A 72,089-nucleotide genomic window follows, 5' to 3' on the forward strand; every position below is an offset into this window, starting at 1 on the left:
TCTCTCTCTCTCTCTCTCTCTCTCCTCTCTCTCTCTCTCTCTCTCTCTCTCTCTCTCTCTCTCTCTCTCTCTCTCTCTCTCTCTCTCTCTCTCTCTCTCTCTCTCTCTCTCTCTCTCTCTCTCTCTCTCTCTCTCTCTCTCTCTCTCTCTCTCCTCTCTCTCTCTCTCTCTCTCTCTCTCTCTCTCTCTCTCTCTAACGACTAACCTATCTTGGAAAAAACATATCTTGCATGTCTCTCAAAAAGTGCATTATTCTTTGTACAAGCTTAAGTTTAACAAAAACTCCTTGTCCACTAGGTTAAGGATAAGGCTGGTATTAGCTTTAATTATGCCGCACATTGACTACTGCTGCCTAGTCTATCACGGTTTGACTGGAGAATTGAACACCATATTACAGAGACTTGTGAATTGTTGCATTCGCTTTATATTTGATCTCAAGCGTGACGAACATATTGCTCCGTTCAGGCGACAATTGGGGTGGCTTACAGTTGAAAACAGGAGGTTATACTTTCTTGGCTGTCAAATGTTTCGCATTCTTCGCATGCACTCTCCCTCGTATCTGCGTGACAATTTCGCTTTGCTTGATCCGCTATTGAGGAGATCTGATCGTCGTCTTGATGCATCCCAAACCTTTCATATTCCTTCCCATAGAACTACCACCTATAGAAACTCTTTTCATCTTTCATCTATTTACTTTTGGCATTCTCTTCCAGGCAATATTACCTCTGCTTCCTCAATTGTCTCCTTCAAGGGTCTTCTCAGGGCGTATTTGTTGGCAGGTGAGGTTGCATGATATCGATTGCTGGTGCGGGGCTTTTGATGGCGTTTTCCCTGTTATCGGCTTGTAAGTTGTGCAGCGTCTTATTATTCTTAGTATTAGTTTTAGTTTTATTCTACTTACGTTGTTCCTATTTTTAAGTTGCGTTAGTTCTAGTCCTTTTACAGCGTATACTGTTATAATAAGCTACTGGTTGTGCTCTACACTTAACCGATTTGTGTAAGAGAGAGCATGCACATTTTGCTTTCTTTTTGTATTGTTAATATTTGCCCTATAGTTTTTCTTGGGCATAATAAATTTAATCTATCTATCTATCTCTTTCTCTCTCTCTCTCTCCCTCTCTCTCTCTCGCCCTCTCTCTCTCTCTCTCTCTCTCTCTCTCTCTCTCTCTCTCTCTCTCTCTCTCTCTCTCTCTCTCTCTCTCTCTCTCTCTCTCTCTCTCTCTCTCTCTCCCTCTCTCTCTCTTTCTCTCTCCCTCTCTCTCTCTCTCTCTCCCTCCCTCCCTCCCTCCCTCTCTCTCTCCCTCTCTCTCTCTCTCTCTCTCACTCTCTCTCACTCTCTCTCACAACATTAATAACTTCATATACAATTTTTTAAAATTCGATCAATTAATTCCCGAAAAATTGAAAAAATTTCAGTACCGGCTTTCAAAAAGATCGGTAACGAAAAATTATACACTTTATAGCACTCCCCGGAAAATTCTACCCCTGTTTGATTTATAATTCTTTGAGATTTGGTCAATTATTTCCCGAAAAATTAGAAAAATTAAAGAAATCTGTTTCCAGAAAATAGATAGCGAAAAACTATACACTCTATAGCACTCGCCAAAAAAAAGGTGTTTCGTAGGGGGCAAAACACCTTGTTTTTGACTGTAGAAACAAATCCTGACGTGTAGGGGCAAAACTGAGGTCATATTCGGTTTCAGCAGGCGAAAATACACGGGAATACCATGGTCTAGTCCATGGCGCAGACAACTTTTCTTTTTTTGTGGGCCATAATTGTAAGTAGTGTTACGTCTCTCATTATGACTCGATATATATGCAATCCAAGGGTACACGCAGAAAATTTTTCTCGAAGATACAAGTATACACGAACAAAGTAAATACCATACTAATCTTGCACGGCTAGGATATAATCATAATATGCAAAAGATTTCAAGAAAGTATAGGAATTTTAGAGAGCAAAGAATAAAACTATACGCAGAAGTAAATATTTCTATCAAGTATAGGACTTTTTCTCTCTCTCGAGAGCGCGTTTTACTATATGTAGAACGCACGTCCAGAAAATCCGTTTGTTAATTTAAAGACGGATGATTCAATTATATCTTGTCCGATTATATCTTATTCGATTATAATATATTTTATCCCGAATATGGCTGATGGACAAAGAACAAGACGTCTGTTGCAGTCATGGCAAAAACATAAGTTGCTGTTATAGACTGTGGCGGTCAGCTGTCCGCCACGAGCGAACTTGAGAACGCTGTAGAAACCCTGCCGAGCTGCCCTAGATATAGGGGTCGATGTTGAATCTTAATTACGCGAGAGTATACCGGCGATGCGCCGCGTAGCAGGCGCGAGCCGAACCCTCTCGCCGCGCGAGCCCGCGTTGCCGCTCGCGCCGCGCGCCTTCCGTCGTCCACGATCGTGCGCAATCCGCGGTTACTATCGCATTTCTGTGAAGAACATAGACTCTTGCCAGATACGCAACGAATATTTCTATACAGTTCACAGTAGGTACCACCCTAGATTATATTTTTTCTTATACTGTCTTAAGAAACAACGCGCAATTCAAGCTACAACGTCGAATATACACATATTAGTATGGGACTTTTTTTACTTTTTTCATATTTCCTTGTTAGTATGGCAAATTTATTTACCTTTAGGTTACAAGATGTATCTGATCAAACTATTACTTTTCTATTGTCATATATTAATTTCCGGTTGAATACGCGTATATCCTACCGGTGCGATGCAAATCTAGTAAATTTTATTATGAGTATTCTACATTATTCGAGAAAAATTTTCTGCGTGTAGCTGTTACTCTGAATACTTATGTCTTTTCTAACGAGCCACAATGACAAGATACTCCATAATCGAATTTCCTGGCGCTCAAACCAGAAAATCACACACAACGATACCTGGGGAGGCTTTGGAGTGTGCATCTGCCCAAACGATTGTAAGAAGTTACGTTCTTGACATGAGGTTTGCGGAAAAAGAAGGTCTCGTTTAGATATTAGTGTATGTTAATTTAATGTTAAGACAATGCGCGGAAGATGACCCCAAAAAAGGTCGAAACGTACGTTATGTATTTTTGACTTAGTAATTATTAACTTTGTAAAATAAATTTTAGCGGCTAAATATCTCGCTCGGCTCTTATTGCTTGAATTAACTTAAATTCTCTATTATTTAATGTTTTAAGAGAAAATAAATTGTCCTTATTTATTAACCTATTTAAAAGTTGACTTTAGTTGTAGCGACAAACTCCTTCAAATAAATCATGCATCACATTCACATTGAGATTTTTTGTGATGTGAAAATTTTTTATCGAATAGAAAGTACATTTCTCGATAATACCATGGTTTTTGTCAGTGACATCTGTCGCATAATTTTCAAAATTTTGAAGTAACTCAACATCTTCAAGAATCTGTTTTTGACGAATTACTGTATCTACAAGACACATTCTACAGGAATAATTAGAATTAAAACTTGTATTTAACCCAAATATGGCATAAAGCTCTAAATTATCTCCAAGAATATGCAATATTGCAAAGTTTACCTTTCTTTCTGAGTTTCCAATTTATAGATATACCGTTAGTTGGAAGTTTATTAATCTCATTAATGAGAGTTGCAAAAATCTGCTTATTACCAACTTGTACGTAATCAGTAACGTTATATAATTGTATAAAAAAAAATATTTTCAAACATACTCGCGTACTGCTCGTCGATACCACCTATAGTGCAATATACTCCAAACTTATGTAAACCTCGGTGTGTACCTAATAGATTATTTATTTCTAATTCATCGTAATAAAGGATCAAAGGTAATACATCTGCTCGGGGGGCGGTAAAGCGATCCCCGGATTGCGATTGAACGAGACTCGAAGGACCATCGGGGCTGTGTCTCGGTCCCCGCAACGCGAGTGAGCGATAAAGTACGTGCAGCGAGTAGTATGCAAGCAAAGGCGACTCACCGTTTCGTTGCCCGGTGCCCTCTCGGGTGTGTACTCGAGTCGTCCGTCTCCCGTAGGCTGGCAAACCCTCCGTGATAGCGGGAAGATGTGCGGCAGGCAAGGGTAGAAGCAGGCGGCAGGCAAGAAAGACACGCAGAAGAGGCAGGCAAGCAAAATGCACATAACAGTGGCAAGCAGAGCGAGTCACGGCGCGCGGTGCTCGGTGAATCGGTTCCAGTACAGACTCGATCACTTCCAAAGGTGTGTTGACTCGACGACTTCCGAAACGAGAGAATCGTGTTGATTGGACGACTTCCGAATGGAGTGTGTTGCTTGTACGACTTCCGAAGGGAGAGTGTTGCTTGAACGACTTCCGAAGGGAGAGTGTCTGCTCGCGTCGCGCTCCTGTTGAGAACCGGCGCGAGCGAGTATTTGTTCCAATAATTGGGGATGCCACCCGCGGGCGGGCAGCACGAGTCGGGTGAGTCGCGCGAATATTGACTTAGATCGCGATCCACCAACGTTTCGCGCGAGTCACCAACGCGGGATCTATTTATTGACGGCGCGACTTTACCGTCGAATCACGAACACACGACAAATTACTGTAACGCGAATGATCGCTAATGCTATTGCGGACGAATTAACGATTAACACTAATATGTACAGCTATGTACAGGGGGCGAGCGCCAAACAACATCATTGTCATGCTGTTGTTTAATAGAATGCCAGATTTATTTTGTAATACACTTGTTATTATTTTGTTCTGTTCATTTTCTTTAATATTTGATATTATTTTGTTATATACATCTGGCAACTCTAAAAATGTCTTTAATATTTTTTAAAGAAATACGATGCATATTTTTTAATTTTTTACGAGCATTTATTTATCAGTTTTCATAAGCTTAGAATCAATAAACGCGCCGATACATGTTTCCTGCGGTTATATCAAAGATTTCAATGTTTTAAAATAAAGCATTGTTTGGTATTCCGAGGAATAATGTGCAAATACGTTATTTAAAATATTAAACATAGCACTTAAATCTTGATGAGGACTTAAATTAATAGACTTGTATTTTGCAACAAATAAACTCGAAATTTGTACGCTCTTTTCTGCAAATTCCATAACTGTGATATTGGAAGTATTAATGGCACAAGAAGTAGATAATATTGATTGTGAGGATGGATTATATGTTATCTCTTACATAATAGAAGTTTTATCAATTTTTAAAATATTATTGCTATTATAATATGTAGGTATTGTCTCCAATACTGTTTTTTGAATGAATTCTGGATAAATGTTTAAAGAAACTATAAATATCACTAAAAGTGCGAGGACACATTTTTGCTGGCAATTCTGTTGACAACTTTTGTCGACATAAAAAAAAAGAATGTAGTTTTGTAGAGTGATTTAATTTGCAATGTGCTTTTAAACATGTAGTAGAGTTATACGGTTCAAAGCAAAACGGGCAAGAGTACATTGTGAAAAATTTAACTTTTATTAGTTATAAAATAGAATATAAGAAAATTAATAATTTAGAATAACTATACTAAAGATACTTTTCGAAACTAATAATCGCAGAAATAAAATAAACTTTAAATATTAAATAAAAAAAACTTTACATATGTGCAATGATCACAGTTTATTTTGTGATCGCAAATTTTTGATGCAGAAAAGGTGTTTTTAAATTTTATCTAATTTTTTATATTTTAGGAAATACTGTTTAACGCACTTATTATTTCGGTAATACTGAAGGAGACGGGCTTCCTCTCCGATTTCGATGAAATTAGGCTTATTCGACGCGTTTTTGCATAAAACGACCGAATCTGGCAGAAAAAAGTTTCGCTCTGCCACGCGAAGCGAGATATTAATTATTAAAGTTGACGACTTTCAGGTTATAATTCCTGTCATACCGACGAGATGTAGCGACTACGAACATGCCCTATGGCCATATGCGCATGCTCAGTGGCCGCACGCGCATGCAAAAGTGCGTGAATTTGAAACGTATGCATACTTATAATGCATAAATATAAATATGTACTTTTCATATACCAACTATTCTCTGCTTTAACAAATTATTTCTGCTACAGATATTAAGCGTCGAAGTTAACGAAACAGAAATAATTTGTTAAAGCAGAGAATAGTTGCAGGTATATGAAAAGTACATATTTATATACCAACTATTCATAGAACATATAAATGTGTACGATGAATAAGTACATATAAATATGTAGGGGAGACCGGGGCCTAACCGTCGCCGGGGTTGAACCGTCAAATCAAATATCTCGGAACCTGTATATTGTGCGAACTCGCTATTAACATTGTAAACGCTGCTTATGGTACCCATGTGACCAACGGAGTTTCGGCAGGTTACCTGCCGTGTTATGATTTTTACGAGGGCAAACGTGTTTTCGGAAGGTGAAAGTTACATTTTCTGCGCGTGGAAATTTTGTAATATCTGCAATAATATTTGCTCTCCAAATCTCGAGGTACGTGATTATAAAGAGTAATGCATGCTGAACACGAATCCAGTGTAGTTTTTTCATTATCGTTGATGTCTAATATTTCGTGGGCGATCAAACCTGAAACTTGTGTTTGGGGTTAATCCGTCAGTAAGCAGTCCGGGTGCATTTCCAAGGCATTTCCGGGCATTTCCAGGCTCACTGCATATGGAATATGGATGAGACGGGAATTACAACCGTTCAGACACCGAATAGAGTCATCGGACGTCGAGGAGTGAAACAAGTCGGGCGAGTGACTTCTGCGGAAAGAGGAACCCTCGTAACTATTTTTTGATAACGTTTCGCATAAAAATTTTAAATAAATTTTTATATTTTTCTCTTAAAAAACAATTATTAAGATGTATCCTATCATTTTTCAGGATTAGATGTACGTATATGTATTGAAAATGCAGTGTGACGGTTAAACCCCGGCATTTTTGAGATTTCAATTTTTCCACCGTTGTCGTTTTTGCTCTATACCGGTTAAACAAAGCGACGTAGATAAAAATTTCCTATATAAATTTTGTAGCTAAAGGTTCACTCTTTACAGTGGTATACCACATTTAACTACAATTATTTATTTTCTTGTTAAAAATCGGCACCGAAAAAAAACTGACGGTTAGGCCCCGGTCTCCCCTACTTTTCATATACCAACTATTCTCTGCTTTAACAAATTATTTTTCTTTTGTTAACTTCGACGCTTAATATTTGTAGCAGAAATAATTTGTTAAAGCAGAGAATAGTTGGTATATAAAAAGTATATATTTATATTTATGCATTATAAGTATCCATACGTTTCAAATTCGCGCACTTTTGCATGCACGTGCGGCCACGGAGCATGCGCATGAGGCCAAGGAAAAATAAAAAAGTGTGAATAATTTAATCGCAAATAATTTAATTAATGGTAAAATACATTGTTTGAAGTGCAATAATGAATTAAAAATAAACAGAAGTAACTTTCTATTTCGTTGTCGAAAAGTCTTGTATGAGAAAAGTAAACATAAGAAATATGTAAGGAAACAATGTGACTTCAAAGCAAGTGCAAAAATTAAAACATAGTTTAGCAATTCCAAATTAAGCTTTAAATTGAGTGAGATGGTCCAGCCTCCGAGACATCAGGTACATCGGTGAAAATCTTTGGTGGATATAATTTTGCAATTGCACAGAAAAAACTTTGCAAACGCTCTTCATATTTATGAACGCGTTTGAAAAGATATTCCGCTAAATATCCCGCTAAGTGATGAGTACGCGTACCATAGCGTGGGATATTCGCTCTCACTTCTCTCCAAACGCGTTCGATATGTTGAGTGTGGGCTCCTAAATATAGAACAAATACAAATAAATAATGTTAAGTTTAATGTAGTGTATATGAATGCATATGTTGCAATGTAAATGATTTATAAAGTGCCTGTACTAACCGGTATCTGGGTCGACAAAGTTCACAGAATGATTAACTGTCAAATGTTGGAAACCTTCACTATTCAAACAGTTATAAGATCTCCAACAATCTGACATTATTGTCGTCCCAGGTAAAATCCACTCTTTAATAATTTTAAGGAGTGTTTTCTCTGTGCGATCCGGAACTGCCACAAAAAATACTTTTTTCGATTCACGCTCGTATCCACCAAAGATCCACTTTCCTTCGATTATTCGGCCACAGTTATACTTTCTTTTGCCGATTTTGGCTTCGTCAATTTCAACAATTTTATTGGGTCCTCCAAGTTTTGTTGAATATTTTTCAGCCCAAAAGATGCAAACCTATAGCAATTTCCACATTATACATTTCATAAATATATATTTCATCTTTTTATATATCTCATGTATTTCATGTATCAAATTCTACTTACTTCTCGGCAAAAAGAAATCCAATCAACAACCGAATGATCGGAAAGTTGCAGTTCTGTACATAAAAACTGATGTCGCGGAGGTTTCAACATAATAAAGTACGCAGTTATTCTACATACTGTTTCTAAGCTTAATTTGCAATTACTAAACCATGTGTCAACTTTTGCACTTGCTTTGAAGCCACATTGTCTCTTCACATATTTCTTATGTTTATTTTTCTCGTACAAGGCTTTTTGGCAACGAAATAGAAGATTACTTCTGTCTACTTTTAATTCATTATTGCACTTTGGACAATGTTATTGTGCCATTAATTAATTTATTTGCGATTAAAAAATTTATTAATTCCTCCTTGTTGTGTGTTACAGCCAAAAATTCGTGCAGCTGCATTTTGCCTCGTGAATCGTAATAAAACTGCTGCTTGTCGCGTGTGAGGAAACAAAAGAGAATCAACATTCGAATTATGTTATTTTTCTTACTTACCAATCAGACAGATGTCACGTGACCTATCCTGTCCTTTTCTGTGCGTCTACGGAACATGCGTATGTAGCCGCGGAGAGAGCGGGGCATAGTCACAGTCGCTACATCGCGTCGGTATGACAGGTTTCATAACCTGATAGTCGTCAACTTTAGCAGTTAATATCTCGCTTCGCGGGGCAAAGCGACACTTTTTTCTGCCAGATTCGGTCGTTTTGTGCAAAAACGCGTCGAATAAGCCTAATTTCGTCGAAATCGGAGAGGAAGCCCGTCTCCTTCAGTATTACCATTATTTCTAAAACATATGATGAATTTTTATCGTATTTTGTCGTAAATTTATATAACTCACGTTGAATCAATAGCCATAAGTGATCACTTGCTGCAGGATATTCAGCATTCAGTACATAAAAGATTTTGAAGCAAGTGTCAATTGCTTTAAATGCCGATGTCACGTTGTACAAGACTTTGTCTACTGATACAAAAAACGATGAGATTTCAGCCAGAGTAGGTCCTACGACAATAATATACGGCTGAACTATCAAATTCATCTGATACATCTGATCAATCTGTTTTTGTCGAATATCGCTTATGTCTCCAGCAGTCTAAAATCATGTACATTACATCTTATAAAGATGTACATCCATTATTCTTTAGAATTAAATAAAACTTTAAATCATACAACTTTGATATGCACAACAAGACTTTCTTCAGATTCAATCATCAAAGGTTTTCAATGGCCCTTTTTTGTTCTGATTCGTCCTTTTGGAGGAATCCATGCGCTTTTGGGGGAATCATATAAGATAGCGCACACAATTGTGCAATAGCCTTATAATTAGATTCTATTTCCAAAAACGTAATAGAAATTATATTTAAGTACCCTTATGACTGTATAAAAATAATTGTGTACAATAATATACAAGCATATATCATTGCTTTGATCACTTTCTATTAATTGTAATAGTTCATGCACTCGAAGAATTTTCTTTGTTGCAAGAGGACTTTGAATAATTTGGACAAATTGAGGCCACTGATTAATGGCGTCTTCTGTCGCATTTAATTCCAAATGTTGAAAATCCTGAACTATTAATAACCAGCCCATTGTTGGATGATTTAAAATCGGCCATTTTTCAAATACTTCAGAAAGTGACTTATTCTGGTTATTTTGATTGTCATTCAAACGAATAGTAGTTGTAGCCTTCCAATGGTTTTCAACCACTTTCCATGGTTCTCGATTAGTTTCCAACCATTTGACGCTTGCGTCCAGCATTTCAGTTGTAACTAAAAATAGAATTATAGTTCATATGATATAGTTCAGAAAATATATATTGAAATACTTACTTACCGTTTGTACCGTCCGCCTCCACCTATGGTCAAAAATTCGCTCCTTTGCTAATCGAGTCTTAAAAGTATCAGCGGATGGACCGTAAGGCCGTTCCCTTAAGGAAGTGCCGCCAGATTTAGTTCAAATAATTTTACTCTCAATTCTAATACTTATTCACTTTATTGCGTGTGTCACATTCGGTGGTTCGATGCGGACTGAGTTTCAAAAAGGCCGTTGTCGATCAGTACAGTCCATCATAACAGTGTCTTGTAGGTGTCACCGCTAATAATTAATCTGAGCGCGTAATTTAATTTCTATGAGCTTAAACATTCCGCCCGCCTTGAGATCCTCTCAACAGGCTGTCGTGATGAAGATATTAAATATAAATAATATTAAAAAATTTGCTTGATATGCTCGTCAGGTATAAGACCTTTCGTGTATTACAACTATTCGACCTATTCGACAGGTAACGGCGCAAGATCCTTTACATTTCTTTTATATCAACCGGCGTTAGCCTTTACAGTAACTACTCTAATTATATTATCTTTCCCCGGGTGTACTGCCACTATTCTACCCATTTGCCATTGCAAGGGAGGACTATTGCTATTCTTAATGAGAACCAAAGTTCCTATTTCAATACGTGAGAAATCAGATTTTAACCATTTGGTACGTTGCTGCAATTCGTTAACATATTCTTTACTCCAATGACGCCAAAAATTCTGTTTCATCTTTTGAATATGCTTCCAAACAGATAATCTATTAGTAGGCACATTCTCTAACTCACCCTCGGGAATATCGGATAACGCAGTACCAATTAAAAAATGAGCAGGGGTGAGAGTTAGATTATCGTTCGGATCCAAAGCAAGGTAGCGGTCGCGAGTTAAGTACGGCCTCGATCTCGATTGCGAACGTATTAAATTCTTCAAACGTGAATAAAGTTTCCCCAATTGTCCGACGCATGTGATGTTTGAATCCCTTTACGGCGCGGGCGGCCTCCAATAGCCTACCAAAGTGAGGCGAGCGAGGGGGAATAAATTTCCAGTCAATTCCCTGATCGGCACAGAAACGATGAATTTCGTCATTATGCCCTTATGGAAAAATACACTCAACTTTTGGTGTTAACCGTTAAAAAAACACCATAGAAAAACCCTTAAAGTTGGGTGTGATTTCGGACCGCCAATTGAAGGTTAACCATCATTTGAAGGTTAATCTTCAATTGGCGGTCCGAAATCACACCCAACTTTAAGGGTTTTTCTTTGGATGATGGTTAACCTTCAAGTGATAGTTAACCTTCAATTAATGGTTAATCCTTAAAAATGACGGTATAAATCCTAAAATATGAACCCTCAAATGAAAGTAACAAATATGGCGTCCCAATGAGAATCTCTTAAGGGCTCTGCTCGCTGAACCGGACTCCTCGCCTCGATCCTCCCTCTCGGACGCTAGCTGCCGCAGCTCTCCCTTTCCTGGCGGTGAGCTCTCCCTGGTGATCCGATTCTCGCTCGGTTGGTCTCCAGAACACGCGCCGCAACGATCAATCCGTCAAGAAAGAGGTAACGGACTCGACACGTTCGAAGAAACGCAAGCAAGTGCGGCCATGACACCTAACGAGTGAGGAAGGAGGCGGGGGCTCCTTGAGAGTGGCGACTCGCGCGTAGCGCCATCTAATGTGAAACGATCGGGCGTTATAAAACGCGAAAAGAATTCGAGCGCAATATCTGAACAAATTATTTAATTTTTAATAAGTCCAATTATTAATATTTATTTTCATAATTGAAATTATTTTTTATTTTGATAAATGTAAATACAAATATCTTATTGTATTAATATTTATTATTAATTATTTAATTAGTTGCTTAATTTAACTTCTTGTTTAATAAATGAGCGGATGTAGTACTGAAAATGTATCTATTATATAATATTTTAATTTTCAAAATTGTCAAATTACAAACAGGAACTTTGTTGTGACTTTACAGTTATAAAGTAACTATTTAATGGAAATGGAAGCCTAAAAAAATTAATATTGTAACGCAATTATTATAATGCTCAAATCATAAAATATTTACATTATCCATGTCTGCCAATACAATATAATTTTTTATTTATATTGCATTTTATATAATGGCAATGTTATTATATATTTGACAGGCAAATCAAAACAGCTTCGAATCGATATCAAAATGATGAAATATTGATGTCTTAACAGAAAATACATAATTTACCTGTTTACAGTCTGGCGCGATGAATGTATGTCACAAATAATCTCTTCTTTTAAAAAATGTCATATAGCACAAACATCGAAATAAGCTTCAAATTTCGAGCATTATTTCGATATGATGTAATATCGATGATTTCGACGTCAATTAGACGTCGATTCGATGGGTCATTTCTCGCTAGGTAGGGCCTAAGTCAAATTTTTTAAATGAAAACCCCTTTTTTTATTGTACCATCTTTCTCTATTAAATAATTTGAACAACTTTTGTTTGAAAAATTCTTTTATTTGCCTAATACTTTTTGAGATATTCAAGGAAAACTTGGTAACTTTTTCAATATTTAGCTTATGATATCTTGATAATTGTTTGCCAGAGGAAAAAGTGGTATAGAGGACTTTTTGACTTGATTTTGTCTTAAGAATATGCTGTTGCAATAGCACTCCAATTTTTTTAAATATTTGTAAACACTCCAAGAAGATGCATCAAGAGATGCATACACAAATATTAAAAAAAAATTGGAGTATATTATTGCAACAGCACATTTTTTTGAAATAAAATTAAGTTAAAAAGTCCTCTGTACCACTTTTTTCTCTGGCAAACAATCATCAAGATATCACAAGCTAAATATATATTGAAAAAGTTACCAAGTTTTCCTTGAATATCTCAAAAAGTATTATATATTATATAAAAGTATTATCTAGAAAAATGGTACAATAAAAAATAGGGGTTTTTATTTAAAAAATTTGACTTAGGCCCTATTGGGCTCAATACAGGCCCTGGATCCAAAATCCAATAAGATCGTCTATTGGCCCCCTTCAAACCTTTCAACTTTTATCTGAAACACTTTTCCAATAAACCAAGCCGTCAATTGACACTTAACGAAAATTAACACAATAACATTTAAACGACACCCAACGATAAAGGGATCATGGCGACATTGATTAAATCGACATAGAACATTAAAGGTTAACACTCTGTTAACACCAAACCAACATCCAACGACGAGGATCAATCTCCAACCTACACTAAACATTGAGGCTTAATCCTCAACCTACACTTATCATTGAGAATAAACTCCCAATAAACACTCATTATTGAGGATTAAACCCACAATTTACCTAAACCTTAATGGTCAACACTCAATCTACACCTAAATTTAAGTGTTGACACTTAACTTTGATGACAAACACTAAACTTACGCCCAAATTTGAGTGTTAACTCTCAATGGTGGGTGTTAACCATCAAAGTTGAGTGTACTTTTTCATAAGGGTGTTGTTTCGAATTGAATAGTTTATATAATTGTTTGGTTAATGTCAAGATTAAGGGCGACCTCACTGATTGCAATGACCTTGATATATGTTGTCAAGGTCATGACCCCGAGTAACCTTCAGAAGGTTTTAGCCGTCGCTCGTTATTCATTAAAAAGTTATTAACAAAAAAAGTTTGGAAAAAATAGCAGCTATTTTGAGTATTGGAAGGCATAAATAACTAATATATATGTCGAAATAGTTCACGCATACACTTTCCACGCGAAACGAGGTGCCACATGGGTTCGTGACGCGCTTTACAAGCTCGTTTAAGTACATGCGTGGGCGGGGGGGGCTTCGCCCCCCTGCACCCCCCATTGTGTGAGTAAACCTAGGAGTGTGGGCGGGGGGGCTCCGCACCCCCCGTGCACTGGGCGGTGTGGGTTGGGTTGATGGGTGGGCAGGGGGGGCCTCGCCCCCCGCACCCTCCATGGACACGCCTTCGACGTGCCCGGGTAGGAAATGTATTTCGCTTTAAGCGTGAGCGGGGGGGCTCCGCCCCCCCATGGGGGGGTGCAGGGGGGGCGGCGCCCCCCCGCTCACGCTTAAAGCGAAATACATTTCCTGCCCGGGCACGCCGAGGGCGTGTCCATGGGGGAGGGGGGTGCGGGGGGGGCGAAGCCACCCCCTGCCCACCCATCAACCCAACCCACACCGCCCACTGCACGGGGGGATGCGGGGGGGGCGGAGCCCCCCCCACCCACACTTCTAGGTTTACTCACACAATGGGGGGAAGGGTGCAAGGGGGGCAAAGTCCCCCACGCCCACACATGTACTTTGATATATTATATAGGCCATATTTATGCCTTCCAATACTCAAAATAGCTGCTATATTTTCCAAACTTTTTTTTGTTAATAACTTTTTAACGAATAACGAGCGACGGCTAAAACCTTCTGAAGGTCACTCGGGGTCACCTCGGGGTCATGACCTTAACAACATATATCAAGGTCATTGAAATCGGTGAGGTCGCCCTTAATCTTGACATTTACCAATTGTTTTAATTCGTTGTTTGCCCCCATGAAATTAGTTGCATTATCTGAATAAATTACTCTGGCCTCTCCTCGTCTAGCGAAGAACCGGCGTAAGTTAGCAATAAATGCCTCCGTAGTCAGATCAGAGACAACTTCCAAATGCACCGCCTTAGTAGTTAGGTATATGTAAACCGCAACATAAATCTTAATTTTATTTTTATTGCGAAAGCGTTTTTCCTTTATAAAAAACAGACCACAGTAATCTATACCTGTCGTTTCAAACGGACGCGTGCTCACTAGCCTGTCTTTCGGAAGGCTTCCCATTACATACCTTGGTGTGGACGGCGCAAACAAAAACACTTCATGCACGTACGTACGATATGCTTAGCAACATTTTTACCCCTAAGAGGCCAATACGATTGTCTCACTATATACAATAGTTTGAACGCTACAATGGTAATTTTTAATATGAGCTTCCCTAAATATCAATCTAGTAAAATGATTATCGCTGGGCAGGAGTATCGGATGCTTCTGATTATAATTCAATTTCGCAATTTCTAACCTTCCGCCAACTCGTAATGTTCCTAAGTTATTTATAAATGGACTTAATGGTAATAATCTACTTTTAGAGCTTAAGATTTTACCCTGTTGCAGATCTCGCATTTCCTCTGCAAACGCACTAACCTGCACCAAACGAATCACGCAGTTCGTCGCTTCCTGCAATTCGACAGTCTTTATGTATCCTACGCGTTTCTCCTTACCATGACTGTTGTGTGCAAATCGCAAGCACCACGCCACAACCCTTCGCAATACAGTTTACGATGAAAATCGCTCGATGATGTCCATCGTAATCGTCGTCTTCAGGCTGATAATTGGTTTTTGTTCTGGCATTTCAATATTTTCCACCAAATTGGCAGGCCACGCTTCTTCATCTTCCTTCAACCATTCAGGTCCATTTAACCACAAATTGTTTTGTGCAAATTCCATTGGAAACTGTCCACGAGATAATGCGTCAGCAGGATTCTGTTGAGATGGGACATGCCTCCAAAGAGCCTTTTCTGTGGCAGCCTGTATTTGCGCTACTCTGTTTTCCACAAATGTTTTGAGCCTGTGAGGCGAGGAATATATCCAATGAATTGCAATAATAGAATCACACCAAAAACATTTTTGATTGAATATTCAATTTAGTGCCTTGTCCACGACTACATATAAATGCTAGTAGCAGAGCCGCGCATAACTCCAGCCTGGCTAGAGACACCTTCTTCAGTGGAGCCACTCGTGATTTGGCGCATACTAGTCTCACCATGCAATGACTTGCCCCATCCATAGAGCGCAAATATATGCATGCGCCAAAGGCCTTCTCGCTTGCATCACAAAATCCGTGCAATTGCAGCAGTGCCGGATTAAGGTAGCTTAGGGCCTAAGGCTAAGATTAGAAAGGGCCGAATTACAATTCAATAAAATTAAACGAAGTATAGGCTCTCTAGAATAAATCAAAGGAAATAGGTGAGGCAATCGGAGCCAAGCGCGGTAGTCAATGCGCAGACAAATTGTAATAATAAATAAATATATTAAAAACGAACGTTTCGACACTTTTTTTGTGTCATCCTCGCGCTTGGCTCCGATTGCCTCACCTATTTCCTTTAATTCAATAAAAATTATACTTTATTTGAAACAAATTGAAACAATATTTATGTACACAAATCAGTCATTTATTCATATAAAATAATAAAATACATTTAAGTTATAAAATTGAATACTTGAATATTAAAAATTCTGTTTCTTTGCTTTTGTTGAAGCAAAGTCATTGATAATTATATCAATATCTAGCGCTTAACAATAGTGCTTTCTATGCTGAGTAAAGCTAATGCACACAAATTCTCCTCTGACATTGTAGATCGCAAACAATTTTTTACTCTTTTTAATAGCGAGAAAGAGCGTTCTCCACTGCAGTTTGTGATCATCAAAGATAAATAAATTTTTAATGATGTTTCAACATTTGGAAAGCTTTCGACTACTTTTACCTCTACGATTACTCTAAATAGTCACAAACATAAACTCTCTTCATCTTTTTGCTTTATTTTAGAGTTTTTCACAAACCTAAGAAACTGCATGAATTCCATCGTGAAATCATCTGGAAAGTCAGTACTATATGTCTCACACAATCGTGTTACACCTTCTCTTACATTAGTCTCCGACATCTCACAAGAAAAGTTACTGAAGATACTGAAAACTTGAAAAATACCATCATAATTTTCAATTCGATTCTTTAAAGACACCTTTAATTTATCTATAACGACATTGAATGTATTGATCCTAAATATGTCTTTTGGAGAATAAGTTTCAGCTATAGAATCACTTTCTTTCCTTTTTCTTTTACGGCTTTGCTCCAGTCTATATTCGTTCATTTCAACCATGTTAAATGCTTTTTCTTCATACTCATCATACTTCTCACGCATTTCTTGAAGGACGATTTCAAGCTTTGTAATAAATTAACAGTTGTCGACAAATCTATTTTAAAACTCTGCAGTTGCTTGTTCACTCTATCAAAAGGTTGAAGAATTTCATTCCAAACGTGCAACAATATTCTGGTTTCCAGTAATTTTAGGGAATTAGCCAGGTTTTTCGCAGCTGTTTTGGTTTCTGGTTTTTGAGTAGATTCAGACTCCAGTTTAGTTAAACTTGCAAGGACATGATTGTATCCTATCAAAACAGCTTTAACAGCTTCAGCGTTAGCGCTCCGTCGAGTATCTGACTGCCTCTTAGACATTGAAATTCTCTTGGGCATTTCCTTACTAAGAATCGTCCAGCGATAAGTGGATGCCGAGAAAAATTTGTAGACATTTTGGATATTTCCGAAAAAAGACTTGTAGAACCAAGGGCTTTGGTTGTACTGCAGCATTCTGAAGATTCTAAATCTTCATGTCTTTCAGAATTTTTTTCACTATTGGATGCTACTGTCGATATAAAATAGTTTTTGAGAGAAGGAGTTCTCTGTAATACTTTTTTCTTCTTCGAATCTTTTAGTTTTTTCCAACCTCCTGTATTTTTACTCATTTTATATGTAAATTATATGTAATTTTATTGAACTATAGGGGAGAGTTGCCAAATGCGTGCCGGCCGCCTAAATCGTACCTCATCAATATTTCACGTTATTACTTAATATAAGCAACATTTAGTAACAAAAATATGAAATAAATGAGTAATATAGATAAAAGTTTAACAGATTACATCTTGTTTTGTGCGAGTTAACAACATTTAAAAAATTCAGGTACAACTAATGTAATTTTTTGATCAATTTATATAACTGATAATAATGTAATTATACAATTTTATTATAAATTTTTATATTTTTATAACAGAAGGTTTACTGTAGAATATTTTACATTCGTCGCATATACATATTTGCAATTATTATAAAGATTAAATCAATATTTTTATAAAATCTACCAAGTTTCCTAAATCGTACCATCATAAGATTTCCTGTATCGTGCCGGTACGATCAAGGAACTCGTGCTGTCGTGCTTAACATGACAGTAAAGTCCTTACCTTTTCATTATAGTGATCTATTAATTATTAAGCATTTAATCCTTTTTTTGATAAATTATTAGTATAAAATAGGTATAAGTTAGTGTTTCCTTTCATTAATTTTATATTTTAAATTATTTTTATTCATAAATTTGATACTTTCCAGAAGATATGATTTAAAAGATCCACGGGTACGATTTAGGCGACCGGTTGCTTAAATCGTACCTTTTGCAGTATGTTACAAAAAGACTTATAACGTGTTAAGTGGTACGCATTCGGCAACTCTCCCCTATTATGTTTCATACTTATGCTAAAGTAAAATGTAAAGTATTTAACTTACCCTTTAACAGTATTTAATAAATGTGATGTTAATAATTTAAAAAGAATATGTCGGGAATGCTTTGATAATGTCTTTGTTTGTAAGTAACTTCGTAATATCAAGCGGCTTTGTTCATTTTCTTTTAATATTTCACGGACAGTAGGCCGCTGAAGTCTTCTATACATCTCTGTTCCAACAAAACATTTTTGCCTTTTCGGAGCAGGCGGCTCGATGTTTTCTTCTGATTCGCAAGAAGAGCTCGCGGAATTATTGTGTTCTTGTTATTTACAAAGTTATATACTTGTAATAATAAAAAAATTTCTTATCTAAAAAAACCTATGTATTGTCACGTCTTTTTCACTCCCGGTCGTACCCGGGGCGTGCGACGAATCAAAAGGGGTCCGGGGAGAGAAGGGTGATGGGCCTCTCCGACGACTCCTCGCACGGCTCGGTAATCCGACGCGAAACTTTAATATTGGGCGCCAGACGCGTAGACACGCGTCCACGAAATACTCCAAGACCGCGAAAATCCGGAAACACAAAACGCAAGAGATCCGGCGTGCGAGAGAGCGGCCAGCTCGACTAATGATTGTGGGCGGGGTTGATAAAAGGGCAGCGCAACATTCGGCGGGGTGACGCGTAAATCACACTCACATAGTTAATGAAATTGGAGAACAAGATTTATTATGAAGAGTCGTGTAATTAATGAACAAAAGAAGAATGAAATTATGAAATTCGGACATTAATGGTGTAATTAATAAGCAAAAGAAAGATGAGAATATTGAACTCCGACATTAGAAAATTCTTCCGATTGAAAAATTGAACGCAGTTAGATAACGTAGCATGAAAAATATTAGTCTCGAGCTTGGATGAAATACAGTAAACGGAACAGATTAAATAATACGTCAATTCACAGCAGACGCGCGGAATGCGTCGTGATCAAGAAAATTAAACTTACAACTAACATAGAATATCGGCAAAACGACACAGCCGAATATGAAATAACCGGAATAAACGCGAAATAATAGTATCAATAACACGAAGTATCGCGAAAGAGTAGTGGGCCACGTTCGGAGCGCGTGAACGCCACGTCCAAAACCGCACAGGAATTCTGTCGCCAGATTGTCTTAATCTAACGCCAGGATCTTAATTCTTAGTCTAACGCGAGTATCTTAATTCTTAGTCTAACGCGAGTATCTTAATTCTTAGTCTAACGCGAGTGTCCTAATCTAACGCGAGCGACAATTGTAGCGCAAGCAATGTCCAAGCGCAACACGCTATTGCCAGCAATCCTTTAACGCGAAGAATGAGGGGCAGAGGCCCTCGACATAACGCAAAATACTGTAGCTAACGCGAAAATACGAAATTCTCGCAAGTAACAACGCAAGGTGCTATAACTAACGCGAAAACACGAAATTACCGCGAGCAACGGAGGAACGCAGTAACGAACGCGAATGCCATTCTAACCCTCGTATCCTAACGCAAACACGGGCTGAACGCAATCATTCGCACGCGAAAATCGAACGGGACGCCACAATAAGTCACCGCGAATCATACGTTAACGCAGGGAACGGCCCAACGATTATTTTCTAACGCACTTGACATCCTAACGCCAAAATCCACCGAACGCGAATAACATTCCGACGCGAATAATCTCTGAACGCACTCGTTCCAGCGCGAGAAACGACCAAATGCAATTTATTAATCTAACGTAAATAATATCTCGACGCAAGTACCATCCGAATGTAATTACTCCAACGCGAAAAATTACCGAACGCGAGTGATACTCGGACGCAAGTATCCTAAGGCACGAAATTGCCGAGCACGAAATATTCGAACGCAATTACTGTCGCGTGTGGAATCTAAGTCCCGATCGAACGAATTGCGACGCATAAAGAAACGCGCGGTTGCGAACGCGAAGGTCGCGAGACGAATTCCCGATATCGGAACTCGTCATCGATGCATCGGCCGCGATCTCCAGAGGCGCGCAACTTTTGGTCAAGATCCCGTGGCCACGAGACCATTCCGGTGCCCCTCGCTGTCGTTCTCGATCGCGAAATCTACGCCTGATCGGCGAGTAACGTCGACATTGAATTATTCCCGAGCGAGAGCGCAACCCGGAGGGCGGTGTCGTGGCTTTACATAGCAAATATTACCGAGGCAACCTCACCGTTCTTCCGTTCTCCCTCGAAAGCTCCTCGCCGTCGCCCCAAGGGTCGGGAGACTCGCCGAGAGGATCGTCAAGATACTCGCCAAGAAAATCGCCAAACTAATTTGATATCGCGACTGCTATCTTACGAGGCGTAGGCCGTCGAAGACGATCCAGGAGTGCTCCCGAAATTTCGCTCGATGGCGGAATCGATTGCGCGCCCCACCCCGGGCGTACGCAGTTACGCAGCCGCTCGATGCTAACGCGCGGACCAATTAGGGGCGAGCCCGCAAGCTCGCGACGTATCCTTGCGCAGGGCCGACAATTCCGGCTTCCGCAGGGCGCTTAAGGCTTTTTCGCGCGCACGACGATTTCGCCGGGATCCTTCCCGGTAGCGGACGAGACGCTAATGTCCCCGTGTTTCTCGTTTCGGTCCTGGAATGGTGGCCATCCATCCCGGAGTCCTTTTTGCAGGTGAGGAGGGCAGGCGAAGTTCATTCCGCCCCGGCGTCCCGGGGCCCTGCCTCTACGGGTCCGTCCGTCCCGTATCACGCGCCGCGCGCGTGTCCTTCCGCGCTCCCTTGCGCCCGCTGGCCGGCGAGTCTCGCCGCGGTCCGCTCGCGTCGATCGATATCCTGGCTCGATTCCTCTCGGTCGATTCCGCATTTTACGATCCGCTGCATCTCCTCAGGAACTCCAGTCTCAGCTCGGTGAGGCGCCACGTATCAATACCAAATAACAAAAAAAGGATCAAAATACGGAAACGCAATTATAATTATGCCCCTGGAGATCTCTCGCTCTGACTCTGTGAACCGTCCACGGGCGCAAAACGAATAATTATCGAAAACCCGCGCCTTGTGACGGCGGCGGGGCGCTGCCACGATGCAGCGAAACTGCAACGTCACAGTATATAAGAAAATTTATAATATCTTATACCTACACATACAGAGTGTAAAAAAAGAGTTTGAAACTGGGTAGATAGTACCTACTCATTATACTGACAATGAGTAAAAAATGCTTACTAAACATAGAAAAATAAATTAGTCAATGAAAAATAAAAAATCAAGGATTTCTTCGACCTATGTTTACTAAGCACTTTTTACTCATTTTTACTCAGTATAATAAGTGCTATCTATACCCAGTAAGTTTTGAACCCTTTTTTTAACATCTTGTATACATATAGCTTTGTGAAATACACTTCAATATGTAACAGAAAATTAGTTTGCTTGAGTTAATGACATAATAAATAAAATAGTACAATTATTTTACAGAAAGAATAAATTATGGTGGAAAACAGAAACACACACATTATTTGAGATCTGGAAATGCTCCTTCCATTGTGGTGAGTAACACATCATTTGAGATCTGGAAATGCTTCTTCCATTGTGGTGAGTAACACATCATTTGAGATCTGGAAATGCTCCTTCTATTGTGGTGAGTAACACATCATTTGAGATCTGGAAATGCTCCTTCCATTTCATTGTGAAGCGCATCATCAAACCAATATTTGGAATCGGTTCTTTTATTAAATCTTGTGTTAGATTTTTCAATAATATGTGATATCAATTGCTTGTTCTGTATTATATATACTAAAAAATAATTAATTGTAAAAAAACATTTGTTTTAATAAAAAACTATACTAAATAAAAACATAATATAAAATAATTCATATACATATTCAGGGTGTTGAAAAAAGGGTGTAAGACTTGTTTTGTGTATCGGCGTAGATGTTATTCACATCGACTCCGTCGTTTCGTATAATGTTCATTTATTTTATTTCAATACAAGGTTTTCACTTAGCGTTATTGTAACTCGCGTCTTTATCTGTGCACTGCCGAAGCAAGTACGCGCTTTTATTTCACGTTCCACGCTCGGAACCACATAAAACCGGGATAACGCCTCAGGACTGTTGTCCTGGATCACCGGTCTGACGACAACACTCTGTGTCTAAAAACGGGCTTAAATTACTAATTTTACTTCGATTTGTTAGACTCTTGTTTTTGAGTCTTTTGATTTCGTCGGGAAAATGAGCGTTTTGAAGAATCTTTAGAATCCGTATTTCGGCTTCGTTAATTTCGCTAGCGCATAGCGAGCCAGTGTATTTGTTAGTCGGTGTAAATCGAAGGCAATACGCAACGATTCTGCGTAATTTAGAATAAGAGGAGTACCTTTCGAGTATTCCAGTGTCGATAGATGTTGTTATCAAACACGTATTCCCTTTCAACTCGGGTATTTCGATGGTTCGCGTGTTTTCGATAAGCCATTCATTTTCGTCTTTAATTAGCCACGAGGGTCCTACAGGCCACGATTGATTTTGTAAAAAAGTATGGGGTAACTGACTCCTTGAAATCGCGTCGGCCGGATTATCTTCTGTCCGGACGTGTCGCCATTCGATGGAGCTACTTATTTCTTGAATTTCGGTGACCCGATTTGCTACATAATTTTTCAGCAAATGAGGCGATGTTGCTCCATCTATTTTGCATGTTCATAAGTGACAAACCCGATTTATATACTAACATTAAAGGAAAATTACCGTGTGCGCACTGCAGCAAAAGAGCTTTGTGGGCGCTCTTAATTTTTAGTTGCAGAGCAGTGTAAGAACTCGTTTGGTCCGCGTTCAAGCCGTGAGAGCTTTTTTTCGTATTATTTATAGTTCAAACTTACCTCTCATATAAATTTCAAAGTGAATAATATTCGACATCACCCTCGTGAAATATTACATTGTTTACAACCTGTAAGAACAATTTTGTCCCGCTTGCCAGGTGTAAGAAACGTTTTTTCATAAATTATCTATTAAAAACTAACTAGCAAACAAGTTTCAAGGTGAATAAGATTTGACAAGGACACTTTCGAAAGTTACATGTTCGTTATAATTTTCTGCATCTATGTCCCGCCGAACGACCTCACCAATATTATGTACCTTTCTTACTCGATTAAAACAACTAATTCTATTAATATGGCGGTGAATAAGATCTGACACAAATTTTGTCGCGGGCTCCCGGTCTATGAGTCGAGCCTGTTTCGTGTCAGACGAAATTGTGGCGACACGACCGTCGTTAGACTGGCGAATGTTTACCATCCGTATCGCATATGTTTCTGTATGTCCTATGTGTGCGTCCGAGTTGTCCGTCTCTTATGCAACATATTTATATGTGCATGTGTTTCTAAGCGTTCATACGCATGTCGTGCACGACTTTAGTGGATGATACGTAACAAGACTTACAAGATAGATAGTATTCATAATACTGTTACATCCAACCCCAGGATTTGAATGAGAAAAACTGGGAAGCGAAGGAAAGGCTAACCAGAGGGGTAGGGGTAAGGAAGGACGCAACCAGATACTCTGATGCTCGCAGGTACACGCTCTGAAGCGCGTGGCGCGAGCCGAACGCACTTTCAATGGCTCAGGAAGGGTCAACGTCCGTAGGGACGCTAGGACGCCTTCCGTGAGCGGTGCGATCGTCGGTCCTCTTTTAAATCAGGGAATTTAATCCCTTTAACTTAGGATCGGACCTCGTGCGATTTCGAGAGGGAGATGGTACTGAGGGTGAGGTCTTAATTTAATGAATAAATGGAGATGTCTTTAACATAAGTATTTATATTTATTTGACATAAAAAAAATGTTATTTGGTATAAAAGTAATAATTATAAACTAGGCGTTAGTGTAAGATGTGTATATGTATATATTAAAACAAAGGAGACTTTATGTAAACGGTTATTGTACATTATGTGGATTCTGGACGATTTGCGTAGGTACTTTTAATAAAATTTTCTATCGCGGAGAAACGCGCGGTAATCTCATCAATATCTGACGCAGGTGGATTTTCGGTGGTTAAATCGATGACAGGTGTAGGCGCAGTCAAGTCGATTACTTGCGGCGCGGGTAAATTGCTATTCTCTGTCGTCAGAGCAGAGTGTAGTGTGTTAAGCCGGCGTAGTTCGGCCAGGGCGCGCTCGGAGATGAATCTCCCGGAGAGGACGGATGTTATTACCGGAAAACGATTCTGCCGGTTTTGATGTTGCAGAATGCGTTCTCTCCGCTTCCTGCCTGCTCTATATTTCCATACCATCTATATAGGGAAAGGCTTTTTAATTACTCCGAGCGGATAATTGCTAAAGCAACTAGGCGGGAGAATAACTTTAAGGAGGAACAGCGGATTGATGGGAGGTCCTGAGCGAGTAGCGCTAAGAAAAAGGATTCTTAATTATTTTGAGCGAGTGACGCTAAAGCAATTGAACGGGAGTATTGAGAGGTCCTGAGCGAATATCGCCAGAACAAAGGATTCTTAATTACTTTGAGCGAGTGACGCTAAAGTAATTAAACGGGAGTATTGAGAGGTCCTGAGCGAGTAGCGCTAAGACAAAGAAACTGAAAATCCTCTGAGCAGATAATGCTTGGGGGATTACAGCTGGGTCGTAAGGAGCAGAATTACAAGGTGGTAGAGGAATGCCTTGAGCGTGTTGTCGCTAAGGTATAATATTCGATAATTACTCTGAGCAAGTAATGCTAGAGGAATTTCGAGAGAAATTGTAACAACTTTGAGCGAAGAACGCTAAGATTATTTGAGACAGGAATAGTATGGCTATTATAATACGACTTATATACATTTATACGTGTGCAGACAATTGAAAGTTAGAGTAAACGAATATTTAGGACTTACTATTTGTTGGAATATATATATAGATGTATACGTGGAGGTCGTCCGCTAGAGGTGGGTAAGAGCGGTTGAAAAATTGCAAAGTGTGAGATTAAAAGGCCTTTTTACTGCTAAAATTCGCCTACGGGCGTTTTGTTTCAGATAAGGGCAAAGCGAAAAATTGCCTGCATCGCAGGCAAAGAAAGCTTCAAGACAAAAAGCAGAAAAAGGAGCATATACCAAGGACAGAAAAAGAAGCCGCCGAGTCTAACCTAAAAGTAGGAAGGGAGAGAAGAATAACCCGATAAATGAAGAAAGAACTGTTCCAGACGAGAAAAGAAAGCAAGGATAAGACAAGAAAATAGTGTTGTGAAAAGACGGAAAGCCAAGTTAAGCATCAGTGCACCACAAGCAGAGAAAATCACGCAAACAGAGTGATAAAGGTGACTCTCACAACGCAAGGAGGAAAAAGGCAAGCGCAGGCTACAGAGCAGACTGGCTCGAACGCCAAGCGGATTAAGGTTGCTACACACCGAACAAAGTGCGCAGTAGCGCGCGAACTCTTGGATCGGGAAAATTACCAAGTCAAGAAATGTCATCAGAAGATGACTCAGACCTAAACGAAACAGTTATAGAGAAGGAATTACAGCAGAAGAGTAAAGTAGAAAAAGTAAGAGCAGCTAATATAAAAAATAGAAGCAGAAGCTCATCAACATCAAGTAGAACAAGCAACTCAAGCGCAAACGAGGCAAATTATAGTGTACTACCCTGGTTAAAAGGAGACGAAAAAGAAGAAAGTAAAAAAAGAAAGAAAGATAGTCCAGAACTTCAAGGCAGAGAAACGAAAAAGCAAAACATAGTACACAAACAAACGGAAATGACAGACAATAAAGAAGATGACATTAAAAGCTTCAGCGAACTAATGAAATACCTGAGGAAAAAGGAAGAAAAAGATGCAATAGAAAAAGAAAATAGAGAAACAGAAGAAAAAGAAAGATGGGATAAACTATACAAGGATAACGAAGAAGCCAAAAACAGATTGGCGAGAGTCGAAGAAAAATTAAACAAAGAGCTTAGTAAAATGAAACAAGATATTGAAGAACTGAAAGGCAGCAAAGAGCAAACAAATGTGATAGTACAAAAAAACGAAAGAAAAATAGAAGAAATTGAGAACAAATTAAAAAACTTGCAGAAGAAATTCCATGAAGAAATAGAAAAAAGTAAAAAAGAAGAATACAAAAACCCAAAAGCAATGAGAAAAAACGAAGAAAAAACGGAGAGCATAGGAGACGAAAAAACCAACAAAGAATTAAAATGGGTCTTGGAAAAAGCTGAAAGAGAAAAAAAGAAGAAGAACATAATAATCAGCGGATTAGAAATTCAAGACAAGGAAACTCTAAAAAAATGGATAGTAGAAAAATTGGGAACCAAAGTAACGATAAGAAAAATATGGAAAGTCAAGAAAATAGAAAAAGCGATTGGTGCACAACTTGACAGTGTAGATCTAAAAATAGAAATAATGAAAGCAAAAAATAAGCTAAAACATGAAAGAGTAAAAATTTTCATAAATAATGACACAACATGGTTCGAGAGACAAAGCAGAAAAGAAATTCTCAGAAAAGCAGAGGAATTGGAAAATGAAGGAATAAAGGTAAAAATCTCTTACAACAAGATAACAACAGAAAAAAAGGAATGGTACTGGAATGAAAAGTACGAAAAATGGTTTCGCAAAAGCAAACCAGACAGTATGGAATAATAAAAAGATAGAAATTCTATTCTGGAACATAGCTGGAATAAAAAATCTAGAAAAAGAAGACTGGGAAAACATCAAAAATAATAAGGTAGCAAACTTTTCGGAGACATGGATAGAAAAAGAGGAAAACAACTTGCTGGAACGCAACTTAAAAAATTTTGAAGTATTTACAGTAAAAGCAAAAAGAAAAAAGGAAGAGCAAAAGGCGGAATGGCTACGGTATACAGGAAGGAACTAAAATCTAACAACATAAAAATAAAAAAGATAACGGAAGAAGTCACACAGATCAACTTAGATATTAAAGCAGAAAAGATAATAATCTTCAGTGTCTACATGAGAGAAAAAAGAAAAGAAAATTATGAAAAAATGTCAGAGATAATAGAGAAAAATAAGTGTTCGGGAGGCGATCTCGACGAGATCGTCCCGATTTGAATCGCCGGAATTCGCTCAGAGATGAGCGCAAAAACGGTCGGTTGCGCGAGCTTTGAGCCTCGCTGAAGGATGTGGAGCGGGAAGAAACTTGAAGTCTCGTGATTCACACACAACAGCGTTTATTTCGTGCACGCAATGGAGCAGAGCGACGCCCGACGCGCCTCACGTATATCAGGTCGGAGTAGGCTGAGTATCGGAGATCTTGCTGTCGGAATCTCGCGCGTCGTAAGTGCTCGCGTCGGAAATCTTGATCGCGGCGGAGTTCCGGGCGTCGGCGTCCAAGTTACAGTCAGCACACGATTTGCACGCTCACACAAAATATGTCGCACGCACACAAAAGTTCAATAGCGAAAAATATCGTCGAGACAAGCGGTTTAGGCTCTGATCCGAACGAGTCGACGAGTCGAGAGATTCTGCCCGTTCCGCGCTCGATTTCGGCAGCCGCGACGCGCGAAAACGGGGATGAGCAGTCAGTCACTCACGGAGCGGGTGATTCTGTTTTCATATTTTATTTGTACTTTCATATACTGCTCACGCGTAGAACACGCGTTCCTGTCGCTAGGCACGGTGCGTCGACGAATAAGCGTGCGAAACGTTCGTCGAGGCACGTGAGGGTTCGCGACGTTCGTGACTGGGCTGCGCATTTCGAGCGCTCAATAATAAGCAATTTCGGTTTGACTTTCAAACATACCGCCCGCCTCGAAACTGTAGTTTCGAAATAATTAAGAAATATACAAGAAATGAGAAGGCGCGTTACAATTTCGTGAGTTCCGCCCGCCATGACGGAATTCCTGATATCTTAAATCTAATTACAACCTTATTTCTAAATTGCGCAAGCCTGATCGCTTGTCGCCTAACTCTGGATGGGCAAAAGGCACAATTTCACGAGGGGACGCTTATACTCGGAGACGGAAGTCTTGACCGTGACGACTCGAACCAAACCGTCGGAACCGGCGTGGCATTGTGTTACTCGTCCGAGCTCCCATTTGCAGGGAGGTAGCGTGGCGTTTCGTAAAAGAACAAGTTGTCCTACGCGGATCGGCGGTTTCTCCTTTCGCCACTTCGTCCGCGTTTGTAACGTATTGAGGTAATCATTCTGCCACATTTTCCAAAACCGTTCCGTAATTTGCCGAACGAGCTGCCATCGTGATAAGCGATTCTCGTTTAGCTTAAGTATGGAGGGTTCGGGGTTGACAGTAAGCGTGGAGCCGATCAAGAAATGACCGGGAGTGAGACACTCGTAATCGTCGAGCGTATCTGACAGAGCGGCGATCGGACGTGAATTGAGGCAGGCCTCGATGCGGCATAACAACGTGGAGAATTCTTCGTACGTGAGCAGGTGACTCCCGAGTACGCGACGTAAATGGGTTTTTACGCTTTTTACGCCCGTTTCCCAGAGCCCGCCGAAATGGGGGGCCGACGGGGGGATGAAATGCCAAGTTATGTTATCTGACGCGGTGGTATTCAAAAATGTCGGGTCTCGCACGGCCGCTCTGTACGCTGATGTCAATTCTCGATCGGCACCGACGAAGTTGGTTTCGTTGTCTGAATAAATTGCTTGCGGCAGACCGCGCCGTGCGCAAAATCGCGAGAAGGCATTTAAAAAGGCCGGCGTCGCGTAATCGGCAACTAATTCCAAATGTATCGCTCGAGTCGTCAGGCAGACGAAGAGCGCGATATATGCTTTTCGCGTGGTAATGCCTCGGCCAGCGGAAGCGCAAATATGTACAGGTCCCGCGTAGTCGAGACTACAGTGAGCGAAGCTGCGAGACGCTGATACTCGAGACTGGGGAAGATCCCCCATGAGTTGCGTAGGGATTGCGGCGCGCTCGCGAATGCACGTGACACATATGTGGATAACGGCTTTAACAAGGTTGCGCGCGCGAATTATCCAGAAATCCCGCCGCAATACGTTTAACGTGAGCTGAGGTTCGGCGTGTAAGGTTCGCAGATGCGCTTGGCGCGCGATGAGTGTGACTAACGGGTGAGACGAGAGAAGTATCGGGTGTCGGAAGGAAAATGGTAAAGGAGCTTTATTTAGGCGACCCCCCACGCGCAGCACTCCGTCTTGGTTGAGGAACGGGCGAAGAGCGAGAAGCGAGCTCTTCGCCGGAAGGGGCGTATTGTGCGATAACGCCTCGATCTCATTTGAAAATAATTGCGTTTGAATCTTCTTGATCCAAAAGATCCTTGATGCGCCGCAGTCCGAGGCCGAGAGGGCTACACTTTTTGGCGCGGGGTGATTCGACGCCGCAGGCGATGACGACGATGAGTCGGCACTAAGATTCGCGCGATCACGACACAGGTGCACGAACTTGAGAACATACGCGGTGACGCGAAGCAATTTTGGCCAAGACGAATATCGTGAGGCGAGATCCCACTCCGGGTTATCATTAGAGCAGTGGAGGGCAACGATCCTTTCTTCGAGAGTGCTAGAAGGAATTCTGTCATTGCCTGGCCACTCGGCGTTCGCGTCGTGCAACCACAAAGGACCGCGCCACCATAAATCATGCTCGACAATTTCGTCGCCGAATAGTCCGCGGGACGCGCAGTCGGCCGGGTTCTCCGCGGTCGACACGTGACGCCACTCGCCTCGTGGAAGACGCGACTGAATTTCTGTGACGCGATTGGCGACGAAAGTCTTCCAACGAGACGGGTGGCTAGTGATCCACGCGCGCACGATCTCCGAATCCGTCCAGCAATACTCCGGAAAGGAGCAGCCAAGCGATTCGCGAACAAACTCCATGAGTCGGGCGAGTAGTAGAGCCGCTAATAATTCCAAGCGTGGAACGCTAAGAGTCCTTAAAGGCGCGACTTTTGATTTTCCGGTGATCAACGTAATGGTCACTTGACCGTCGGAGGAAATGATTCGGAGGTACACTACGGCGGCGTACGCGGCGTTCGATGCATCTGCGAATCCGTGCACCTCTGCGTGAGATGTGTCCGTCCCGAGACCGGTCCACCGAGGGATTTGCAATCGGTTCAGATGCGAGAGTCGAGAGTGGATTTCTTTCCACCGCGTTAGAAGGGGCGCGGAAATGACGTCGTCCCAGTTGAGCGTTTCGCGCCATAGACTTTGCATGAAAATCTTGGCGGTTATCGTCACGGGGGTGACCCAGCCTAACGGGTCGTAGAACTTTGCAATCGTAGAGAGAATGGAGCGTTTGCTCTCCGGGAGGGCGTCAGCGAGCGATACTCGAAACTCGAAAATATCGCTGGTCGGATTCCATCCGATTCCTAGAATCTTGAGTTGTTCGTCTTCAGCTAACTGTTTATTACACGCCAAACCATGATCCGCCGGATCAATATCAGCGAGAAGACCGGGCGAATTACTTGCCCACTTTTTCAGCTCGAACTTCCCGAGTCTCAATAGAGCGATCAGCTGATCGCGTGCTTGCTTTAAGAGCGTCAAATCGTCCGCGCCGAAGAGTACGTCGTCGACATAAATATTGTCGGACAGGATCGCTACTGCGAGCGGAAATCGGTGACCTTCGTCGCGAACTACTTGTTTCAAAACTCTAAGAGCGAGAAAAGGCGCGCATATCATTCCATACGTGATCGTAAGCAGTATGTAGACAATTATTACGGCGAAGAGAGACGCTTTCCAGAGAATCCGTTGGTCATTTGTATCGCGAGAATCTAGTCGAATTTGTCGGTACATCTTCGCGATGTCGGCCGTGTAAACGTATCGATGTTTACGCCATCGCGATATGACCGCCGTAATTTCGGTTTGCAGCTTCGGCCCGGCGTGCAAATGATCATTTAGCGACGTCCCGTTCGAAGTAAGGCTCGAAGCGTTGAAGACGACGCGTAGATGCGTTGTCGCGCTCCCCTCTCGGATCACGCCGTGATGCGGAAGATACACGTGTTGCCCGCTCTCGTCTTGCGGCAACGCCTCGCGCATATGTCCGAGACGTTCATATTCCGAAAGGAACTCCTTGTATTCCTTTGCCAAAGAGGAATTATTCGAAAAGCGCCGTAACGAGGTATGTAGCATGGTCTCGGCGCGTGATCGGGACGCACCGATATCGATGGGGGGGTCCCGTTTGAAGGGGAGGCGCACGACGTATCGTCCGTCTGGATCGCGAGAATGCGTCAAGCGAAAATGCTCTTCGCAATACTTATCTTGCGGGGTGAGAATCGACTGGCGAGGGAGCTCCTCGACTTCCCAAAACCGCCGAAGTTCGCTTTCAAGGGAAGGCGTGCCGAGAGTATGGTGCATTGAAATGCGAGGAAAGATTGAAGCGGAACGCGTCGTCGAGGAGTGAGAATTGGTCACGTCAGGTGTCAGGGGCCCTGAGATAACCCATCCGAAGACGGAGTTCTGGGCGATAGGTTGCCCTAGACCTCCCTTGCGCACACCGTCGAGAATTAGGTCGTTATACAAATCGGCTCCTATAATAATTTGGATAGGATCGGGACTGGTCGGATCCGGATCAGCCCATGGTAAATTGATTAAATGAGAGAGCGACGACACATCCGTTTGTCTCTTCGGTGTATAATCGGTTAATTTGCCTAAAATGAGCGCGGTCGTGGCGAACGACGGAACGTGTGTTTCTCGTGGAGAAATAAACAATTGTGTCGCGTGACGGAAAGTTCCGGCGTGAATACCGCCGACGGCGGTGACGGATATCGGCATACGAATGCGCTTCGCGTGCAGGAGTTGTGCTAAATTTTCCGAAACGAATGTCATTTCGGACCCTTGGTCGAGCAGCGCTCGGACGACCGCGTCGCGACCGGACGGAACGCGGACCGTGATCCAGGCGGTCGCGAGGAGGACCTGCGATCGACTTCGCGTGGCTTTGGAGGCGAGCATCGAGGTCACCTCGACTTTCGGCTCCGGCGTTTGAGGCGACGATCGATCTGGCGATATTGTTCCCGCCAAGGTCGCTCCCGACAAGGCGGAGGAAGAATTCGAGGTCGAATGTAACATCGAGTGATGTTTCTTGTGACAGACGCGGCACGAATATTTGCTTTTACAATCGGGTGAGGAATGCTTCTCACTCAGACAATTGAAACAACGTTTATGTTGTTTGACAAGATCCCAACGTTCGCTCGAATTCTTCCCCACAAACAGAGGACAAGCACTTAGAAGATGCGACGCTGGGCATAAGGGACATTTCGCAGGCGTGGTCGCTGACGCAGTAGCGGCGTGTACTTTCGGAGGAGGGGAGGGTTTAGTCGACGCTGCGGGCGCGAAGTTTTCCAGCGCTCGAACGCGCGATTGAAGGAACCGATTTAAATCCTCATACGACGGCGGAGAGTCTTTATCCGTTTCCTTTAAATTCCACGCTTTGCGTGTGGTCGGATCGAGTTTATGCGTTACTATATGCGCGAGGATGTCATTCCAGAGTTCCTCCGGTTTTCGCTTCAGATTCAAAAGAGATGATACTGCGACGTTCACTTTGTCGTATAGACTCTGCAAGTCGGAGGCCGACTCACGGGAGAGGGCCGGTAAATTGAGCAGCGTTGTTAGATGTACATTGAGAGAACGGCGCTTGTTTTCGTACCGCGAAGTTAACGCGTGCCAGGCGATTTCGAAGTTATCGGCGGTTACCGAAATATTTCCGATGCACTCGAGAGCGCGGCCTTTCAGGCATGAAGACAAAAAGTGCATCCGAGCGAAATTATCTAAATCCTTATTGTTTCGAATGAGCGCGGTGAAGCAATCGCGAAACGGTTCCCACTCGGCATAATTCCCGTCAAAGGGGGGTAACCGAATGGCGGGGAGATGCGATAAAGAAAATGCGGACGCTTCCGCACGCACGCTCGCGTTTAACATTGATTGGTTCGGACTCACGAAGGGCTCGAGTTCTTCCAACCAGTCGGACATGAAATCCAGGGTTGTTTGGTAGACCTCCTCGGTGGCTGCGAAGTAGTCATCTTGGAAGTAGGCCAACTCCGTCTGCGACTTCGTCGGAGTCGCCTTCGTCAGCTGATCGTGCCCCTCTTGATAGGAGCACCAGAGCTCCTTCAGTGCGGCAATTCGAGAACGGATCTTCGCCGCTGTCAGGTTGCCTTTCCCCACTTTTCGGAAATTATCCAGAAAACGCTCGATCGAGCGTTGCAACCTCGTCTGTTTCGCCAGTAATTCGGACATGGTGCTGCGGCGGAACGTGTGAGCGATCAGCCGAGAGAGCTTCCCTCAAGTCCTTCACCGACGCCTCGATCCGGCTCGAAGGACCAGAATGTTCGGGAGGCGATCTCGACGAGATCGTCCCGATTTGAATCGCCGGAATTCGCTCAGAGATGAGCGCGAAAACGGTCGGTTGCGCGAGCTTTGAGTCTCGCTGAAGGATGTGGAGCGGGAAGAAACTTGAAGTCTCGTGATTCACACACAACAGCGTTTATTTCGTGCACGCAATGGAGCAGAGCGACGCCCGACGCGCCTCACGTATATCAGGTCGGAGTAGGCTGAGTATCGGAGATCTTGCTGTCGGAATCTCGCGCGTCGTAAGTGCTCGCGTCGGAGCTCCGGGCGTCGGCGTCCAAGTTACAGTCAGCACACGATTTGCACGCTCACACAAGATATGTCGCACGCACACAAAAGTTCAATAGCGAAAAATATCGTCGAGACAAGCGGTTTAGGCTCTGATCCGAACGAGTCGACGAGTCGAGAGATTCTGCCCGTTCCGCGCTCGATTTCGGCAGCCGCGACGCGCGAAAACGGGGATGAGCAGTCAGTCACTCACGGAGCGGGTGATTCTGTTTTCATATTTTATTTGTACTTTCATATACTGCTCACGCGTAGAACACGCGTTCCTGTCGCTAGGCACGGTGCGTCGACGAATAAGCGTGCGAAACGTTCGTCGAGGCACGTGATGAGGGTTCGCGATGTTCGTGACTGGGCTGCGCATTTAGAGCGCTCAATAATAAGCAATTTCGGTTTGGCTTTCAAACAATAAGCACAAAAGCATTATAATAGAGCATTACAAACAAGAGTGGCGAAGAAATAATAGAAAATATGGAGTTAATAGATAGCACAGCTTCAGACCATGTTATGATAAAAATCAGCCTAAATACGGAAGTGGAATAAAATGAAGAAGTAGACAAAGAGAAAGAGACTCTCACATGGATTGAAGAAACAATAAAGAATTACAAAGATAAACTCAAGAAAGGAGGATCGGCAAACAATTGGACAGAATTAAAAAACAAAATTCAGAAGAGTTTGCCAAGGAGGCTAATAACCATGAACAAGTCAGAGCAAAAAAAATAGTGGGATGAGGAATGCCACAAAGCAAAGTTAGAAATGAAAAAAAAAAGAAATCTATAGAAAACACGGAACACATAAAGAAGCATACCTCATAACAAGGAAGAAATACAGAGATATAATTTAAAAAAAAAGTAGAAAATAAAGAAAACGAATGGAAGGATGCAAAAAATGATAAGTCTGGAAAAAAATTCTGGGACTTAATTAACAAACAAAGAAAGAAAAGAATAAAAACAAGCGACAAGATTACAGTAGAGGAGTGGGAACAGCATTTTAAAAATCAATTTGAAGGATACACAAAAAAAGAAGAAATTATAGCGGAAAAAATGCCAACAGAAGGAGAAGAGATAAGCCAAAACGAAATCAAGCAAATAATAAAAAACATGAAGAAAAGAAAAGCGGCGGGAGAAGACAAAATACCGAATGAGGCATGGATAAATGGCGGGGAAGAAAATACGAAAGAACTACATAAGATAATTAATCGAATATGGAAAGGAGAACAAAAGTTACCAGAAGAATGGAGCACAGGCATAGTAACGCCCATATACAAAAAAGGAGACATACACCAGGCAAAAAATTACAGAGGAATTACACTAATGGATACAGGATATAAAATTTATGCAAAAATTCTCAGAAAAAGACTGAAAAAAGAAATGGAAGAAAAGAAGATAATGAAAGAAACGCAGACAGGATATAGAAAAGGAAAAGGAACCATAGAAGCAATATATATAGTAAAAACAGCAATGGAAGAGGAAATTAAAAAAGAAAAGGGTGAAATATTACTATTTTTTGCAGATATGAAAGGAGCTTTTGATAAATTAAAAAGAGAAAAATTATGGGAGCTGATGCAACACCATGGAATAGACAAAGAACTAACAAGAAAAATAAAAGAGATATATGATAACACAGCTTTTAAAATAAAAATAAAAGATAAGCAAACAAGAAAGATTTACACAAGAAAAGGGGTCAGACAAGGATGCCCGCTAAGCACAGCGTTGTTCAATCTAACTTTTGCAGACTTAGAAAAAACAATGGAAACAATCCAAGAAGGAGGCATAGTCATAGGTAATAAAAAAGTATGGACAGTTTCGTATGCAGACGATGTGGTATTACTAGCAAACAACGAAGTTGGAATGAAAGAGATGATAACAAAATTCAAAAAATATATAGAGCAGAGAGGCTTAGAACTAAATGCAGAAAAATCGAAGTATATGAGAGGAAAAAAACCTGGAGGAAGAAAAAAGAAAATTAAAATCACATGGAATGGTGAAGAGATAGAAGAAGTAAAAGAATTTAACTACCTAGGATATACTCTACAAAAAAACAATGAAAACGAATCTCATATAAAAAACCTAACGAAAAAAGCAAAAACAGCACTAGGAACAGTATGGGGAATAGCCGAAAGGAGCTTCAAAGAAAATTGGAAAAAAAAGGATGTATCTGTTTGATGTACTGGTTGAGAGCGTAATGATGTATGGAGTAGAAATATGGGGATGGAAAGAATACAAAGAAATTGAGAGTATACAAGAAAAATATATAAAATGGACATTGAAATTAAATAGAACAACCCCAAACCATATGTTATATCTAGAAACAAAAAGGGAAAAAATTGCAAGCAAAGCAGGCAAAAGAGCAATAAAATATGAAGAAAAGATATTAAAAAGTCAAGGAAATGAATTACTCAAAGAATGCATAAAAGTGAAAAATAAGTTTATAATGAATGTAGAAGCAAACAAAAGGAAGAACAGCAGAGAAAGATGGAAAAAAACACGAAAAGAATTTCTAGAAAGAAGAGGATGGTCCATAGAGTATTAGTTCAAACATAAACTTTTGAAAGAAGAAAACGTAGCAGAACAAGCAGAAGAGATAGGCAAGTGCATTAAAAGGCAAGAAAATGAAGAAAAATTAAGAAAATCGAGGTTTGCGGAAGAATATAAGAGAATAGCACCACAAGCAACAGAGTCTCCGGAATATCTGATCAATCAAAACAATAGAAGAAATGAATTGGAACTGAAAGCGAGATTTAGACTAGGCACAGAGACAAGAGCTGGTAGATACTGGATAGAAGAAGAAAACAGAAAATGTAGACTGTGTACGGAAAAAGAGGAAACCTTAAAACATGTATTCAAAGAATGTAAAATAACCGGAGAGAAAGAACAAACCTGGATACGACAAATCACTGGAAAAAAAGCTTTAGCAAGAATGTCAGAAATAACATGGAAAAGGAAAGCAAAAGAAAAAGAAGAAAGGAACAACAACGAAGAAGAAGCCGACCTTTAGATTAGGAATAATCCATATGTAAAAAATTACTGTAAATATAGAGTAGGGTTAGAAATTTTGAAAAGACAAGACGACTAAAACTAAAAACTGAATAGAATGCACATAAATGAATTATATTTTGTTAAATGTATATGGGTGTTTCTACGTAAATAGCGTTTTTTACTGTCCAAGCTTGTTATATGTTCATGATTGAGAGGAGGGTAAGCAAGCGTTGTGAAAGTTCACTACTGCATCGTATTTGAAGTATCGCACAATAATCTGTTAATTGGGGAGTGGCTTATCCAATGGAAACATGCAGAAACTCCTAAAAATGTCAGTTACCTGGCCTGTCCATTGTCGAAAATTCTCTATTCCAGTTACACTTACTCTCTCCAATTGCAAACTCAATTGAAAATTCCCCATGTTCATTCAATCATAATATAGAACTAAGATTTTAACATTATTATTAAACATAAATCTCCCTTTGGAACCGAAAAAACCGGCTTCAAACTTGGTCCGGACATATGGAGTAAAATTGCACATTTTGAATTTTACCGCGGTTCCGCCATGTTGCATCGATTCAATGGGAGTCTGGTGTGGAGATTTCAAGAATTGGACATCAGGTGTGTTGTTTACATTGTTGGTGGTTGGTTGTTTTGAGCGTGATACAATCGTAATCGTGTATTTCACTTGAGAAAAGGTATGTCATAAAATTACGCGTCATTTGCCTGGCACATCTTTTTTTATTATATCGCAGTAAATTTTTCCTTCTAGTGGTAAAATTCTGATGATATTCGGTAGGCTAAACTTGATTTTTAATGGAAATTGGTTTACGTCAATTCAGGAGAAAGTGAGATTAATTCAACCATGAAATGTCAGTCTACTGGCATGTCATTCACCTGGCCATTCATGGGTTTGACGTTGAAATAAAATCAAACACGGTAAAAAAACGTTGAAATAAAATCAAACATAGTAAAATACGGCGAAATAAAATCAAATACGGTAAAATACGGCGAAATAAAATCAAATACGGTAAAATATTTTTTGGCCCCAAGGGCCCCAAAACGTTTTGGCCCCGTTTTGGCCCCAAAAACGGAATTTTTTTGACATTTCCTCTCAAAATCACTCATTGTTGAGGTAATTCAATATTTTACTAGACATGCAAAGTCGACTCATTACCGCACTTTACCAGATCACTGATGAATAAGCCATTACTTTCAGGTTTTTGATGTTGTAGTACGCTGGCTTTCAGGGTATGTTTCTGCTTCTATATTCACTCAAAAACAGGAAAAAAAAATTTTTTTTAGGTATGTTTGAAATTGAGATATTTGCAATCTGAAAAAACGCTATTTACGTAGAAACACCCATATAACAATTTTGTTAATAAAGGTCATTATATATATATATATATATATATATATATATATGTATACGTAAAAATATATATATATATATATATATTTCTGTCGGGCGCTGGTGCTGACCGCAGGTCTCGCTGAGTCGCTAGTGAGGGTGATTCATGGCACTTAGCGCGCACAGAATTTACTCGCGATTCTTTAGGATGGCGAACAACAGAAAATTGTCTTTAATATAATAGTAAACGAAAACTGGGATGAGTATGCGGACTCAGAAGTAAACTGTCTCGTGCCGGATCGGAAGTAATTACGATTGTAGTGGCAAACTGAATGAAAAGACTGAAGCTTGAAAGGCTTGAGGAGACTCAGAAGCTTTTTTGAGAGACTGAAGTCCAAGAAGAGGCTGAGCGCTCCAATGTCGCGATTTATATAGAAAAGTTCCAAGGATGGAAAGGGTGGATTTCGTTGTGGGAGGTGTCTGGTTTTCGTTTTGGGAACTTCTGGTTGGCGGGATGTTTCTAATCGTTGTTTAAAGGATTTCTTATTGGGCGAGATGTTTCTCACCCAAGAGCTGATTCCTAAGTCTTTGCCTATCCTAGAGAGCTAGAGACGGTTATCGATTTTTCCAGTTTTCCATTGGTGAGTCCCCTCGTAAGGCCCTCACTGTCTTATCGGGGGTGCAACCCAGCGATTCTTCCAGTGACTCATTTGTTTTCGACTATCGCAGATTTCTCTTTTATTAGGATCCCTTATTTATCTCGCGGCCCTGTTTTTGTGTTGACAGACGATGCATTCCATCTAATCTTAATTGCAGTTTTATTGCAAACAGAAACTTCCGCCACGTGCTCTTACAAAATTTCCAAAAGCACGTTTTAGATTTCGTTTCTGTTTGTCGGAACATTGCGCGGGTAATTTTGGCATAGTCGCGTGATGCAATAAAGATCCTAAGTAAACTCCGTTTAGGATTAAGGCCCCTTTTTGCGCGTCGTGTCGCCGGGTTTATAGTTATGGGCCAGACAAAGTTGATAAAAACCCGATCACGTATGCCCCGTCTGTCAGTAGTTTGTCATCTGGAAGGTTGCTTTTAGTTGCCCAAGCAAATAGGTATTTTGATCATAAAAAAGGGAATGTGAGGAGATCAAGGCTCACTCGCCGATCGATAACCGTCCGTGCTCAGTTTATTTATCCTTACCTTAAGGGATATCTTAACCGCTTAATAGGAATTTCAGCAAAAAAGGGAAATCGTGGAGTTCGCAGGACGTAACAATACTGACAATGAGTAAAAAGCTTAGTAAACACGGGTTAAAAAATCAATATTTTCAGAATTATAAATGTTCCTCAGTTCTGGTAAAGCAAATTATTTGTATGCTTCCATACCATTCCATTGGATTTTACTTTTTTTGGAGATATATTAAAACCTTAGTGTATTCGTCACTGTTGTGTGTGTTACGTCAGAACCCCGGAATTTACGAATATTGGTTTAAAGGATAGCGAAGGAAAGGCTATCCAAGGGAGGGGGATATAGGAAGACGTAACGTGATCTTATGCTATCTCGGGTTCACGCTAGAAGGGCGCGTGCCTTGAGTCGAATGCCCTTTTCGGGAAAACTCTAGTCGTGGGTCAACGTCTAAAAGGGACGCTATTACGTTTACTGAGAGTTTTCGTGCACTCGCGGTCCTGTTTTCGGTCAAGGATATAATATCCCTATTACCGGGGATCGGATCTTGTGCGATTTAGAGAGGTAGTGAGAGGTGAGGTCTTATTCTAAGAAATGAATGGTATTTCTTTTACAATTAATATACATTTTTATTAATAACGAAGGCATTTAAACATTTATTATAAAAGAAAAGATCTAATAGAATTAAGCGGAGTACGATTACAACAGAGAAGTAGGCGAATCATTATGTGGCGGTCAGCTGTCCGCCACAAACGCGCGACGGTGCGCGCGCGACACAGGCAGTATGACGGGAGGCGCGCGGCGCGGGCGGTAGCACGGTATCGATCGGCGGGATAGTTCGGCGCGCGCTCGCTACGCGGCGCATTGCCGGCAGATTCACTCGTGAGGAAGGTTCGGCACCGATCCCTATATAAAGGGCAGCTCAGCGGGGCTTCTCCAGCTTTCTTCGAGATCGCCAGTCAGGGTGCGCTCACTACCAGGGCCCCTGACATAACTCTCTTTTGGCACGGAGCGTGCTCCTCACCTGGGGCCTTCGTTTATACCTGCTTCGCAGGGCATTAACTTCCTGTGGTAAGAGTCGACAGACACCCTGCCGCAGAAAGGTTTCCTGGGTGGTTTACGACCCAGCTCACCGGACGACACCGAGATCAAGGCGCTGCCTTCTCCAAGTCCGATTCCGACTCCGATTCCTGTACCTGGGGCCAAGACGGAGGGTCCATTCCTGATCTCCAAGGTGGAGACTTTCCTCCCGTGAAAGTTACACCTCATCGACCGGCCAAGCCGAGTTCCACGCATCCAGCTCCAACCTGAGCACTTTGTGGTAACGCACATTCTGGCCTCGTCTTCGAGACTCCTCCACGATCTCGGCCTCCTCGAATCTGACTGTTCGGGACCAATAATACGCAACACACCACATTAACACTACACCTTGATCTCCTACACGATCACGCACGTCCACGTATTCGTACACATCAGAGAATTATTCAACGACATAATTATATTGTAAATAGAGCATGAATAAATAGAGCGAGATTTTACCTAACTGAAAGTATCGTTATTGTGGGAACCGACGCACCTTCACCTGATATCCTACCCCACAATTATATACGCATGTGTATATATGCGAGGTGTATGTGTGTGGGAAAGGCGCGGGTGTTCAATGTTACAATGGTACGGAGGTCATCGAGCAGGATTTTGAGGGAAAAGAATCTAAATTAAACGTTAACGAATCGTTATAAATTAAAAAAAAATTACATGGAAAAGAAAGAAAGAGAAATTAAATAGTGTAATGTATATACATATTGATGAACTATTGTGCTTAAAGTTACATTAGTTTAAAGGTTTTCTTTATCTAATCTAAGGAAATCGATTTGTACACGATTTCCACGCTGGAACTGGAGAGCGCGGGGGAAGGTGATCGACCGTCGAGAATCTCGATGGTCGATGTGGAGATAGCGGGGGAAGGTGTCCTATAGTACGGTTGTTCGGGATATTCGAATGGAGGCGGGGAATAAGAGTCCAGGAAAGGGCTGTGGCGGGGATCCTCGAGTTTCTCGGAAGAAACCGGGGAATAGAAAGGCTCTAGGAAGGAAGATGAGTCAGAGGTATCGGGAAGGACTCGATAGCTCAGAGTGACAGGGAGTGGTGGAGCACGGAAAAAGGTATTCACCGTATGAGATAATGCAAGGCGGACCATGAAACGCGCTGCGCCCTGCCACTACGCTGAGCCGTGTCCCCCACTCTCTTCCGTCGTGCGCCCATGTCAAAACATGCTGCTCGCGCAGCAACGTCTTTCCTCGTACTAAGCACGGTATTTTTCCGTGTATCGCACCGGTTTTCGCGTTGCGAACGTAGCACGTCGTATCTTGCAGCACTGCGCGATATTTCGACTTTCATGTGGGACTGAGAGAGTGGAAACTTGCGATTTTTTAATATGAGTGAAGACTCGTTGAAGAAGATTTTAGATCAGTGGAAGGTTGGAGATCTTTTACACTTTTTCACTGGTAAGTTTATAATTATATTTTAATTTCAAAAGTAAATACTACTATCCAAAGTAGCTCAAAAACAGTTTGTTGTATGAATAAAGGCTGATCTACAATGTGCTCTTTGCTTCCTGTTTTCTGCTCTTTAACCTCTTTGCGACTATCTCGTATTTCGCAAGTCCGTCGCGTTACATATGGTTAACGTATGTATTTTGTGTTTTGTTACAGTTAAAAAAATTGACAGCGAAAAATTTAAATTACTTTCCAAAAATGATATTGATAATATTATACCAGCACAAAAAAAATTATACGGTATGATTCTTTGATATCAAGAATACCATGTTTACTTTTTAAAAGAGATGGCACTATGTTAATTGCGACCAGACACATATTGTAAATTATACATTTTATGTAATACTGACAATAATAATGATAAAATAAAAATGTTTTAAATAGGCGTTATGTGCCTCCCTTCCTCCTTTCGGTTATTTGATTTTCAGTCCCATACGAAAGTCGAAATATCGCGCAGCGCTGCAAGATACGACGTGCTACGTTCGCAACGCGAAAGCCGGTGCGATGCACGGAAAAATACCGTGCTTAGTACGAGGAAAGACGTTGCTGCGCGGCAGCGTGTTTTGACATGGGCGCACGACGGAAGAGAGTGGGGGACACGTAGGCCCAACGTAGTGGCAGGGCGCAGCGCGTTTCATGGTCCGCCTTGCATGATCTCATACGGTGAATACTTTTTTCCGTGAGGAGGCGTGAAACGCGGCGAATATCTAAGACGTTTCACATAAGAACGTAAGAGCTTCCGCTCTATGACGCGCGCCCGCCTGCTCCGATTTATCCGATTCCGGATAATTACCCCCAGGGAATTGGGACGGTGCACGTGCAAGTACACTAAAATTGGGTTATAATTTAAAATCCGAAATAAGGGAAGGTTTTTAAAGATAAATATATATATATATATATATATATATATATATATGTATTCCCGTTATATTGTATGTATATACATATATATATGGATAATAAAAAAAAAGGGTTAGCGGATATTTTGGACTTACTATTGCTGGTGGTGATCTCGGGATGTAAAAACGTCTTCGGGTCAGTAATTGCGGCGGTGATGCTGGATTGTCGATTCTTCCGGAGGTTATGGTAGGTTTTATCTGTGATGTATTTTGGTTTTTGTTTTCGTTTGATTCATTTAATTCATTTTCTTTGTCATCTCTCTCATTGTCCTCGGTGTCACTTCCTTTATCTGGAGGATCATTTTTATCCTCTATCTCTTCGATTTTATCTTCCTGAACCTGTGAGTCATTAAGTGACTCTTTTTGCTGGGCGTTATCTTTCGTCGTCTGGCTACGAATTTGTATTCTGTTGTAACTAGGGGAATCGTGGATTAATGTTTTTTCCACAATTTCTAATTTTGGCGGTTCACTTAGTTCTTCTTGTGTGAATGGTATTGAATCTGTATTTTTGTCAAGTTGATCGTCAGGTAGTAAGTCTTCCATTTCCCCGTCTGAGAGATATAAATTGAAATTTTCGTCTTCTTCGTCTTCGTCGGATTCTTCTAACATTTCGGAAATTATAGCTGCGTCCTTTGGGTTGTTGGGATTTAGAAGTTTTTTACGATTAATTATTTTGCAATCTGCTTCTTCGAAATTTACTGGATTTCTTGATAAAGCGTCGGCATTCACGTTGGTCTTGCCTGCTTTATATACTACGTCGTATTCGTAATCCGCTAATTTCAATCTCCAACGGAGAATTCTTATGTTTGCATCTTGCGCGTTTTTGAACCAAAGCAAGGGTTTATAGTCTGTAACTATAAGAGTGAATTTCCGTCCATATAGATACGGTCGAAAATGTTTAACGCCAAAGCTTCCTTTTCATATGTGTCGTACTTTATTTCGTTGTCGGTTAAAGTTTGTGACGCGTATGCTATTGGTCGATCTTTATTTATTTCTCCTTGCGATAATATGCCTCCTACGGCAATTCCGGAAGCGTCAGTAGTTAAAATGAAGGGTTTTGAAAAGTCAGGATATTGCAAGACTGGTTCTTGGCATAATTTCTGCTTCAATATTTCGAAAGATTCTTCTTGAGCAGATGTCCAATTAAAAGGCGTATCGTTTTTTAATAGGTTCGTCAAAGGTTTAGCTAATTTTGAAAAATTTGGTATAAATCTCCTGTAATATTCTGCTAACCCAAGAAATTGTTTAATATTTTTCGGTGTTTTTGGCCTAGGAAATTGTCTCACGGCTTCTAATTTTCTTGGATCGGGTTTAATTCCATCGCTACTTATTATGTGTCCTAAGTATGTTACCTCGGTTTTTAAAAATTCGCATTTATCGGGCTGTAATTTTAGATTAGCTTGGCGGAGTCGTTCCATTACTAAATTGTACCTTCTTTCGTGTTCTTCTAATGTAGGAGCGGAAATAATAATATCATCCATATAGATAAATACACCTTCTATTCCTGTTAGTATTAGATCCATTAGTCGTTGGAAAGTGGCGGGAGCATTCTTTAACCCGAAAGGCATTCTTACGAATTCATAATGGCCATTAGGAGTGGTAAATGCGGTTTTGTGGCTATCTGCAGGGTCCAGTTCTATTTGGTGAAATCCAGAGGCGAGATCACATACTGTGAAATATTTTGCATTGCCTAATTGATCAATAATTTCGACAATATTCGGTAATGGGTAGGCATCGCCCATAGTTTTTTCGTTCACACCTCGGAAATCTAATACCATTCTCCAACGTTTGTTTCCTTTTGAGTCTTCCTTTTTTGGCACTATCCAAATGGGTGTATTGTAAGGTGACTGAGAAGGTTTTATGATCCCTGCTTCGAGCAGTTCCCTTACCTGTTTATTTATTTCCTCCTTGTGGACTTGTGGAAATCTATATTGTCGAGTATTTATTGGTCGATCACCCGTTGTTGGTATTTGATGTCGCAATACATGAGTGGCTGTTAATTTTTCTCCGGGAAGGTGGAATCGATCTTGACTATTACTTATAAGTTTCATAACACTTTTCTTTTCTTCATTATTTAAGTGTTCTAGTCGTAGCAATTTCGTAATCTCCGTAAGCCTATCTTTCTTAGGTTCTCCGGATGATACAAAACATTCGCGTGAAATAACATCATTAGTTGGTGCTTCTGTTGTTAGGTGATGTTGTTTTGATTTACGTTTGAATCTGAAATTTTCCATTATTTCATGGAATCGAGCTTGTGCGCATGCCAAAGTTTTTGAAGACGGTTTACTTTTCCTGTTAATTTTATAAATTTTCTCCATATTAGGATTATATGATTTTACTCTTCTCATTAGTTCTTCAATAGTAACATGAGAGGTATTATTTTTATTAACATCTGCACTTTTTATGGGTATTCCAACCCTTGGAGATATTATTTTTTTTTCTGGATTTAAGGAGCTTTCTATTTTTGGCTCTCTTAAACAAAATTCTGTCGTATTACGTAGTGAGGTTTGGTTGCTTCCCTCCTCGTAATCGACGGGGGTAGAATATATTAGAGGAGTCTGGAAACTTACCTCTGCAATTCTAGGATTATTTAAATCTTCTGGAGAGGTTTGGTAACTTCCTCCTCCCGAGATTTTGTTATTCAATATTTCAGGAGAGATTTGGTAACTTTCCCCTCCAGGATTTTGGGAATCTTCTGGAGAGGTTTGGTAACTTCCCCCTCCAGAGATTTTGGAATTATTTAATTTCTCAGGAGGGGTTTGGTAACTTCCCTCTCCAGGATTTTGGGAATTTTCTGGAGAGGTTTGGTAACTTCCCCCTCCAGAGATTTTGTTATTCAATTTTTCAGGAGAGGTTTGGTAACTTCCCCCTCCAGAGATTTTGTTATTCAATATTTCAGGAAGGGTTTGGTAACTTCCCCCTCCAGGATTTTGGGAATCTTCTGGAGAGGTTTGGTAACTTCCCCCTCCAGAGATTTTGGAATTATTTAATATTTCAGGAGGGGTTTGGTAACTTCTCCCTCCAGGATTTCGGGAGTCTAGCGTTTCGGGGGAGGTTTGGAAACCTTCCTCTCGAGTACCTAGATCAAGATTTTTATTTATTTTTTTATTTTCTCTCATAGTTTTATTCTCAATCGTTTCCTTTGATTCTTCTCTTCTTACTTTACTTTCGTTTTTATTTATAACCTCACCTTTATTTAACTTTGCATGATCGTTAGTTTTTATTCTTTTTTGTTCGTTCCATTGAATGTTTTGCAATGAGTTTGGTTTTCTGAAAATTGAGGGCTAATTTGCGTAATTCCCTCTTGGTTGTTTTGCGCTTCTATATTCGATTCGTGCTCGTTGAATAATTCATTTAGTGGTTTAAGGCGCAGGGTTGGTACTTGAACTTCTACCTCTTCATCCAGCGTACTTATAACGTTTAAATATGCTTTTCCGGAAATATTTTCTACTATAGAGTCTCCCAGATAAATTCCGTGAGATATCTTCAGCCTCGGTATATATCCTATTTTTACTTCCGGATTTCCTATTCTCACATAAAACAAAGATTCTGAGCGTGGAGATGCCGTAATGGTTTCTGGTGAAAAGAAAGGTATATTAAATCCTGATACGTTTAGACATCCTTTCGCGTAATCTATCATTGAGGAAGTCTGTTCAAAGAAATCGTTACCTAATATCCCGGCTTGTGGAATTGGCAAATCGTTTGATACTATGTGAAATGTTATTTGTTCTCCAAAAAGGGGCAAAATAATTTCTCCGAGGGTGTAAACTGGATATTCATTTATGCCACTTAATTGTACAAGTTTATTGTGATTGACGGTATTGTTATTTGACAAAAATTTTTCTTTAATTAAATTTGGGCCGAAACCGGTATCCAGCATAAGGGTAACGTGTGAAATCGGGTTACCGAAATCTACCTGAATGGTCGGCACGCGTCGGTGTTTATCGAGATTTACGGTTACGGGTTGTATCTCTATCGCTTTCTTGTCTATTGAGTTTTCTGAGATGTCGATGGGTGTGAGATCCGTTCGGACCCCTGCTGCACACCCGACTTCGAGGGGCCATTGGAGTTTCCCTGATTAATAATTGCTTGCCTGCAATTATTGCTCGCAATTCTCAATTCACAGTTTTCAAGGAGATGCCCTTCTCCCTTACAATAACGACAAAATAATGGATTTTTGGCTGCTGTATTTAACTCTATCCTAGCTTGACAATTTCTAGCAATGTGTTCGAAATTATTGCAAATTTGGCAAACGATTTTTGGTTTGTTTTCTGTATTACGTTGTTCATTCTGTTTCTTCCAGCAATTATTAGCTGAATGCCCTGGTTTATCGCACCATTGACAAATTATTGAAACTTTATCTTGATTGTTAATGTTCTGATTATTATTTGCTCTGCATATTTTAGCGTCATGGCCGGATTTAGAGCATAACTGGCAAATAAGCTGAGTTCCTTGGACTATATTAACAGGGCGTCGGACTTGAGGATCGCGGAGGCGACATTTATCAGCGCTATGTCCGCGTTTTTTGCAAATTTGACATATTAAAATCTTAGTTCCTAGATCGGTTTTATTGTGAGATTGCGGTGAAAACTGAGTTAATTTTTTACAATTAGAGGCTAAATGTCCTTCTTTATAACATATTTGGCAGGTTTCCCGCAAGCGATTAGTGTTCGATGATTTTCCTGCAAGATTACCTTGACCCTGTCGTAAATCTGTCATTTCGTGCAGCTCTCTTTCTATTCTCAACGCGTCGGCCACGGTGGCCTGGACATCCAAATTTCTTGTCACTCTTTGTTCAATTTCCGGTTTCAACCCTCTAATGAAACATTTACACATGTCCCTTTCTAACGAGGCTTTAATATTTTGACCGGGAGCGGCAGCATGTCCTGAATTTTTATGTGCTTCTGATATCTGTTTTCCCAACAATTTGACCCGATTCGCGTAAGTTACTACATCTTCCTCTATTTTTTGATAGATGCAACCTAACTCTCCTTGTAATTGATAAATATTTTTAGCAGCGCCATAGACTTGTTCTAAATATTTTGTTAACGAGGCTACCGTATCGAAATCTTGATCTTGTATGGTACGACGAGCTTCGCCTATAATTCGGGTTCTGATTATTTTAGTTAATTGAGATTCTGCCTCAACGGGCAGCATAGCTTTCGCTTCCTCGCATCCCTCGATAAAATATGTTAACGGAATATTTTTTCCGTCAAAGAAGGGAATGGCCTCTACCGCGTATTTTAATGTGGCGAAAGGGTTAGCGTGGGCCATTGTTCCTGCGATGCTTATAAAAGAATTATACTGATCTTGCCGCACAGGTAGTATTGTTTTATTCGAGGGATCGTCGGAAACGGGATACTGATCCTGCAGTGCAGGTAGTATTGTTTTATCCCAGGAATCAGAAACGCAAAGGGTGAAATCGGACGCGTCGGTTATATTTGATTTATCCTCCGCGGTCTCGCCAACGTTTGGGGTGAAAAGTTGTCTAGGTGCTGACTTAATGTTAGGAAAGGGAGTGGATGTATATGGTGTAGAGCTAGGTTTAATTTTGCCTTGATTCTCTAGGGCTTGTTTATAGAGATCGTCAACTTGATCTTTATCAGATTTTGACCTCGTATTCATCACCACTCTCGAAAAATCGCACTTTAATCCCGGACGAGCCCCCAATTTTTAAGTTCTGTTACGTCCAACCCCGGGATTAGGATAAGAAAATCTGGGAAGCGAAGGAAAGGCTAACCAGAGGGGTCGGGGTAAGGAAGGACGCAACTAGACGCTTAAGAGTACTGCTCGCAGGTACGCGCTCTGAGGCGCGTGGCACGAGCCGAACGCACTTTTATGACTCAGGAAGGGTCAACGTCCGTAGGGACGCTAAGACGCCTTCCGTGAGCGGTCCGATCGTCGGTCCTCTTTCGAGTCAAGGAATTTAATCCCTGTAACTCAGGATCGGACCTCGTGCAATTTCGAGAGGGAGATGAGTGGTGGTTGAGGTCTTAAATTAAAGAAAGAATGGAGATGTCTTTAACATAAGTAGTTATATTTATTTGACATAAAAAAATGTTATTTAGTATAAAAAAAAAATAATTATAAATTAGGCGTTAGTGTAAAATGTGTATATGTATATAATAAAACAAAGAAGAGTTTGTGTAACCAGTTGTTGTGCATTATGCGGATTCTGGGCGATTTGCGTAGGTACATTTAATGAAATTCTCTATCGAGGCGAAACGCGCGGTGATCTCATCAATATCTGACGCAGGTGGATTTTCGGTGGTCAAATCGATGACCGGTGTAGGCGCAGTCAAGTCGATTACTTGCGGAGCGGGTAAATTTTTGTTCTGTGTCGTCAACGCAGAGTGTAGTGTGTTAAGCCGGCGCAGTTCGGCTAGGTGGTGCTCGGAGATAAATCTCCCGGAGAGGACGGATGTTATTACCGGAAAACAATTCTGCCGGTTTCGATGTTGCAGATTGCGTTCTCTCCGCTTCCTGCCTGCTCTATGTTTCCATACCATCTATATAGGAAAAGGCCTTTTAATTACTCCGAGCGGATAATCGCTAAAGCAACTAGGCGGGAGAATTATTTTAAGGAGGATCAGCGGATTGATGGGAGATCCTGAGCGAATATCGCTAGGAGTAAGGATTCTTAATTATCTTGAGCGAGTAACGCTAAGGTAATTAAGCCAGGAGAATTTAGAATTAACGGGAGGTCCTGAGCGAATAGCGCTAAGACAAGGGATTCTTAATTACTTTGAGCGAGTAACGCTAAAGCAATTAAACGGGAGTATTGAGAGGTTCTGAGCGAATATCGCTAGAACAAGGAAACTGAAAATCCTCTGAGCAGATAATGCTTGGGGGATTACAGCTGAGACGTGAGAAGCAGAATTACGGGCCGGTAGAGGAGTGCCTTGAGCGTGTTGTCGCTAAGGTAAAGGATTCGATACTTACTCTGAGCAAGTAATGCTAGAGCAATTTCGAGAGGAATTATAATAACCTTGAGCGGAGAACGCTAAGATTATTTGAGACAGGAATAGTATGGCTATTATGATACGACTTATGTACATTTATATGTGCGCAGGGAATTGAAAGTTAGAGTAAACGAATATTTAAGACTTACTACTTGTTGGAATATATATGTATACGTAAAATATATATATATATATATATATATATATATATATTTCTGTCGGGCGCTGGTGTTGACCGCAGGTCTCGCCGAGTCGCTAGTGAGGGTGGTTCGTGACACTTAGCGCGCACAGAATTTACTCGCGATTCTTTAGGGTGGCGAACAACAGAAAATTGTTTTCAATATAATAGTAAACGAAACTAGAATGAGTATACGGACTCAGAACTGAACTGTCTCGTGCCGGATCGGAAGTGTCTCCAAGTGCGTAAAGTCGCGATTTTTATACAGAATTAAGGAGGCGGGATTATTTTTTTAATATGATTCGATTGGTGGAGTTCTCTTCCGATCGTGACGTAATTTTCGGTTTTTCGCCTATCCTAGAAAGCTAGAGACGGTTATCGATTTCTCCGGTTTTCCATTGGTGAGTCCCCTCGTAAGGCCCCTACTGTCTTGTTGGGGGTGTAACTCATCGCTTCTTCCAGTGACTCATTTGTTATCGACTATCGCCGATTTCTCTTTTATTACGGTCCCTTATTTATCTCGCGACCCTGTTCCAATGTTGACAGACGATGCATATCTTTCTAATCTTAAGTGCAGTTTTATTGCAAACAGAAACTTCCGCCACGTGCTCTCAAGATTTCTAAAACCACGTATTAGATTTTGTTTCTGTTTGCCGGAACATCGCGCGCCCAGTTTTGAGCTAGTCGCGTGATATAATACAGATCCCCATCAACCCCTGTCTGGAATTAAGGCCCCTTTTACGCGTCGTGTCGCCGGGTTTATAGTTATGGGCCCGATAAGGTTCATGAGAATCTTGTCACCCTATGCCCCGTCTGTTAGTAATTTGTCATCTGGAAGGTTGGTTTTATTTGATCATAAAAAAAAGGAATGTGAGGAGATCTAAGCTCACTCGCCGATCGATAACCGTCCGTGCTCGGTTTGTTTATTCTAAACTTAAGGGCTACTCTTAGGCGCATGAGAATCCCCGCGAAAAAGGGAAATCGTGGAGTCCGCAGGACGTAACAATCCTTTAAGTTCAAGAGTGTAAGTGGAAGTTTCCTTCAAAGGGAGGAGAGGTCTCCCGAATGAAAAGGAGTGTCCTGGTTCTTTATTAGTTGTCATATGGGTTTGTGGCTCAAGAGATTGCTTCTCTTCCTCCGATCTATCTGGAGCGGTGGCCCCTTCGGTGTCAGGTTTCCTTTTTCCTAGATGTAATAAGAGTTGGGTCAAGGAATCCCATATGGCTCCTATCAGGTATACGGACCATCCATATACTGTGTGAAGAGCGTACCCGTATACGAGAGTATCTAATATCAGTTTGAGGATTCTTATGAATAAATATATCTCGATCATTCCGGCGCTAATGTTGCCGAAGATTAAAAATTTGCTCCAGAATTTCTGCCAAGCGGATAATGCATATTTTTCAATTGATGCTTCGTCGATCAGGTTGGCAATTGATCCTCCATGTAACGAGATTGATTGCCCCATTATTCCTCTCGCTACGGTATTAAAGACCGCGGGTCGCTCGGTAGGGAACATTATATGGTCCTTTAGGTCCTTTATGGTCCTTCGAGATCCTTTGGTGTATATATGCCACTGGTAGCTAGTGCTCCGGGACTAACATATCTCCAAACGGGCTTAGTCATGGGCTTCATGATGGTGGGTGCCACAGTTTCCACTGGTCTTGGCATAATTTTATACCATGCGTCTCCTAGGAGGTACATGGGAGGTGCAAATGAATTGCAGTTAATTTGTGTCCCTTGCCGTAGAAGTATATGCGTTTGCTGTGTTAGGAAGTCAGTTTTGTTATTTAATATTACTGGGAGTTGCTCGTAGCATTCCTCAGTATGGGTCAATTAATTTTACCTCAACTGGAACGCATTTTATTATGTGGATTACTTCGCCGGCTAAAAGGGTTTTAGCTCAAGATTGCATTGTTGTAACAAGATGTTTCTGTACAGTTGGTTGAGCTGACCACGGATGTGTTTTTCTACGTAAACGAACTTTGAATTCATATACGTAAAAAGGTCGAGATTAGCTATACGACCGGTGCCTTTAGCAATGTTATCTTCGGGTAAGGTTTCCACAATTACTAATTTGGGATGTTCGGTTCGGATAAAAAGGAATCCACATGTTCGATATCGGCTAGTGCTGGTCAAAGAGAAGACGGTATTCTGAGCATTAGCAGTATAGACGATCTGGGAATGCTCGTTTACAAGGTCGGTTACTTTTTCTGCGTAACCTCTGTACAACTGGTTATATGTGGTGAATCTACAGGCTTGGTCGGGTATAGGGCTCCAATAGGTACTTCCTCCTTCTATGTCAGTGCATTGGGTGGTACTAAAATCACAAGCTATTCCTGATCTAAGGTATAAACGGTTGGTGCTTAGTTTAACATCGGCGGTGTAATCTTGTAGGGTAATTGTAACGGAGGCAAGTACAAGAACATTTGACCATGTTCCGTAAGGGTCTGAATATATTCCTCCGGTACATTTTCCGTCGGAGTTCACAACACCGGCCAAGGTCACTGGACGACTGGCAGTTTGGTTTGATTTTAATCCAGTTATGAGAGTGCCTGATATTTCAAAACTTCCATAGGTATGCATTCGAGTGCAGGCATCCCTGGTGACATCAGCTATGTATGAATACTTTCCATTATGAACGTATGAGTTGTGGGAAAACATTCCACACACTCTAATCGAACGATCGACTTCAACCGGCCAGGTACCTAAGTCATCTACAGACGATTCCGAGTCTCGACATCGAACTCTCGAAACTCATGTTCGACCGTCAGACGCCGTGCCGTCGTAAGCGGTGAGATCCCGACGACGGGCAGAGGCGCCGTACGGCAAACCGGGCTCGTGCGACGACCGGGCCGCGAGGACCGGCCGCCTAGTAGTGTGTCACATTGTTTTGAGCCTTTCGACTCACGAGACTCCTAGAGATATCATTGCCACCTTTGACTAGAGAGGATACGGCCTTAGAGGCGTTCAGGCATAATCCCACGGATGGTAGCTTCGCACCACCGGCCGCTCGACCGAGTGCGTGAACCAAATGTCCGAACCTGCGGTTCCTCTCGTACTGAGCAGGATTACTATCGCAATGACTGGTCATCAGTAGGGTAAAACTAACCTGTCTCACTACGGTCTAAGACCTTGCATTGTATTACTTTCACTGATTCGAATTCGGTAAGCTGGAGCAAGTGTATAAAAACTTGAGTGGAGGTGACCTTTGGTAATGGAATGTCACATTCTTCAATGTTTATCAGCGATAAGGTCGTCAAATTTGTGGATGGAGATCCACAGTCGTATCCTATTATCCCATAAACTTGCCATATCCATATAGTTATTATTAGTATTGTGATCTTTCCTAGGATCTGGAAGTCCATCTGAAAGTTATATGACCTTATTGAGTTGTTGTTGTAGTGTATCCCCTATTATTTATTTATTTATTTATTTGGTTATTTATTTATTTATTGGTTTGATATGGGAAATTTGCAATCGATTGGGGTGTACAACTCGGCTATTTTTCTTGATTCTGATTTTCACGTTGTTTTTATTCAGTATTTCTAAAACTTCGTGAGGACCGGTGTATTGGTCTCCGAATTTTCCAGGTTTCGGTCCTTTTAACAGGAACACATGGTCTCCAGGTTTAAAAACGACATTTTTACGAGCATTGGTCTGTATATTGTGAAGTTGTGTGGCGAGGTTTATTACATACTCGTCATAGTTGGCTAATTTATCTTCTGGAGTCAAGGGTTCGTTTGATGGAATCCTTGCAATTTTTCCGAAAACTAATTCGTATGGAGTGTGTTTCGTCGCCTCATGTACACTGGTGTTGTAATTGAACATTGCTAATCCAATCCATCTATCCCATTGTTTCTGTTCATTTGCATATTGTTTTAGATATTCGCCTAACGCGTGATGTGATCTTTCTAACGATCCGTTTGATTGAGGGTGGAAGGCGGTAGTGCGAAATTTACGGATTCTGAATATTTTAGCGACCCTTTTCATTAGATCGTTAATAAAATTTCTTCCTTGGTCAGTTTAATATTGCCTTGGGTGCTCCTAATACACAGATAAATCTGTCCACAAATGCTTCAACTATTGTTTCCGAAGTTTGATTTGGTAGGGGTATTCCCATACAGAATTTAGTTAGTTGATCTTGTAATGTTAAAATATATTTATTGCCTCTTTCGGTGGTGGAAGAGGTCCTACAATATCCATGGCTACTTTATCAAAAGAAGATCCTGGAGTGTCAGTAATTATCATGGGTTGTTTAGTTTTTACTCTGACTAACTTTTTCAATTGACATTGTTGTAGACATTGTTGTAGACATTGTTGTAGACATTGTTGTATGTATTTTAGAATGTCAAATTTTAAATTCTCCCAGTAGTAATTGTGTTTTATTCTATTGTATGTTTTCGTAACGCCTCGGTGTCCTCCGGTAGGCGAACAATGCATTTCACCAATTATGGTGGAGCGGAGATCTTTAGGAGGATATTTTATTAGTCCATTGCATATAATTAATTTGGTTGTTGAGTTGATAAAGGTTAGTCGTAAGAGAGATTTGATATTACTCCACGGTACGTTATTAACAAAATCTGTTTTCGCGATACTGAGTATTTCTAAATTTAAATTGTCGGCTGTGCTTCGTAAATCTTTTATTGCTGTAGTGATTTGTGTGAGAGTCATGGTCGGGCCTTCCCGTTGTCCTTCGCTGATAGGCAAGGCTATATGATAGTGTTTTTTGTATTTTATGACCTTTGCTTTACCTAAAGAAAGAGGAGTTAAATTTGGGATCTCGTTTTGTTCGAAAAGTTTTTGTGATCCCGAGTCTAACGGTCCTCCCGTTAGTGTTGACAAAGTATGCTATGTTATCTTTGCGTAGAAATAGTAAGTCGCGGGTTTCTACCATATTACTTTTGAATATCTGCATATCGGTTGTGGTAGGTTTTATCTGTGATGTATTTTGGTCTCTGTTTTTGTCTGATTCACTTCATTCATTTTCTTCGTCATCTCTCTCATCGTCCTCGGTGTCACTTCCTTTATCTGGAGGATCGTTTTTATCCTCTGTCTCTTCGATTTTATCTTCCTGAACCTGTGAGTCATTAAGTGACTCTTTTTGCTGAGCGTTATCTTTCGTCGTCTGGCTACGGGTTTGTATTCTGTTGTATCTAGGGGAATCGTGGATTAATGCTTTTTCCACAATTTCTAGTTTCGGCGGTTCACTTAGTTCTTCTTGTGTGAATGGTATTGAATCTGTATTTTTGTCAGGTTGATCGTCAGAAGTCTTCCATTTCTCCGTCGTCTGAGAGATATAAATTGAAATTATCGTCTTCTTCATCTTCGTCGGATTCTTCTAACATTTCGGAAATTATAGCTGCGTCCTTCGGGTTGTTGGGATTTAGAAGTTTTTTATGATTAATTATTTTATAATCTGCTTCTTCGAAATTTACTGGATTTCTTGATAAAGCATCGGCATTCACGTTGGTCTTGCCTGCTTTACATACTACGTCGTATTCGTATTCTGCTAATTTCAATCTCCAACGGAGAATTCTCATGTTTGCATCTTGTGCGTTTTTGAACCAAAGCAAGGGTTTATGGTCTGTAACTAGAGTGAATTTCCGTCCGTATAGATATGGTCGGAAATGTTTAACGCAATATATTATCGCCAAAGCTTCCTTTTCATATGTGTCGTACTTTAATTCGTTGTCGGTTAAAGTTCGTGACGCGTATGCTATTGGTCGATCTTTATTTATTTCTCCTTGCGATAATATGCCTCCTACGGCAATTCCAGAAGCGTCGGTAGTTAAAATGAAGAGTTTCGAAAAGTCAGGATATTGCAAGACTGCAATAAATGTGAATTCTTAAAAACCGAAGTAACATACTTAAGACATATGTGTTACTTAAGACATTGGGTTCCATTTTCAAACTGACCACAGCAGGCAAAGAGCACGACCACTTGATTCGTGTTATACAGAAGTTAGTCGACAAGGTAATTCTTTCTCGAGCGTGTCGTGATCGAGCGTGGCAAGATACTCTCGGTGGGTTGCCATTACCGCTGAGAGGTGACGATCGTATAAAAACCGACCGGTTTTCGGTCGGATTTGAACTCGGGTCTCAGGCTCACTAGACCAGCGCACTTGTCTCTGCGCCACGATCGCCACTGTCCCGTTTTCCCGGTCTTCCCCGGGCCAGGGGAGACTTATTATGATAAGTAGCAATGGAATTAAACCCGATCCAAGAAAATTAGAAGCCGTGAGACAATTTTCTAGGCCAAAAACAGCGAAAAACATTAAATAATTTCTTGGATTAGCAGGATATTACAGGAGATTTATACCAAATTTTTCAAAATTAGCTAAACCTTTAACAAACCTATTAAAAAACGAAATGCCTTTTAATTGGACATCCGTTCAAGAAGAATCTTTCGAAATATTGAAGCAGAAATTATGGGCTGTAATTTTAAATTAGCTTGGCGGAGTCGTTCCATTACTAAATTGTATCTTCTTTCATGTTCTTATAATGTAGGAGCGGAAATAATAATATCATCCATGTAGATAAATACATCTTTTATTCCTGTTAATATTAGATCCATTACTCGTTGGAAGGTAGCGGGAGCATTCTTTAATCCGAAAGGCATACTCTCGAATTCATAATGACCATTAGGAGTCGTAAATGCAGTTTTATGGCTATCTGCGGGGTCCATTTCTATTTGGTGAAACCCAGAGGCGATATCACATACTGTGAAATACTTTGCATTGCCTAATTGATCAATAATTTTGACAATATTCGGTAATGGGTAGGCATCGCCCATTGTTTTTTCGTTCACACTTCGGAAATTTAATACTATTCTCCAACGTTTGTTTCCCTTCGAGTCTTCCTTTTTTGGCACGATCCAAATGGGTGTATTGTAAGGTGACTGAGAAGGTTTTATGATCCCTGCTTCTAACAGTTCTTTTACCTGCTTATTTATTTCCTCTTTATGGACTTGTGGAAATTGTCGAGTATTTATAGGTCGATCATCTGCTGTTGGTATTTGATGTCGCAATACATGAGCTGTTAATTTTTCTCCGGGAATATGAAATCGATCCTGACTATTACTTATAAGTTTTATAATACTTTTCCTTTCTTCATTATTTAAATGCTCTAGTGGTAATAACTTTATGATTTCAGCAAGTCTATCCTTCTTGGGTTCTCCGGATGATACAAAACATTCTCGTGAAATAACATCGTTAGCTGATGTTTCAGGCGTTAATTGATGTTGCCTTTTTTTACGGCTGTACCTGAAATTTTTTATTATTTCCCGGAATCGGGTTTGTGCGTATGCTAAAGTTTTTGAAGATGGTTTATTTTTTCTGTTAATTTCGTAAATTTTTTCCATATTAGGATTATATAATTTTACTCTCATTTTACTCTCATTAGTTCTCCTATAGTAACATGAGAGGTATTATCTTTATTAATTGTACTTTTTATGGGTATTTCAACCCTTGGAAATTTTATTTTTTTCAAAGAATTTAAGGAGCTCTCATTTTCTTGCTCTCTTAAACTAAATTCTATCGTATTGCGTAGTGAGGTTTGGTTACTTCCCTCCTTGCAATCGACGGGAGTAGAATATACTAGAGGAATCTGGAGACTTGCCTCTGCAATTCTAGGATTATTTAAATCTTCTGGAGAGGTTTGGTAACTTCCCCCTCCAGAGATTTTGGAATCATTTAACATTTTAGGAGAGGTTTGGTGACTTCCCTTTTCAGGATTTTTCTTGGGATCATTTAATATTTTAGGAGGGTTTGGTAACTTCCCCCTCCAGGATTTTTGGAATCGTCTGGAGAGGTTTGGTAACTTCCCCCTCCGCAGATTTTGGAATTATTTAATATTTCAGAAGGGGTTTGGTAACTTCCTCCTCCAAGGATTTGGGAGTCTAGCATTTCGGGGGAGGTTTGGAAATCTTCCTCTCGAATATCTAGATCAAGATTTTTATTTAATTTTTTATTTCCTCTCATAGTTTTATTCTCAATCTTTTCTTTTAATTCTTCTTCTCTTACTTTATTTTGATTTTCATATATAAACTGGCCTTTATTTAACTTTGCATGATCGTTATTTTTAGTTCTTTCTTTATTGGTTCCATTGAATGTTTTGCAATGAGTTTGGTTTTCTGAATATTGAGGGTTGGTTTGCGTAATTCCCTCTTGGTCGTTTTGCGTTTCTATATTCGATTCGTGCTCGTCGAATAATTCGTTTAGTGGCTTAAGGTGCAGGGTCGGTACTTGAACTTCTACTTCTTTATCCAGGGTACTTATAATGTTTAAATATGCTTTTCCTGAAATATTTTCCACTATAGTATCTCCCAGATAAATTCCGTGAGATATCTTCAGCCTCGGTATATATCCTATTTTTATCTCTGGATTTTCTATTCTCACATAAAACAAGGTTTCTGAGCGTGGATATGCTATAATGGTTTCTGGTGAAAAGAAAGGCACGTTAAACCCTGATACATTTAAACATCCTTTCGCATAATCTATCATTGAGGTTCCTTGAGTGAGGCACTGTTCAAAGAAATCGTTACCTAATATACCGGTTGTGGAATTGGCAAATCGTTTGATACTACGTGGAAAGTTACTTGTTCTCCGAAAAGGGGTAAAATAACTTCTCCGAGAGTGTAAACTGGATATTCATTTATGCCACTTAATTGTAAAATTTTTGTATAATTGACAGTTTTGCCTCTAGGTAAAAATTTCTCTTTAATTAAATTCGGCCCAGAACCGCTATCTAACATAAGAGTAACTTGGGAAGCCGGTTCATTGAACTTTATCTGGACGGTCGGCACTCGATGATGTTTATTGAGATTTACCGTCACGGGTCGTATTTCTGAAGCGTTGTTATCTATTGAGTTTGAGATGTTGTTGGGCGTGAGATCCGTTCGGACCCCTGTTGCACACCCGACTTCGAAGGGCCGTTTGAGTTTCTCTGATTATTTACTTGCCTGCGATTATTGCTCGCAATGCGTAATTCACAATTTTCGAGGAGATGCCCTTCTCTCTTGAAATAACGACAGAATAATGAGTTTTTGGCCGTTACATTTGATTATATTTTAGCTCGGCAATTCTTAGCAATGTGTCCGAAATTATTGCAAATTTAACAAACGATTTTCGGTTTATTTTCTACGTTACGTTGTTCATTTTGTTTCTTCCAGCAATTATTAGCTGAATGCCCCGGTTTATCGCACCATTGACAAGTTATCGAAACTTTATTCTGATTGTTAATATTCTGATTGTTGTTTGCTCTGGATGTTTTAGCGTCATGGCCGGATTTAGAGCACAATTGACAAATAAGATGATTTTCTTGGACTATATATTAACAGGACGTCGGACTTGAGGATCGCGGAGGCGACATTTGTCGGCGCTATGTCCACGTTTTTTGCAAATCTGACATATTAAAATCTGTTCCCAAAGCGGTTTTATTATGTAACTGTTGGGGAGGTTGAGTCAGTTTTCTACAATTAGAGGCTATGTGTCCCTCTTTAAAACAGATCTGACAGGTTTCGTGAGATCGGGTAACAATTGATGGTTTATTTAATATACTACCCGGTCCCTGTCGTAAATCCGTCATCTCGCGTAGCTCTCTCTTTATCCGTAACGCGTCGGCCACGGTGGCTTGGACGTCCAAGTTTCTTGTTACTGTTTGTTCAATTTTTGGTTTTAACCTTCTAATAAAACATTGCACATGTGGTGTTACATAAGTGCGGGGGTGATCGGGCAAGATTTTTAAGGGGAAACCTACTTGAAAATAAACATCTTGCCCGCTATTATTACAATTAGTTGGAATAAAGTTACCTAAATTTAGCTAAGTGTACGTGTGGTGTTATTAAATTAAATCAAACATACGAAAAGTCGGATGAAATGAGATGTCTAGTTGTCAAAACATATAAGATTAAATAATATATAAATTAAATTTATTCTAACAGGTTTTGTAGGTTAACCTAGGGTAATGACCTCGGGATTGATAATTTCCTCGAGGGTGACGGTGGAGCGGTGGAAAAGGTTTTTTAGGAGACTAACGGGAATTAAATACGGGAATTCATGGTCGGGGATAAAGGCGGGAATAGAATGGTGAGGATCGGCCCTGAGGATGAGGGATCGGAGTTCGTCTATGTCGAACTCCCCAGGACCGATGGTAGGAGTTCCTTCGGGAATATGGTTTGTGTAGCGGGGAAAATAAGCGGGAATATTAGAAAGAAAGTGCGGGCGTACGGGACTTTCCTCGAGAATCTCCACGCTCGAGGTGGTGGACAACGCTGGAGATGGTCCCCTGGAAAGTTCCTCGAAAGGAACAGGGGAATACGATCTCTCGCGTATGGGACTTAGATGTGAGGAAGGTGTAGGAGAAGGGGAGTCGGGTAATTCTCCAGGGTGAATCGGGGAATAGGCGGGTTCGAACAGGGGCGAGGAGTCGGGAGTATCGGGAACCACGCGGTATGAAAGGGGGCAAGAAGGCGAATTAAATTGAGGAGGCGGCGATGGCGGCTCCTCCGGTTGAGCGGGTGGAAACGGTGGAGCGGCGAGGCGCGGAGGATCGGCGTTCTCGCGTTCGTGTCGGAGGAACTCCGACACTAAATTTCTCAGGTTCTTTCGCGCTCGCCGATTCCGACGATTCCTCCTCCGCTTGATCGAGCGGAGATTCCGCCTTCGAAGGGGTGGAACTTCCGGGTCCACTAAAATTATTTTATTTATTTAGTGGTCGATCTTCCTCGGACCCGGTCGGAAGCATACAAAACAAAAAACCAAACAAAAGGAAATTGTTACGAGCTCAAGGTGTCAGCGAACCGGCTGAGTCCGCGACAGCGACGAAGACGCCGGGAGTCAAAGGCCGACAAGTCAGCCAGACCCGCGACAACGCCAACGACCGCTGCGAATCTAATGCCTACACCGATCGACTCAAACCCACGATAGTAATCTACCACCCTGCCAGAACGCCGACGTCTATAGACGTCGAATCGATATTAGCTCTCCGGCTGGGCACGAGCTCAGGGTGACAGCGAACTGGGCGAGTCCGCGACAGCGACGAAGACGCCGGGAGTCAAAGGCCGACAAGTCAGCCAGATTCGCGACAACGCCAACGACCGCCGCGAACCTAATGCCCACGCCGATCAACCCAAATCCGCGATGCTAATAGACTCGTTATAATAAACTCCCGGGGATCCAATAGTCGATAGACCACTTGAGAAGGGGGACGATAACACGAAAAAGAAGAAGGGTTAAGAAACTTACTACTTGATGAATTCTTGAAGAACTCCTGGCCGAAATAGACCTTGGTTGGAGGATGAGTCGGAGTGACTGATGTGCGGTCGGATGTCTTGCACTGACTCTAAGTGCTGAATCGTGACTCGAAGACGGAAGAGATCACGATTATAATGCTGAGACTAAACTACGAGACCTAAAGCTTGGGAGGCTTGAAGAGACTCAGAAGCTTTTTGAGAGCAAGTGCCGCAATGTCAGGGTTTATATAGAAAAATGTAAGGAATGGAAGGGGTGGATTTCGTGTGGGATGTCTGGTTTTCATTTTTGGGACTTTTGGTTGGCGGGATTCTTCTAATTTGTGTTTAAGGATTTCTTATTGGGTGGGATGGTCTTCACCCAAGAGGTGGATTCTTAAGTTTTTGCCTATCCTGGGGAGCTAGATACGGTTATCGATTTTCACGGCTGTTCATTGGTGAGTCGTCTCGTAAGGCCCCCACTGTCTTATCGGGGGTGCAACCCAGCGATTCTTCCAGTGACTTATCTTGTTTTTCGACTATCGCCGATTTTTCTTTTATTAGGCTCTAGGCTCCTTATTTATCTCGCGGCCCTGTTTTTGTGTTAACAGACGATGCATACCTCTCAATCTTAATAGTAGGTACAAGGCAAACAGAAACTTCCGCCACGTGTATTTACAGCCACGTCCTAGGCTTTGTCTCTGTTTGTCGGAAACATCGTACGAGCAATTTTAGAAAGCCGCTCGATCCAATAAAGATCTTCATCAACTCTGTCTGGGATTAAGGCCCCTTTTGGCGCGTCGTGTCGCCGGGTTTATAGTTATGGGCCAGACAAAGTTGATAAAAAATCCGATCACGTATGCCCCGTCTGTCAGTACTTTATTCTAGAAGATCGCTTTATCGCCTAGCCAAATAGCTAGTTGTAAAAAAAAGGAATGTGAGGAGATCAAAGCTCACTCGCCGATCGATAACCGTCCGTGCTCAGTTTATTTATCTTAATCTTAAGGCCTATCTTAGGCGCATAGGAATTTCCGCGAAAAAGGGAAATCGTGGAGTTCGCAGAACGTAACACTTCTAATATCTGTTTTCCCAACAATTTAACTCGATTAGCGTAAGTAATTACATCTTCCTCCGTTTTTTGATAGATGCAACCTAACTCTCCTTGTAATTGGTAAATATTTTTTGCAGCACCATAAACTTGTTCTAAATACTTTGTTAACGAGGCTACTGTATCGAAATCTTGGTCCTGTATTGTACGGCGAGCTTCGCCCACGATTCGGGTTCTGATTATTTTAGTGAATTGAGATTCTGCCTCATTGGGCAGCATGGCTTTCGCTTTTTCGCATCCCTCGATAAAGTATGTTAACGGAATATTTTTTCCATCAAAGAAGGGAACGGCCTCTACCGCGTATTTTAATGTAGCGAAAGGGTTAGCGTGCGCCATTGTTTCTGTGATGGTATCACAACTTATAAAGGAATTATAATCGACTTGACGTGCAAGTTGAATTGTTTTTTCGAGGAATTGTCGGGAAAACGAAGAGTGAAATCGCTTAGCTCGGACGTATCGGTTATATTTTGTGGTTTGTCCTCCGCAATCTCGCCAACGTTTGGAGTGAAATAAATTTGTCTAGGTGTAGGTTTAACGGATGGAAGGGGAGTGGATGTGTATGGTGTAGAACTACTGGGTTTAGTTTTGCCTTGATTCTCTATGGCGTGTTTATAGAGATCGTCAACTTGAGCTTTATCAGATTTAGACCTCGTACTCATCACAACTCTCGAAAAATCGCACTTTTGATCCCGGACGAGCCCCCAATTTTTAAGTTCTGTTACGTCTAACCCCAGGATTAGGATAAGAAAAACTGGGAAGCGAAGGAAAGGCTAACCAGAGAGGTAGGGGTAAGGAAGGACGCAACCAGATACTTACTAATGTTGCCCGCAGGTACACGCTCTGAGGTGCGTGGCGCGAGCCGAACGCACTTTCGATGGCTCAGGAAGGGTCAACGTCCATAGGGACCCTAGGACGCCTTCCGTGAGCGGTGCGATCGTCGGTCCTCTTTTGAGTCAGGGAATTTAATCCCTTTAACTCAGGATCGGACTTCGTGCGATTTCGAGAGGTGAATGAGTAGTGGGTGAGGTCTTAGGTTATAAATAAATGGAAATTTATATTTAACATAAATAAAACATTTATTATAAATTTAAGTTAGGTAAACTGTCGATATTACAATAGGTGAGAACTAGGCAAATTAAACACGGTATTGAAAACATTTTAAAGTGAAAAATGTATGTGTAAGGTGTATGTGTGTGTGTACTTCTCGCGGGTGTTACAAGAGTGCGGGGGTGATCGGGCAGGATTTTGAAGGGAGACCTATTTTGAAATGGACATTCTGCCCGCTACTATTACAATTGAAATCAGAATTGAATTACATAATTGACTAAGTGTGCGTGTGGTGTATATGTGTATGCTAATTAAATTAAAACATAAAATTTATAATAAATAAAATTTATACTAACGGATGAGTTAATAGTTAATCTAGGGTGATCACCTCGGGATCGACTATTTCCTCGAGGGTGACGGTAGGTTGTTGGAATATATCACAAAAATGGTTTTTTTATGGGAATCAGGTACGGGAATTCATATTGCGGGAAATAAACGGAGATGGCGTCGTGGGGATCTGCTGTCTCTACGATGGAACGGAGTCCGACCAGGTCGAACTCGTAAGGACCGAGTGTAAAACTATTTGGAGGAAGAGGATCGGTGTATTGGAGGAAATGAGCTGAGAGTTCCCTAGATGAGTCGATGCTAGCAGATATCAAAGGGCATGCCGGACTGAAGAATCGGGGAGAAAATCAGTTGAAGAAGAATCTACATCGGAATACTATGAAGAAGTAGATCCAGTACAAGAACAAGAAGTCAGAAACTCAACATCTGAGGAAGAAGAGCAAAATTACGATGTGAACGTTGATGAAGATATATTTATATCTGTGGAACTATTGGAGAGTAAGCAAATGAGCTCGAGGATTCAGAAGACAAAAATGCGCCAGTGAGGATTGTCCAGGATGAAAATAAAGAGGTTCTCGATTAATCCGAACAAATTCGAATTTGAACGATTTTGAATAATATAGGACAAAATATCCTGACCCAATTGTTGTCAATTTTACGAACAAGATTGCTACCAGGTCTCCCCAAATCTGCTAAGAAATTTTTAAACACAGGAACTGTGATATATAATATCCAAGAAATGGAGGCGGCTGATGATGAAAGCATCAAAGTAGAATTCAAAGTAGAATTTTAGGATTTTCGTGTAAGTCTTCCTGGACATGCGTCGACAGAGCCTTTGCAATTCCAAAGTACACGAATATTTTTCTCACGGATCGAGACGCTAGATTTCGAAATTTCTATTATCTCGCCTTAATCTGTTATTGTCTAGCGTGAAGTGTTTTTCACGAATTTTTCTTGCGAGTCATATGACGTTACTATTGACGGCGGCGCAGGTTTCACAATTAATATACTTATTTGTTTGATTTTGATGTCGGGAAGAATGGTGATTCATTATTATCAGTAACCTGCCCGCCGATCGACAAATATTATTCGGTTCTCGTCATCCCAAAAATAATTGTGTTAGAAAAACATCTTACGAAAGGTTTTTATGAAAGAAGGAAATCGCAAAGTCCACAGGACGTAACATTAGTTTTGCTGTCCTTACACAAAAGTATACTCCGATTAATCCTGCAGTTGCGTTGCCAAAGGATAAGAATGTTCTCCAGATTTTCTTCCAGGCGTTCTCTGTGATTTTTTGTAAAAAGTTTTCATCCCCAGGAAGTGAGAGAGTGACATTCCCTGTGTTAGCGTTGACTCTCCCATTACGCCACGTGCTACTGTATCTCGGTTTTTTTCGGCGGGAAACATTATGTGGTCCTTCAATTTTTCGAAGTCCTGGTTGGTGTAAATGCCGCTTGCAGCTAAGGATCCGAGATCGCTGTAATGCCAGGTAGGCTTGGTCATCGGTTCCATTATTGTAGGTGATCTGCTGTATTCCACATTTGGTGTTATGCTGTACCATTTGCCATTTAGATAATATATCGTAGGAAGTATCCTACTGCACGAGATTTGCATTCCTGTTTTAAAAAGTATATGCGTTCGAGGCGTTAAGAAGTATGTTTTGTTTTCCTTTAATACTGTTAATTGTTGATAACATTCTTAATTATGGCATATTTTTCCACCGGGATGCATTTAGTTATGTGTACTTCTTCAGAAATTATGGTTATGTATCCTGAGCCTTTCATGATTTGATAAGCGAAATCGTCTGGTGCATGAATTGCAATACTAAGCGCGTTTTTCATTACTTGTCGTTTTAAATTGCAGCGCTGTTTTAATACGTCCGTGTATAAGTAATTTATTTGTGTGCGAATGTGTTGTTCTACATAAACAAATTTTGAATTTACATAAGCAAAAATATCTACGTTTTCAATTGCTAATGGTCTTTTACGTGCAAAAAATTCTCCTTTATTTTGTTACGTCAAACCCCGGAATTTGTGGAATATTAGTTTTGAAGGATAGCAAGGGAAAGGCTATCTAGAGGAGGGGAGATAGGAAGACGTAACTAGATCTTATCGTATCTCGAGTGCACGCTGGAAAAGGCGCGTGCCTCGAGACGAATGCACGTTTCGGAAAACTCCAGTTGTGGGTCAATGTCCAGAAGGGACGCTATTACGCCTACTGTGAGTTTCGTGCACTCGTCCAATTTTTGGTCAAGGAAACTAATCCCTATTACCTGGGATCGGACCATGTGCGATTTCAGAGAGAGCAAAGGAGCTAAGGACAAGGTCTTATTCTAAGAAATAAATGGTACTTTCTTTACAAATGATATACATTTATTAATAAGGAAAAGAATTTAAACATGTATCAATCAAAGAATATGGAGCATCGAGTCGTAACTGGGTGTTGGTGTTAAAATATTCTATATTTAAGTTATAACTACAGACGTTTCGGACTTTTATATAGGACCATCCTTAGTGTCGCATTACAAATAAGTCAGTCGGTTAAAAAGTTATTGTATATTATTAAAAATTAAATTAACGCAATAGTTGAATCGCTGTGTTAGAAGTGGACGGCACTCTAAAATTATAATAATTTTGTCTATTTAAAACAATTCTATGGGATTAAAAAAAGTGAAAAATAAGTACGTACATCAAAATCTGTTTCCTTCTGTCGTGAATTATGTTGTAAGGTCGACATTTCTGTTACAATGTGTTCTGTTACAATAAACTGATAAAATATTCTTTCGGCGACGAAAGAACGATACCGTATATATAAACAGAGAGGAATGGAAAGGGAGGGGGCAAGGAAAAGTAGGAAAAGCACAGAGCTAATAGGATGGGAACAGATTGAGAACAGAAAGATAATCTTCCGAAAGAAATTTAGTATCGTTTTGCTTATTTAATGGCGAAACATTTATTATAAAAAGAAAAGAATTAAACAGAGTATTATTACAAAATAGAAAAACAGGTAAATTATTATATATTGTTACGCTCCCCGCGTCACTCTGTCACTCACTCGCTCACTCTCGCACTCTCACTCCCGGCACTCGCGGAAATAAAAAAAACACCGCGGTTAAACAAGGAAACAATCTCAGCGTTTATTATAAATTCGATAAAGTACAGCGCAGACTCGCGTCCGGACGGTCCAGCTGTTCCAGAACAAATCTGACAGTCGTTCAGAAAATCAATAAATCAATAATTCATAACAGCGTTCCGTTGTCAAGGGACGCACTCCGGCTTGAAGCTTCCGCAGAGCGAAGCCAAGTACAGCCCACGGGTAACGGGTATTACGGCACGGGCGCAACAATATATATTGTCACGTCTTTTTTTTTGTGAATCGCGCACGAGGCGCAAGACAGATCAAAAGGGGTTTAGGGAGAGAAGGATGGCAGGCCTCTCCGACGGTCTCCTCGATTGTCGGTCCGACAACGATACTTTATACCAAGTTGGGCGCCAGACGCTTAATATTCGCGTCTACTAAGTTTTCCCAAAAATCGCGACATCCACGCTAACTCGAACATAACGATAGTTTACGCAGTTGGACCGGCGGCGGCCAGCTTGACCTAACGGCTATGGACGGGGTTGATGAAGGGCAGCGCAAAATTCGGCGGGGTGACACGTAAATCACACACTCAGATATTTAATAATAGTCAGTAATAGTCTTTATTATAACTTGGAAATACTATGAGATCGAATGGTAAAGAGAATTATTGAATAGCGGAAGTTAGAAATTAAACTGAGTCGGATTATTAAATAGCAGAGATCAGACATTAAATTGTATTAAAAAGGCTGAATTAACAGAATTAGATAATGTAACGTGAGAGAACATTAACTTCGGAATCTGATTAAACACAATAGAAGTAGGCGCGAAATAACAAGTAACTAGGACGTAATATGGAACGTAAAGTAGAATTACATACTAAAACAAGAAACAGAAAATATGCTCGAATACGAAGTAAGATTGAACATGAAATATCATCCAAATAGTGCTGCGCCACGCTCGGCGCGCAAGGACTCGACGTCCGAAACCGTGAAAGGGTTCTATCGCCAAGATGTAATATGTTTGCGGAAGGCGCGAGACTCTAAACATAACGCGAACTATAGTACGACTTTTAACACGAAAGTATAACACGCGCGAGAACACTTAGGACGACGCAAAATATAATACGCGAGGACACTCAACATAATGCGGAATACCGCACGCGAATACAATAAATAAACGGAGATGTTGAACACGGAATATCGCGCGAGAAGAGACTGAATCTAACACAATTAGTTCCCGCGAAATCTATCACGCGACAACACAAAGTACGACGCACAATAATACGCGCAATAATATACGCGGTCGCGAGCACGAAGAACGCGAGAAATGATTTGGCCGTTACCGCAGTCGCCTGCGTTTCTTCTGCGATCTCCAGGAGCCTATATGCGATCCCCTGAGCCAACGAGACTCTCCTGGGGCCCCTCGCTCTCGATGCCGATCACCAACGCCAAAATTACGCCTTTTCGGCAGCTAACACTAATTATTCACGCGTCGGCACCTGAGCGAGGGCGCGCCTCGGAGGGCGGTGTCGTGGCTTTACATACGCGAAATACCTGAAACAACCTCACCGAAAGTCTGCTCGTCTCCTTCAACGGCTCGTAGTCGTTCGGGCTCCAGCAGTTCAAATATTGCACGCGAAATCTCTAAGGCGCGATAGCCGGGCGCCACCAAAAACACGTATTACGCCGGAGGACGATCAGGAAGTGCGATCGTGAAAATTCGCTCGATAGCGGAATCGATGACGTGCCCCACTCAGGGCGTGCGCGGCCCTTCGGCGCGATAGCGCGTGCCAATTAGGGGCGGGCTCATGGGTTCGCGACAGATCCTCGCGCAGTGCTGTCGGCAGCAGATCCTGCGAGGGCGTTCTATGACCCCTCGCTTTTGCAGCGGCCTCTCGGAATCTTTAAGCAACGGACCGGACACGCTGATTCCTCCATAATGCTCCCTTGTGACCCGGGGGTGCTGGCCAGCCACCCCCGGAGCCCGGTTACTGCAATGGAGGTTAGCCGGGGAAACTCGTTCTCTCCCGGCGTCGGAGCCCTGGTGTTTCAAGCTCCGTTCGCTGCCGCACCACGCGCCGCGCGCGTGTTTTCCTGCATCCCTTCTCGTTCGGCTGCCCGCAAGCTCCGCTAACAATCGCCTGCGTCGGTCGATTCCTCGTCCCGGTCCTCCCTGCTTACTCCAATTTTCCGGATCCTCCGCATCCCAACAGGAACATCCGTGTTTCGCCTCGGCGAGGTGCCAATTAATAATACAAAAGAAAAGAAAGGGATCAGAATTCGGAAACGCAACTTAATTATGCCCCTGGAGATCTCGCAATCGCCTCCCTGGACCGTCCTCGGGCGCGAAACCCGCGCCTTGTGACGGCGGCGGGGACGCTGCCACGATGCAGCGAAACTGCAACGTCACAATATATATATATATATATATATATATGTATGGTACGTATGTGTGTGAGATGTATGCGTGTGAAAAAGGACGCGGGTGTTACATTGGTACGGAGGTCATCGAGCAGGATTTAATTGAGGGAAAGAATCTAATTTGAACTTAACATCCTGCTCGTTTTAATACGGAATTATTATTGTGTGTCTAAAATAGAAGTGAAACTTATCGGGCAGGATTAATATAATTTAAAAATATCTTGGTCAATTAATCATTTAAAAATCTAAAATTATTTATAATAAAGGTCTATAACTAAAGGTCTATATATTCATATATTATTTCTATACTAGAGGAGGGGGAATGTGTTGCGCGTCGTAATTCCTCGGGTATCTCGATACTCGAGGTGGAGAAGGAGGGGGAGTGTGAACGGTCGCGGTCGTGGATAGTTGAAGTAGAGAGTGCCGGGGAGGGGGTTCTATTAAGAAATTCTTTTCAATATCCGAAAGGAACCGGGGAGTGATCGAGGGATGGTAATCTCTCCCGGTTCTCCAGTTCCTTAGAAGGAACTAGAGAATAGGAGGGCTCCAAGAAGGGGGATGATTCTGGGGTATCGGGAAGTACCCAATACGTGAAAGGAGAGGAGGCAGATGAGGGAGAAGGGAGAGAAGGATGTTGAAGGGGGAGAGCCGAAATGCGGAGACCGTCTTTGATTTAAGAATTTTGTAAGGAGCTGTCGCTCTACTAAACGGGCCCATCTGTTCCGCTGAATTCTAGGCCGTATTGTGAAACCGAATGGCTTGCGGCGCGGTATTTTCGGGCTCACTAAAACCGGTTGAAGTTTTTTAGCTTTGGATTGGCCGGGGGGTTTAGGGGTAAATTATACATATATATATATATTATGACGACGACGACGATGTCCTCACGGTCTCGCCGGCCGTGGAGGAGCGCGCCGTCGCTTTCCCAAATATTTCCCCCCCAAAAAAATCAACGGTAGCTCGACCGGGTATTTTCACTAAAGCTCGATATGGGCGCCAGGTGCGAATACGCGCACCACGTTACTCTCATTCCAACACTAATACTCAAACGCAAAATATCTCAGGCGTGAATTCTAGATACTTTAGATCGCTGTTAGATCTCGGAGGGGAGGAAGAGGGAAGCGCAACGCAATTAGCATACACAAATAATAAGAATAACAATGTAATGTATTTGAAAGAAAAGGTTACTTCAATATCAAGTTACTTTAGAATAAATCGGTGAATTCCAAAGGTTACTTCTGAATCAAGTTACTTCGGAATGAATCGGTGAATTACAATGGTTACTTCTCGAATACGATACGGCGGATAAGAGCGCAAAAAAAAAACATCGACTGCTATAATTGATTGCCGCGGATTACGCGAACGCAATATATAAGACGCGATTACACGAACGCAATATACAAGACGCGATTACACGGACGCAATACACAATACGCGATTACACGAACGCAATACACAATACGCGATTACACGAACGCAATACACAATACGCGATTACACGAACGCAACGCAATACACAATACCTACGCGCGACTACTTTCCAACTGCCCATTCCCCAGTTGGTAGGCCCGAAATGACCATTCGCAACGTCTCGCAAATGGTCCCATAATGGCTAGTCGCGGCGTCCCACGAAAAGCCCCGTAATGACTCCGCGCCGGATATCCCGCATTACATCAACGAACGCGGCGATACCTTGCGAAGCCCGCAATACCCAATACAGGTGCCTTCCGCCTCGGGGCCTAATTGCGCGAATCGTACTCTCCCGTTCCGCGACAATTTCCGTCAGCCGCGAAGGGCACCTCGCCACACGACACAATACCCAATACTCGTGCCTCCCGCCTCGGGACCTGATTGCGCGAACCGTACTTCCCCGTTCTGCGACAATTTCCGTCAGCCGCGAAGGACCCTTCGTTACATTACACACAACGCTATTACTCTAAAACGCTGATACACGAACGCGGAACGCTAATACACGAACGAATACCACAATCACGCGAGACGCTAATACACGAACGAATACTACAACGAATTACACGGCGACTGTCGGCCGCGTGCGATTCTTCGGGCAGGGCGTTCACGTATTACTCTGCCGGCCGGGCCCTCCGCCAGTATTTCCCTCGATAATTACTTACGCGGTCATTAACGCAGAACGAGATACTCTAACGCGGAACGATACCTTAACGCCGAACATGACGAGTTCGCCCTTGTACACGTGTGACTCTTTTAACGCGGAGCCAGACGACAACACATGCTTTCCGCGACTCTACGCGACTCTCGGAGGGGCCCCGACCGCCAGGCGTATCTTACTTGTACCCAGACGTGGTTTACGAGATGCTCGAGTAGTGGCCTTACAAATTCCGCAAGCTCGGCAGCCGGTCCTTCCGGGATGTTGTCCCTCGCCACGCCGACACGACAGTGACGATCCAGACGATCCTCTGGCCCGGCGGGATCACGCTGGGCCCGCGCGCCTGCGCGCCGTGCTTGCAAGCCCGACCGCCGGTATGCCCTCCGCGAAGGCAGCGCTCGACTTTCCGCCCCTGTCGGCGCCCTTCCTGATTGCTTCGCCCGTCGGCGGCATTTTCGACGATGTTGGGTCCGGCTGTCCAGGCCGCGACTTCCGAGCCGGTTTCGACTGCTAGGCTGGCCAGGCCAAGGCAAATCGACCGGCGGCAATGCCCCGTGGCGAGTTCCTCCGGGCTTATCCCGGCGTCGTTGGCTGATGCGTTCGCCCCGCGAAACGCTCCAAGCATAACCGGCAAAGGGCCCAAACGTGACCCGTCCGCCGGCCAACTCCTCCAAAGAACGCCTCCCGTAATTCCCACGGCGCGACTAAAGTCGTTACAAGCTTTCCTGGCCATCTACTCGGCATC

General features: G+C 41.5%; 2 protein-coding genes across 2 annotated transcripts; both read right to left on the reverse strand.

Moving 5' to 3' along the window:
- Positions 1 to 7,527: 7,527 nt before the first annotated feature.
- On the reverse strand, positions 7,528 to 8,383 carry LOC139782415 (uncharacterized). The gene is made up of 4 exons (XM_071721442.1): positions 8,294 to 8,383; positions 8,046 to 8,204; positions 7,865 to 7,985; positions 7,528 to 7,763 (listed from the first exon to the last, which is right to left on the reverse strand). Exons 1-4 carry the CDS (start codon positions 8,381 to 8,383, stop codon positions 7,528 to 7,530), a joined length of 606 nt encoding a protein of 201 aa, XP_071577543.1.
- A 19,866-nt stretch (positions 8,384 to 28,249) lies between these two features.
- On the reverse strand, positions 28,250 to 34,152 carry LOC139782416 (uncharacterized). The gene has a single exon (XM_071721443.1). It carries the CDS (start codon positions 33,494 to 33,496, stop codon positions 28,250 to 28,252), a length of 5,247 nt encoding a protein of 1,748 aa, XP_071577544.1. The 5' UTR covers positions 33,497 to 34,152.
- Positions 34,153 to 72,089: the final 37,937 nt, after the last annotated feature.

Source organism: Temnothorax nylanderi, unplaced genomic scaffold (genome assembly GCF_030848795.1).
Source record: "Temnothorax nylanderi isolate EJ_2023f unplaced genomic scaffold, tnyl_v1.0 TNYL_tig0410_pilon, whole genome shotgun sequence".
In the NCBI taxonomy this organism is placed as follows: Eukaryota; Metazoa; Arthropoda; class Insecta; order Hymenoptera; family Formicidae; genus Temnothorax; species Temnothorax nylanderi.

Excerpts from the sequence above, each read along its gene's own strand:
- LOC139782416 (XM_071721443.1), bottom strand. The coding sequence starts at position 33,496 with ATGTCCGAATTACTGGCGAAACAGACGAGGTTGCAACGCTCGATCGAG.
- LOC139782415 (XM_071721442.1), bottom strand. The coding sequence starts at position 8,383 with ATGTTGAAACCTCCGCGACATCAGTTTTTATGTACAGAACTGCAACTT. Across the intron at positions 7,986-8,045 it reads ACGAGCGTGAATCGAAAAAA|TGGATTTTACCTGGGACGAC; the intron begins GTATTTTTTGTG and ends ATTATTAAAGAG. Across the intron at positions 7,764-7,864 it reads CTTTGTCGACCCAGATACCG|GAGCCCACACTCAACATATC; the intron begins GTTAGTACAGGC and ends TTCTATATTTAG.